Raw genomic sequence first — 68162 nt, forward strand, 5'->3', positions numbered from 1 at the left:
AGAGAATGCTATTCTGTGGCAAATTCATTTCTCTATACTATCACGTGAAATGACTGTTTCAAGTTTCAGTTATACATCAAAACCTGAAATCGTCTTTCTGGAGACCTTAATTATCATGTTTACCTGAATCAGTCGACATTGCAAAAGCAATGCGGTGTCTGCCTTTTTGATTTTTCTCTATTTTCGGTATAACTTTACCATTTGCATCTCAATTTGTAAAAATAGAGGAAGAATACCTGGAGTGTTTTTTATAATATGGTTTTATTTTTCCAATGGTGTATATGATCAGTATTTTCAAATTTGCTCATTGATAAAGGTAACTTTTGCATGAATGGTGACTTGGCTTAGAACGGCATAGGCATGAATAAAAAACGGTCATAATACAAGACACAAATTCACTGTGGTCACCTCAAGTTTTTCAACAGGGTATCAAGCTCTGAATGACCCCGACAAGATTTAAAAAAAATATATATCGAACAGTATAACACATTAGTTTGTCACAACATCAACAAACATACAAAATAGAACTACTAAATGTACCCATGGCCAATATTTTCCTGCCTTTGAACTGGTGCATATGCATGCGAGGGGTTAGACAGATGTGGCCTTTGGAAAAATAAATCCATACTATAAAAATTCGTTAAGGTTCCATGGAATCAGTGATAACATGTAACTCTTAATTTGTTGATCTTCAAAAACTGTCCTGAAGAAAAATGTTCCCCACCTCATAATACTTAATAAGAGTCTCTGATGACGGAAAGATTTACAACAGACTGTACCAGAATGTAAATTGACAAAAAATAAGTCTTATTATCAATCAATTTTGGAAAAATCTATATTGTTGTTAAATTTTGATAAAAACACTGTACTTTTATCACTAAAAGCTTTGGTACTAGTTTCAGTTAGTTTCATGAAGGTTTGATATAAATATTGATAATTAAAAACTTTAACAATACACTACCCTTTAATGTGAAATGCAAAAAAAAAAATTAAAAAAAAACAAACCTAAGTCCATTTATCAGTACATTGTGGAAAAATAGATAAATATTTTTAGGTACAATTTCTTGATCATAAAGGTGCCTCGATCCAATTTAGAAGGAATTCCAAAGAGACATGCCGATAAAGTAAACGATGTTTAAAGAACTTTAACTACAGACTGAACCTAAATGTAAAGTGCAAAAAACTTATTCCAATTACCAGTGAAATTCAGAAAGAAAATCTTTTTTTTTTCTCAAAATTTAGTTTTGAAACATGCTATATCTCTTGATCATGAAGAAGCTGCTATCCAAGTTTCAAATGATTTGATTAAGATTTGATGAAGTCATTGATGTTTGAAATTTTTTTTAACCATAGCGTGTACAAAAGAATGTAGGACAGAAAGTCACAGGACAAAAAGTCACAGACAAAAAGTCACGGACAAAAAGTCACAGGACAAAAAGTCACAATTTAGTTTTTAGAATATTTTTCTTTATAAAGCAAGAAAAAATAATTTAAAAAATAAAAGTTTTGTTTTTTTCTTGAAGTGTTAAACTTAAAGCAACTTTGTAATTAAAAATTATTCAATAAATATCAATAATGATCAAATAATTGTTATGAAAACAAGATGTCATCATGACATGGTACTTAAATGGCTTCATGGTGCCAAGAAATATAATTTTTGAATGATTAAAATTTACTATTTTTTTATTTAACAAAGCTTATGAACAATGTCCTACACTTCAAAATGAATAGATGTAATAAAAAGATAATATTTCAAGATCTTTCTTTTATATATTCAAACAATTGTCGAAGGATTAATTGTGACTTTTTGTCCTGTGACTTTTTGTCCTACCTAATTTGTGACTTTATGTCCTGTGACTTTTTGTCCTGTGACTTTCTGTCCGTTTACCGTACAAAATATGATGTGCAACATACTGTCCATTTGCCAATAAAATTCAGAAAAAATAATAAAACTTTTTTTTCTCTCAAAATATTGTTATAGATAGTGCCTCCTCAACATAAAGTCACTGTCTAAATTTCAAATGATTTCATAATGATTTGATTAAGTTATTAATGTTTAAAGGAATTTAAACACAGGGTGTACCAGATGTTGATCATCACAACGCCGACGACGACGACGAAATTAAGGAGCGCTACGTCTCGCCTTCATGACTTTTGTTGCAGGCGGGACGGACAAAAATTGCTCTTGGCAATCTTCCTCTATTTTGATAAATTACATGAAAATGGTAACTTTATTATCAGAAAATAGAGAAAATCAAAAAAGGCAGACATCGCATTGCTTTCGCAATGTCGACTGAACCAGGTAAACATGATAATTAAGGTCCCCAGAAAGACAATTTCAGGTTTTGATGAATAACTGAAACTTGAAACAGTCATTTCACATGATAATTGTCGAACACTTTGATATAAGCATAAAGAAATTTGTTGTCCTCTCATGCACCACCACTTTTCTCCTGCATCACCACTAGTTCTCATGCATCACCACTAACTTCAAAGAATGATTGAGAGAAAACGGATAGAGTCTGACACTTGATATGACATGGTAGTGATACCTTGCTGGTAAACTTTCTACAACAGTGAAATTGGTAAGATAAGATTAGATTAACATTGATTTCTGGACAATTGTTTGACTTTTTTTCTTGTATTTCCATTGACATGTTTGTAGGAGAAAACGTCTTACGTTGTCAGTTTTGTGTTTACATGCAAGCAATGAATACCAACGTATAGAGAAATGAATTTGCCACAGAATAGCATTCTCTGATTTTTAAAACAAATTGAATAAGGGGTCTTAATTTACGTACTTACCTCTAATTGATCTAAAATTTATCTCTCTCATTCAGCACCGGGTGTCTCTCTCATTAATTTCTTTGCATTTGGTGGTGAATGAGAGAGATTGGTTGGCGTGAATTTGGGAACACTCTCTATTTTTCCCAAAAATATTTCATACTTTAAAATTATATGACTGAAAAGAGGAAACTTCGAGGCATCCGTTGATATATTTTTCTTTAAATTTAGTTGAATATTTAGTTCAAAAATATATAATGAAAAGTTCAGTTTTTGAACCCCAAAAATTTGATGTAAATTTCCGTTAGTGGGGTCACGTCAGTAAAACTAAAATCACACTGTAAATATTCTCACCTGCATAAATTGTATATGGTTACAAAGCCAATATTAAGAGCTTTATCCAGGTTAAATTTCATAATAGTAGTGTGGAATTTAACAGGTAAACTAACCAGTTAAAGTTACGCAATTTTCTTGATTTCTAGTATTCCGCCGCTCGTTAATCATCGATAACTTCAATTGTTTATTGGAAGGTTTCTTGACATTTTTACGACCTCTTTTCACAAGAAAACTACCCCTCATGCCTTTATTATTTTTCTAAAATTAGGATTTTATTGTTATGCGAAAGAAAATTTAATCTTGCAAATCAGTTATAAATCAGCTTCCCTGCATAATTTTTAGAATAATTTTATGATGAGTAAATCAAAAGTTATAGGTGAAAGTTTGAGACACGACGTAGAAAATTTACTGTTGTATCATAGAAATACTGAGAGATTCAAATCCCAATCGTTTTATATTGATCCCAGTTAAAATCAAATACTTAAAATATGCAGAATCCACATAGAGCCACAGATTAAAATGTCTTTAACAATTTTAAATAAAATGTAAAACAGTCAATAAATTTTAAACATGACTTAAAATGAAAACAAATTCATGCAATGAGAGAAATAGAAGGAAACATAATGAATATAGAATCAATATAAACATGCTCATATCAAATAAGAAATATAAATTACTTAAAATAATTATCAGCCATCATTGAACTTACGTACTATGGGGTTCATGGAAGTAGGAAATTTAATTTCAATGTTACAATAGACATATAATTTACATTTAAATATATTAAGTTCAAATCTGTATTTTGCCTTAAACGCATGAAACTACTTACAAGATTTACAGATCCAATACGTTTGTTTGGGCACACATTTCAGATGGACACATTTGCAGATGGTGCCACTCTAGACAGCAATCACATGCCAGAGTTTCCTTAACACCAAGTTTTTGTTTACAAGCAAAACAATCCCATTCATGATGCTCCTTATTCTGAATCATCAATTCTTTTAACAATAACCAGCCATCGTCAGTTAAGATGTTTGCGTATTCTTAGTGTGTTTGGCATTTTCATCTAAAATTTTGTAGGATGCATGTCCATATAGTCACTAAACATCAGGCTAGTCTATCAATTGAATGATTTTATATTTCGACATAATGATTTTTTTGGGTCAAAGTCAATGCACCATTCACGGGATTTATTCCAAGACCGAAATTTGGAAATTCGTATCCGTTTCATCTATATGGCAGTTCCGATACTAGGAGCCCTGGGACTCGCCGTACGAATTGTTCGTACGGGGAGCCACTTGCATGAAAAAATTGACATGAATTCGAGTAATCAGTAAATCTGAACATAGATAATAAATCTATGATCTGAAGTTTTTTTTATGATTTTACTGTTTCTTGTAACATCAACGAGAACTTACAATCTCCACGTAGGACATACCAAGTACGCTTTTGCTGTGGTTTTTTTTACAATAATTGTGCAGTATATAGTCAAATTTAATAAAAAAAAAAAAATGAAAACCAAAATAAGACAACAAAAACTTTTAAAATGTCTGACCTGTAACGTATCCTTTCTGGGGGTGTTGTTGTTCTGTAAATTCCTCCACTGGCTGGAGAAACACTGCATAAAATTTGGCAACTATCTATTAAAATCTAAAACTGAGAATGTAGGGCAAGCAGGATGATCCCTACTAGAGTCTCATTTAATACCAAAATGTCTATAGTTCACAGAATATGATCATCTTAGTTCACTTAAAATGGATGTTCAGTATTTTGCTACGGGTAACGTGAAGTGCATAGCAAAGTCCTCTACTGATTTCTTCAGGGGTGTTAATTACGGTGTCCTTTAGGAGTCATTATATGTAACACGCTTGTTGTTTAAATGCGTATGAATTTTTGACATTTCAATTTTCATTTTTGCGTCCGATGACCCTAAAAATCCATAAATGTAATGTACACTTCATTAGATTTAAACAAATATATTGCGAGCCTTCTTTTGAACTGCATGATTTTGAATTTTGTTTCTCTTACCCCTTTTGGGTCAATTCCAAGGATTCTGAAACGGGGATTACATATGAAGAAAGCCTTCTCATTTTCCTAGTAACTTTTAGCAATACCATTTTTTTAGAACACGACAAAAGTCTTAACTGGTTTATTTTTCAGATCTCAAAAATATATTTTCTTTTAAATTTTACATGTTACTATCCATTGAAAATGGACAGTCATATAGGATACTTAAAAATACTTTGTCGTCGCCGTTGTCTGGACAAATTAGTTTTTTTTTCAAGAATCTGAATGACACCCCCCCCCCCCCCCCCCACCCCCCCCCCCCCCTTCCTCCTTCTTTCCGGCACTTTTAATCTTAAAAAAAGATAAATGAAAATATAATAACAGCAAATAAGCAAATAAATAAAATAAATAAAAACAAAACGAAAAAACAGGTCTATGTTCTTTATGTTGTGAACTTGTTTGTTTTGCGTTGACCCTCTTTTGGGTGTATGATGCAATAAAATTATTCTTATTCTTATTCTTATTCTTATATGATATGTAGATCATACCCCAAATCAATATACAGTTATCCAACGTAAATGCATTATTTATCCCGTAACAATAATAATACTGTGACCTATAGACATGGTGTCAGAGTCAATCTATCACAGTCAGATGATTTATCCTGTAACAATAATGATACTGTGACCAATAGAAATGGCGTCAGAGTCAATCTATCACAGTCAGATGATTTATCCTGTACCACTAGTGATACTGTGGCCAAAAGACATAGTGTCAGAATCAATCTATCACAGTCAGATGATTTATCCTATAACAATAATGATACTGTGACCTGTAGACATAGTGTCAGAATCAATCTATCACAGTCCGATGATTTATCCTGTAACAATAGTGATACCTTGACCAAAAGAAATGGTGTCAGAGTCAATCTATCACAGTCAGATGATTTATCCCGTAATAATAATGACACTGTGACCTATAGACATGGTGTCAGAGTCGATCTATCAGTCAGATTATTTATCCCGTAACAATAATGATACTGTGACCTATAGACATGGTGTCAGAGTCAATCTATCACAGTCAGATGATTTATCCTATAACAATAATGATACCTTGACCAAAAGAAATGGCGTCAGAGTAAATATGTCACAGTCAGATGATTTATCCTGTACCACTAGTGGTACTTTGGCCAATAGACATAGTGTCAGAGTCAATCTATCACAGTCAGATGATTTATCCCGTAACAATAATGACACTGTGACCTATAAACATGGTGTCAGAGTCAATCTATCACTGTCAGATGATTTATCCCGTAATAATAATCATACTGTGACCTAAAGACATTGTGTCAGAGTCAATCTATCACAGTCAGATTATTTATCCCGTAACAATAATGATACTCTGACCTATGGACATGGTGTCAGAGTCAATCTATCACAGTCAGATGATTTATCCTGTAACAATAATGACACCTTGACCAATAGAAATGGCGTCAGAGTAAATCTATCACAGTCAGATGATTCATCCTGTACCACTAGTTGTACTGTGGCCAATAGACACAGTGTCAGAGTCAATCTATCACAGTCATATGATTTATCTTGTAACAATAATGATACTGTCACCTATAGACACGATGTCAGAAACAATCTATCACAGCCAGATGATTTATCCTATAACAATAATGATACTGTGACCAATAGAAATGGTGTCAGAGTCAAGCTATCACAGTCAGATGATTTATTACGGAATAAATCATCTGACTGTGATAGCTTGACCAATAGAAATGGCGTCAGAGTAAATCTATCACAGTCAGATGATTCATCCTGTACCACTAGTTGTACTGTGGCAAATAGACACAGTGTCAGAGTCAATCTATCACAGTCATATGATTTATCTTGTAACAATAATGATACTGTGACCTATAGACATGGTGTCAGAGTCAATCTATCACAGTCAGATTATTTATCCCGTAACAATAATGATACTGTGACCAATAGAAATGGTGTCAGAGTCAATCTATCACAGTCAGATGATTTATCCTGTAACAATAATGATAATGTGACCTATAGACATAGTGTCAGAATCAATCTATCACAGTCAGATGATTTATCCTATAACAATAATGATACTGTGACCTGTAGACATAGTGTCAGAATCAATCTATCACAGTCCGATGATTTATCCTGTAACAATAGTGATACCTTGACCAAAAGAAATAGTGTCAGAGTCAATCTATCACAGTCAGATGATTTATCCCGTAATAATAATGACACTGTGACCTATAGACATGGTGTCAGAGTCGATCTATCAGTCAGATTATTTATCCCGTAACAATAATGATACTGTGACCTATAGACATGGTGTCAGAGTCAATCTATCACAGTCAGATGATTTATCTATAACAATAATGATACCTTGACCAATAGAAATGGCGTCAGAGTAAATATGTCACAGTCAGATGATTTATCCTGTACCACTTGTGGTACTTTGGCCAATATACATAGTGTCAGAGTCAATATATCACAGTCAGATGATTTATCCCGTAACAATAATGATACTGTGACATATAAACATGGTGTCAGAGTCAATCTATCACTGTCATATGATTTATCCCGTAATAATAATCATACTGTGACCTATAGACATTGTGTCAGAGTCAATCTATCACAGTCAGATTATTTATCCCGTAACAATAATGATACTCTGACCTATGGACATGGTGTCAGAGTCAGCCTATCACAGTCAGATGATTTATCCTGTTACAATAATGATACCTTGACCAATAGAAATGGCGTCAGAGTAAATCTATCACAGTAAGATGATTTATCCTGTACCACTAGTTGTACTGTGGCCAATAGACACAGTGTCAGAGTCAATCTATCACAGTCATATGATTTATCTTGTAACAATAATGATACTGTCACCTATAGACATGATGTCAGAAACAATCTATCACAGTCAGATGATTTATCCTATAACAATAATGATACTGTGACCAATAGAAATGGTGTCAGAGTCAATCTATCACAGTCAGATGATTTATCCCGTAATAATAACGATACTGTGACCTATAGACATGGTGTCAGAGTCAATATATCACAGTCAGATTATTTATCCCGTAACAATAATGATACTGTGACCTATAGACATGGTGTCAGAGTCAATCTATCACAGTCAGATGATTTATCCTGTAACAATAATGATACTGTGACCTATAGACATAGTGTCAGAATCAATCTATCACAGTCAGATGATTTATCCTGTAACAATAATGATACTTTGACCTATAGACATAGTGTCAGAGTCAATCTATCACAGTCAGAGGATTTATCCTGTAACAAAAATGGTACTGTGGCCTATAGACATGGTGTCATAGTCAATCTATCACCATCAGAAAATTTATCCTGTAACAAAAATGGCACTGTGGCCTATACATGTGGTGTCAGAGTCAATATATCACAGTCAGGTGATTTATTCTGTAGCAATAATGGTACTGTGGCCTATAGATATAGTGTCAGAGTCAATTTATCACAGACAGATGATTAATACCGTAATAATAATGATACTGTGACCTATAGACATGGTGTAAGAGTCATTCTATCACAGTCAGATGATTTATCCCGTAACAATAATGATACTGTGACCTATAGACATGGTGTCAGAGTCAATCTATCACAGTCCGATGAATTATCCTGTAACAATAATGATACCTTGACCAAAAGAAATGGCGTCAGAGTAAACATATCACAATACTGTGAGCTAAAGACATAGTGTCAGAATCAATCTATCACAGCCAGATGATTTATCCTGTAACAATAATGATAATGTGACCTATAGACACAGTGTCAGAGTCAATCTATAACAGTCAGATGATTTATCCTGTAACAATAAGATACTTTGACGTATAGACATAGTGTCAGAGTACATCTATCACAGTCAGATGATTTATCCTGTAACAAAAATGGTACTGTGGCCTATAGACATCGTGCCATAGTCAATCTATCACAGTCAGATGATTTATCCTGTAACAAAAATGGCACTGTGGCCTATAGACGTGGTGTCAGAGTCAATCTATCACTGTCAGGTGATTTATCCCGTAATAATAATGATACTGTGACCTATAGACATTGTGTCAGAGTGAATCTATCACAGTCAGATTATTTATCGCGTAACAATAATGATACTGTGACCTATAGACATGGTGTCAGAGTCAATCTATCACAGTCAGATGATTTATCCTGTAACAATAATGATACCTTGACCAATAGAAAATGGCGTCAGAGTAAATCTATCACAGTCAGATGATTTATCCTGTACCACTGTGGCCAATAGACATAGTGTCAGAGTCATCCCATGACAGTCAGATGATTTATCCTGTAACAATAATGATACCGGCACCTATAAACATGATGTCAGAGTCAATCTATCACAGTCAGATGATTTATCCCGTAACAATAATGATACTGTGAACTATAGACATGGTGTCAGAGTCAATCTAGCACAGTCAGATGATTTTTCCTGTAACAATAATGATACCTTGACCAAAAGAAATGGCGTCAGAGTCAATCTATCACAGTCATATGATTTATCCTGTAACAATAATGATACTGTCACCTATAGACATAATGTCAGAGACAATCTATCACAGTCAGATGATTTATCCTGTAACAATAATGATACTGTGGCCTATAGACATAGTGTCAGAGTCAATCTATCACAGTCAAATGATATATCCTGTAACAATAATGATACTGTGACCTATAAACATGGTGTCAGAGTCAATCTATCACAGTCAGATGATTTATCTTGTAACAATAATGATACTGTCACCTATGGACATGATGTCAGAGTTAATCTATCACAGTCAGATGATTTATCCTATAACAATAATGATACTGTGACCAATAGAAATGGTGTCAGAGTCAATCTATCAGAGTCAGATGATTTATCCCGTAATAATAACGATACTGTGACCTATAGACATGGTGTCACAGTCAATCTATCACAGTCAGATTATTTATCCCGTAACAATAATGATACTATGACCTATAGACATGGTGTCAGAGTCAATCTATCACAAGTCAGATGATTTATCCTGTAACAATAATGATACTGTGACCTATAGACATAGTGTCAGAATCAATCTATCACAGTCAGATGATTTATCCTGTAACAATAATGATACTTTGACCTATAGACATAGTGTTAGAGTCAATCTATCACAGTCAGATGATTTATCCTGTAACAAAAACGGTACTGTGGCCTATAGACATGGTGTCATAGTCAATCTATCACAGTCAGATGATTTATCCTGTTACAAAAATGGCACTGTGGCATATAGACGTGGTGTCAGAGTCAATCTATCACAGTCAGGTGATTTATTCTCTAGCAATACTGGTACTGTGGCCTATAGACATAGTGTCAGAATCAATTTATCACAGTCAGATGATTTATCCCGTAATAATAATGATACTGTGACCTATAGACATCGTGTAAGAGTCAATCTATCACAGTCAGATAATTTATCCCGTAACAATAATGATACTGTGACCTATAGACATGGTGTCAGAGACAATCTATCACAGTCCGATGAATTATCCTGTAACAATAATGATATCTTGACCAAAAGAAATGGCGTCAGAGTAAACATATCACAATACTGTGAGCTATAGACATAGTGTCAGAATCAATCTATCACAGCCAGATGATTTATCCTGTAACAATAAGATACTTCGACGTAAAGACATAGTATCAGAGTCCATCTATCACAGTCAGATGATTTATCCTGTAACAAAAATGGTACTGTGGCATATAGACGTGGTGTCTGAGTCAATCTATCACTGTCAGTTGATTTATCCCGTAATAATAATGATACTGTGACCTATAGACATGGTTTCAGAGTGAATCTATCACAGTCAGATTATTTATCGCGTAACAATAATGATACTGTGACCAATAGACATGGTGTTAGAGTCAATCTATCACAGTTAGATGATTTATCCTGTAACAATAATGATACCTTGACCAATAGAAATGGCGTCAGAGTAAATCTATCACAGTCAGATGATTTATCCTGTACCACTAGTTGTACTGTGGCCAATAGACATAGTGTCAGAGTCAATCTATCACAGTCAGATGATTTATCCTGTAACAATAATGATACTGTCACCTATAGACATGATGTCAGAGTCAATCTATCACAGTCAGATGATTTATCCCGTAACAATAATGATACTGTGACCTATAGACATGGTGTCAGAGTCAATCTATCACAGTCAGATGATTTTTCCTGTAACCATTATGATACCTTGACCAAAAGAAATGGCGTCAGAGTAAATCTATCACAGTCAGATGATTTATCCTGTACCACTAGTGGTACTGTGGCCAATAGACATAGTGTCAGAGTCAATCTATCACAGTCAGATGATATATCCTGTAATAATAATGATACTGTGACTTATAAACATGGTGTCAGAGTTAATCTATCACAGTCAGATGATTTATCTTGTAGCAATAATGATACTGTCACCTATAGACATGATGTCAGAGACAATCTATCACAGTCAGATGGTTTATCCTATAACAATAATGATACTGTGAGCTATAGACATAGTGTCAGAATCAATCTATCACAGCAAGATGATTTATCCTGTAACAATAAGATACTTTGACGTATAGACATAGTATCAGAGTCCATCTATCACAGTCAGATGATTTATCCTGTAACAAAAATGGTACTGTGGCCTATAGACGTGGTGTCAGAGTCAATCTATCACTGTCAGGTGATTTATCCCGTAACAATAATGATACTGTGACCTATAGACATGGTGTCAGAGTGAATCTATCACAGTCAGATTATTTATCGCGTAACAATAATGATACTGTGACCTATAGACATGGTGTCAGAGTCAATCTATCACAGTCAGATGATTTATCATGTAACAATAATGATACCTTGACCAATAGAAATGGCGTCAGAGTAAATCTATCACAGTCAAATGATTTATCCTGTACCACTAGTTGTACTGTGGCCAATAGACATAGTATCAGAGTCAATCCATCACAGTCAGATGATTTATCCTGTAACAATAATGATACTGTCACCTATAGACATGATGTCAGAGTCAATATATCACAGTCATATGATTTATCCTGTAACAATAATGATACTGTGAATTATAGACATGATGTCAGAGTCAATCTATCACAGTCAGATGATTTATCTCGTACCAATAATGATACTGTGAACTATAGACATGGTGTCAGAGTCAATCTATCACAATCAGATGATTTTTCCTGTAACCATTATGATACCTTGACCAAAAGAAATGGATTCAGAGTAAATCTATCACAGTCAGATGATATATCCTGTAATAATAATGATACTGTGACTTATAAACATGGTGTCAGAATTAATCTATCACAGTCAGATGATTTATCTTGTAACAATAATGATACTGTCACCTATAGACATGATGTCAGAGACAATCTATCACAGTCAGATGGTTAATCCTATAGCATTAATGATACTGTGACCTGTAGACATAGTGTCACTGTGGCCTAAAGACGTGGTGTCAAAGTCAATCTATATCTGTCAGTTGATTTATCCCGTAATAATAATGATACTGTGACCTATAGACATGGTGTCAGAGTCAATCTATCACAGTCAGATTATTTATCCGTAACAATAATGATACTGTGACCTATAGACATGGTGTCAGAGTCAATCTATCACAGTCAGATGATTTATCCTGTAACAATAATGATACCATGACAAATAGAAATGGCGTCAGAGTAAATCTATCACAGTCAGATGATTTATCCTGTACCACTAGTGGTACTGTGGTCAATAGACATAGTGTCAGAGTCAATCCATCACAGTCAGATGATTTATCCTGTAACAATAATGATACTGTCACCTATAGACATGATGTCAGAGTCAATCTATCACAGTCAGTTGATTTATCCCGTAACAATAATGATACTGTGACCTATTGACATGGTGTCAGAGTCAATCTATCACAGTCAGATGATTTTTCCTGTAACAATAATGATACCTTGACCAAAAGAAATGGCGTTAGAGTAAATCTATCACAGTCAGATGATTTATCCTGTACCACTAGTGGTACTGTGGCCAATAGACATAGTGTCAGAGTCAATCCATCACAGTCAGATGATTTATCCTGTAACAATAATGATACTGTCACCTATAGACATGATGTCAGAGTCAATCTATCACAGTCAGATTATTTATCCCGTAACAATAATGATACTGTGACCTATAGACATGGTGTCAGAGTCAATATATCACAGTCAGATGATTTATCCTGTAACAAAAATGATACCTTGACCGATAGAAATGGTGTCACAGTCAATCTATCACAGTCAGATGATTTATCCCGTAATAATAATGATACCTTGACCAAAAGAAATGGCGTTAGAGTAAATCTATCACAGTCAGATGATTTATCCTGTACCACTAGTGGTACTGTGGCCAATAGACATAGTGTCAGAGTCAATCCATCACAGTCAGATGATTTATTCTGTAACAATAATGATACTGTCACCTAAAGACATGGTGTCAGAGTCAATCTATCACAGTCAGATTATTTATCCCGTAACAATAATGATACACTGACCTATAGACATGGTGTCAGAGTCAATTTATCACAGTCAGATGATTTCTCCTGTAACAATGATGATACTGTGACCTATAGACAAATTGTCAGAATCAATCTATCACAGTCAGATGATTTATCCTGTAACAATGATGATACTGTGACATATAGACATAGTGTAAGAATCAATCTATCACAGTCAGATGATTTATCCTGTAACAATAATGATACTTTGACCTATAGACATATTGTCAGAGTCAATCTATCACAGTCAGATGATTTATCCTTTATAAAAAATGGTACTGTGGCCTATAGACATGGTGTCATAGTCAATCTATCACAGTCAGATGATTTATCCTGTTACAAAAATGGCACTGTGGCCTATAGACGTGGTGTCAGAGTCAATCTATCACAGTCAGGTGATTTATTCTGTAGCAATAATGGTACTGTGGCCTATAGACATGGTGTCAGAGTCAATTTATCACAGTCAGATGATTTATCCCGTAATAATAATGATACTGTGACCTATAGACATGGTGTAAGAGTCAATCTATCACAGTCAGATGATTTATCCAGTAACAATAATGATACTGTGACCTATGGACATGGTGTCAGAGTAAATCTATCACAGTCAGATGATTTTTCCTGTAACAATAATGATACCTTGACCAAAAGAAATGGCGTCAGAGTAAATATATCACAGTCAGATGATTTATCCTGTACCACTAGTGGTACTGTTGTCAATAGACATAGTGTCAGAGTCAATCTATTACAGTCAGATGATATCTCCTGTAACAATAATGATACTGTGACCTATAGACATGATGTCAGAGTTAATCTATCACAGTCAGATGATTTATCCTGTAACAAAAATGTCAATGTGGCCTATAGACGTGGTGTCCGAGTCGATCTATCACAGTCAAGTGATTTATTCTGTAGGAATAATGGTACTGTGGCCTATAGACATAGTGTCAGAGTAAATTTATCACAGTGAAATGATTTATCCCGTAATAATAATGATACTGTCACCTATAGACATGGTGTAAGAGTCAATCTATCACAGTCAGATGATTTATCCCGTAATAATAATGATACTTTGACCTATAGACATGGTGTCAGAGTCAATCTATCACAGTCAGAATATTTATCCCGTAACAATAATGATACTATGACCTAAAGACATGGTGTCAGAGTCAATCTATCACAGTCAGAATATTTATCCCGTAACAATAATGATACTATGACCTATAGACATGGTGTCAGAGTCAATCTATCACAGTCAGATGATTTATCCTGTAACAATAATGATACTTTGACCTATAGACATATTGTCAGAGTCAATCTATCACAGTCAGATGATTTATCCTTTATAAAAAATGGTACTGTGGCCTATAGACATGGTGTCATAGTCAATCTATCACAGTCAAATGATTTATCCTGTTACAAAAATGGCACTGTGGCCTATAGACGTGGTGTCAGAGTCAATCTATCACAGTCAGGTGATTTATTCTGTAGCAATAATGGTACTGTGGCCTATAGACATGGTGTCAGAGTCAATTTATCACAGTCAGATGATTTATCCCGTAATAATAATGATACTGTGACCTATAGACATGGTGTAAGAGTCAATCTATCACAGTCAGATGATTTATCCAGTAACAATAATGATACTGTGACCTATGGACATGGTGTCAGAGTAAATCTATCACAGTCAGATGATTTTTCCTGTAACAATAATGATACCTTGACCAAAAGAAATGGCGTCAGAGTAAATATATCACAGTCAGATGATTTATCCTGTACCACTAGTGGTACTGTTGTCAATAGACATAGTGTCAGAGTCAATCTATTACAGTCAGATGATATCTCCTGTAACAATAATGATACTGTGACCTATAGACATGATGTCAGAGTTAATCTATCACAGTCAGATGATTTATCCTGTAACAAAAATGTCAATGTGGCCTATAGACGTGGTGTCCGAGTCGATCTATCACAGTCAAGTGATTTATTCTGTAGGAATAATGGTACTGTGGCCTATAGACATAGTGTCAGAGTAAATTTATCACAGTGAAATGATTTATCCCGTAATAATAATGATACTGTCACCTATAGACATGGTGTAAGAGTCAATCTATCACAGTCAGATGATTTATCCCGTAATAATAATGATACTTTGACCTATAGACATGGTGTCAGAGTCAATCTATCACAGTCAGAATATTTATCCCGTAACAATAATGATACTATGACCTATAGACATGGTGTCAGAGTCAATCTATCACAGTCAGAATATTTATCCCGTAACAATAATGATACTATGACCTATAGACATGGTGTCAGAGTCAATCTATCACAGTCAGATGATTTATCCTGTAACAATAATGATACCTTCACCAAAAGAAATGGATTCAGAGTCAATCTATCACAGTCAGATTATTTATCCCGTAACAATAATGATACTGTGACCTATAGACATGGTGTCAGAGTCAATTTATCAGAGTCAGATGATTTATCCTGTAACAATGATGATACTGTGACCTATAGACATAGTGTCAGAATCAATCTATCACAGTCAGATGATTTATCCTGTAACAATAATGATACTTTGACCTATAGACATATTGTCAGAGTCTATCTATCACAGTCAGATGATTTATCCCGGAAAAATAATGATACTGTGAATTATAGACATGATGTCAGAGTCAATTTATCACAGTCAGATGATTTATCCCGTAATAATAATGATACTGTGACCTATAGACATGTTGTCTGAGTCAATCTATCACAGTCCGATGATTTATCCTGTAACAATAATGATACTGTGACCTATAGACATGATGTCAGAGTCAATCTATCACAGTCATATGATTTATCCTGTAACAATAATGATACTGTGAATTATAGACATGATGTCAGAGTCAATTTATCACAGTCAGATGATTTATCCCGTAATAATAATGATACTGTGACCTATAGACATGGTGTAAGAGTCAATCTATCACAGTCAGATGATTTATCCCGTAACAATAATGATACTATGACCTAAAGACATGGTGTCAGAGTCAATCTATCACAGTCAGATGGTTTTTCCTGTAACAATAATGATACCTTGACCAAAAGAAATGGCGTCAGAGTAAATATATCACAGTCAGATGATTTATCCTGTACCACTAGTGGTACTGTTGTCAATAGACATAGTGTCAGAGTCAATCTATTACAGTCAGATGATATCTCCTGTAACAATAATGATACTGTGACTATAGACATGATGTCAGAGTTAATCTATCACAGTCAGATGATTTATCCTGTAACAAAAATGGCACTATGGCCTATAGACGTGGTGTCGGAGTCGATATATCACAGTCAAGTGATTTATTCTGTAGCAATAATGGTACTGTGGCCTATAGACATAGTGTCAGAGTAAATTTATCACAGTGAAATGATTTATCCCGTAATAATAATGATACTGTCACCTATAGACATGGTGTAAGAGTCAATCTATCACAGTCAGATGATTTATCCCGTAACAATAATGATACTGTCACCTATACACATGATGTCAGAGACAATCTATCACAGTCAGATGGTTTATCCTATAAGAATAATGATACTGTGACCTGTAGACATAGTGTCAGAATCAATCTATCACAGTCCGATGATTTATCCTGTAACAATAATGTTACTGTTGCCTAAAGACGTGGTGTCAAAGTGAATCTATATCTGTCAGTTGATTTATCCCGTATAATAATGATACTTTGACCTATAGACATGGTGTCAGAGTCAATCTATCACAGTCAGAATATTTATCCCGTAACAATAATGATACTATGACCTATAGACATGGTGTCAGAGTCAATCTATCACAGTCAGATGATTTATCCTGTAACAATAATGATACCTTCACCAATAGAAATGGATTCAGAGTCAATCTATCAAAGTCAGATTATTTATCCCGTAACAATAATGATACTTTGACCTATAGACATGGTGTCAGAGTCAATTTATCATAGTCAGATGATTTATCCTGTAACAATGATGATACTGTGACCTATAGACATAGTGTCAGAATCAATCTATCACAGTCAGATGATTTATCCTGTTACAATGATGATACTGTGAGTTATAGACATAGTGTAAGAATCAGTCTATCACAGTCAGATGATTTATCCTGTAACAATAATGATACTTTGACCTATAGACATATTGTCAGAGTCTATCTATCACAGTCAGATGATTTATCCTTTATAAAAAATGGTACTGTGGCCTATAGATAGGTGTCAAAGTCAATCTATCACAGTCGGGTGATTTATTCTGTAGCAATAATGGTACTGTGGCCTATAGACATAGTGTCAGAGTCAATTTATCACAGTCAGATGATTTATCCCGTAATAATAATGATACTGTGACCTATAGACATGGTGTAAGAGTCAATCTATCACAGTCAGATGATTTATCCCGGAAAAATAATGATACTGTGACCTATAGACATGTTGTCTGAGTCAATCTATCACAGTACGATGATTTATCCTGTAACAATAATGATAATGTGACCTATAGAAATGGTGTCAGAGTCAATCTATCACAGTCAGATTATTTATCCTATAACAGTAATGGTACCTTGACCAATAGAAATGGCGTCAGAGTAAATCTGTCACAGTCAGATGAATTATCCTGTACCACTAGTGGTACTGTGGCCAATAGACTTAGTGTCAGAGTCAATCAATCACAGTCAGATGATTTATCCTGTAACGGTATTGATACTGTCACCTATAGACATGATGTCAGTGTCAATCTATCACAGTCATACGATTTATCCTGTAACAATAATGATACTTTGACCTATAGACATAGTGTCAGAGTCAATCTATCGCAGTCAGATGATTCATCCTGTAACAAAAATGGTACTGTGGCCTATAGATATGGTGTCATAGTCAATCCATCACAATCAAATACTTTATCCTGTAACAAAAATGGCACTGTGGCCTATAGACATGGTGTAAGAGTCAATCTATCACAGTCAGATGATTTATCCCTTATCAATAATGACACTGTGACCTATAGACATGGTGTCAGAGTCAATCTATCACAGTCAGATGATTTATCCTGTAACAATAATGATACCTTGAACAAAAGAAAAGGCGTCAGAGTAAATATATCACAGTCAGATGATTTATTCTGTACCACTAGTGGTACTGTGGCCAATAGACATAGTGTCAGAGTCAATCTATCACAGTCAGATGATATATCATGTAACAATAATGATACTGTGACCTATAGACATGGCGTCAGAGTCAATCTATCACAGTCATATGATTTATCATGTAACAATAATGATACTGTCACCTATAGACATGATGTCAGAGACAATCTATCACAGTCATACGATTTATCCTGTAACAATAATGATACTGTGACCTATAGACATAGTGTCAAAATCAATCTATCACAGTCCGATGATTTATCCTGTAACAATAATGATACCTTGACCAATAGAAATGGTGTCAGAGTAAATGTATCACAGTCAGATGATTTATCTTGTACCAATAATGGTACTGTGACCTATAGACATACTGTCAGAGTCAATATATCACAGTCAGATGATTTATCCTGTAACAATAAGGATACTGTGACCTATAGACTTGGTGTCAGAGTCAATCTATCACAGTCAGATGATTTATCCCGTAATAATAATGATACTGTGACCTATAGACATGGTCAGTCAGATGATTTATCCTGTAACAATAAGGATACCGTGACTTATAGACATAGTGTCAGAGTCAATCTATCACAGTCAGATGATTTATCCTGTAATAATAATGATACTGTGACCTATAGACATGGTGTCAGAGTCAATCTTTCACAGTCAGATGATTTATCCCGTATCAATAATGATACTGTGACCTATAGACATGGTTGTCAGAGTCAATCTATCACAGGCAGATGATTTATCCTGTAACAATAATGATACCTTGAACAAAAGAAAAGGCGTCAGAATAAATATATAACAGTCAGATGATTTATCCTGTACCACTAGTGGTACTGTGGCCAATAGACATAGTGTCAGAGTCAATCTATCACAGTCAGATGATATATCATGTAACAATAATGATACTGTGACCTATAGACATGGCGTCAGAGTCAATTTATCACAGTCATATGATTTATCATGTAACAATAATGATACTGTCACCTATAGACATGATGTCAGAGACAATCTATCACAGTCATATGATTTATCCTGTAACAATAATGATACTGTGACCTATAGACATAGTGTCAGAATCAATCTATCACAGTCCGATGATTTATCCTGTAACAATAATGATACCTTGACCAATAGAAATGGTGTCAGAGTAAATCTATCACAGTCAGATGATTTATCCTGTAACAAAAATGGTACTGTGGCCTATAGACTTGGTGTCAGAGTCAATCTATCACAGTCAGATGATTTATCCTGTAACAATAATGATACTGTGACCTATAGACATAGTGTCAGAATCAATCTATCACAGTCCGATGATTTATCCTGTAACAATAATGATACCTTGACCAATAGAAATGGTGTCAGAGTCAATCTATCACAGTCAGATGATTGATCCTGTAACAAAAATGGTACTGTGGCCTATAGACTTGGTGTCAGAGTCAATCTATCACAGTCAGATGATTTATCCCGTAATAATAATGATACTGTGACCTATAGACATGGTGTGAGAGTCAATCTATCACAGTCAGATGATTTTCCTGTAACAATAATGATACTGTGACCTATAGACATAGTGTCAGAGTCAATATATCACAGTCAGATGATTGATCCTGTAACACAAATGGTACTGTGGCCTATAGACTTGGTGTCAGAGTCAATCTATCACAGTCAGATGATTTATCCCGTAATAATAATGATACTGTGACCTATAGACATGGTGTGAGAGTCAATCTATCACAGTCAGATGATTTTCCTGTAACAATAATGATACTGTGACCTATAGACATAGTGTCAGAGTCAATATATCACAGTCAGATGATTTATCCTGTAACAAAAATGGTACTGTGGCCTATAGACGTGGTGTCAGAGTCAATCTATCACAGTCAGATGATTTATCCCGTAATAATAATGATACTGTGACCTATAGACATGGTGTCAGAGTCAATCTATCACAGTCAGATGATTTATCCCGTAACAATAATGATACTGTCACCTATAGACATGATGTCAGAGACAATCTATCACAGTCATATGATTTATCCTGTAACAATAATGATACTGTGACCTATAGACATAGTGTCAGAATCAATCTATCACAGTCCGATGATTTATCCTGTAACAATAATGATACCTTGACCAATAGAAATGGTGTCAGAGTAAATCTATCACAGTCAGATGATTTATCTTGTACCAATAATGGTACTTTGGCCAATATACATAGTGTGAGAGTCAATCTATCACAGTCAGATGATTTATCCTGTAACAATAATGATACTGTGACCTATAGACATACTGTCAGAGTCAATATATCACAGTCAGATGATTTATCCTGTAACAATAAGGATACTGTGACCTATAGACATAGTGTCAGAGTCAATCTATCACAGTCAGATGATTTATCCCGTAATAATAATGATACTGTGACCTATAGACATGGTGTCAGAGTCAATCTATCACAGTCAGATGATTTATCCCGTAACAATAATGATACTGTGACCTAAAGAGATGGTGTCAGAGTCAATCTATCACAGTCCGATGATTTATCCTGTAACAATAATGATGCCTTGATCAAAAGAAATGGCGTCAGAGTAAACCTATTACAGTCAGATGATTTATCCTGTACCACCAGTGGTACTGTGGCCAATAGACATAGTGTCAGAGTCAATCTATTACAGTCAGATGATATCTTCTGTAACAATAATGATACTGTGACCTATAGACATGATGTCAGAGTTAATCTATCACAGTCAGATGATTTATCCTGTAACAATAATGATACTGTCACCTATAGACATGATGTCAGAGACAATCTATCACAGTCAGATGATTTATCCTGTAACAATAATGATACTATGACCTATAGACATGGTGTCAGAGTCAATTTATCAGAGTCAGATGATTTATCCTGTAACAATGATGATACTGTGACCTATAGACATAGTGTCAGAATCAATCTATCACAGTCAGATGATTTATCCTGTAACAATGATGATACTGTGAATTATAGACATAGTGTAAGAATCAGTCTATCACAGTCAGATGATTTATCCTGTAACAATAATGATACTTTGACCTATAGACATATTGTCAGAGTCTATCTATCACAGTCAGATGATTTATCCTTTATAAAAAATGGTACTGTGGCCTATAGACATGGTGTCATAGTCAATCTATCACAGTCGGGTGATTTATTCTGTAGCAATAATGGTACTGTGGCCTATAGACATAGTGTCAGAATCAATCTATCACAGTCCGATGATTTATCCTGTAACAATAATGATACCTTGACCAATAGAAATGGTGTCAGAGTCAATCTATCACAGTCAGATGATTGATCCTGTAACAAAAATGGTACTGTGGCCTATAGACTTGGTGTCAGAGTCAATCTATCACAGTCAGATGATTTATCCCGTAATAATAATGATACTGTGACCTATAGACATGGTGTGAGAGTCAATCTATCACAGTCAGATGATTTTCCTGTAACAATAATGATACTGTGACCTATAGACATAGTGTCAGAGTCAATATATCACAGTCAGATGATTTATCCTGTAACAAAAATGGTACTGTGGCCTATAGACGTGGTGTCAGAGTCAATCTATCACAGTCAGATGATTTATCCCGTAATAATAATGATACTGTGACCTATAGACATGGTGTCAGAGTCAATCTATCACAGTCAGATGATTTATCCCGTAACAATAATGATACTGTCACCTATAGACATGATGTCAGAGACAATCTATCACAGTCATATGATTTATCCTGTAACAATAATGATACTGTGACCTATAGACATAGTGTCAGAATCAATCTATCACAGTCCGATGATTTATCCTGTAACAATAATGATACCTTGACCAATAGAAATGGTGTCAGAGTAAATCTATCACAGTCAGATGATTTATCTTGTACCAATAATGGTACTTTGGCCAATATACATAGTGTGAGAGTCAATCTATCACAGTCAGATGATTTATCCTGTAACAATAATGATACTGTGACCTATAGACATACTGTCAGAGTCAATATATCACAGTCAGATGATTTATCCTGTAACAATAAGGATACTGTGACCTATAGACATGGTGTCAGAGTCAATCTATCACAGTCAGATGATTGATCCTGTAACAAAAATGGTACTGTGGCCTATAGACTTGGTGTCAGAGTCAATCTATCACAGTCAGATGATTTATCCCGTAATAATAATGATACTGTGACCTATAGACATAGTGTCAGAGTCAATCTATCACAGTCAGATGATTTATCTTGTACCAATAATGGTACTTTGGCCAATATACATAGTGTGAGAGTCAATCTATCACATTCAGATGATTTATCTTGTACCAATAATGGTACTTTGGCCAATATACATAGTGTGAGAGTCAATCTATCACAGTCAGATGATTTATCCTGTAACAATAAGGATACTGTGACCTATAGACATAGTGTCAGAGTAAATTTATCACAGTCAGATGATTTATCCTGTAACAAAAATGGTACTGTGGCCTATAGACTTGGTGTCAGAGTCAATCTATCACAGTCAGATGATTTATCCTGTAACAATAATGATACTGTGACCTATAGACATAGTGTCAGAATCAATCTATCACAGTCCGATGATTTATCCTGTAACAATAATGATACCTTGACCAATAGAAATGGTGTCAGAGTCAATCTATCACAGTCAGATGATTGATCCTGTAACAAAAATGGTACTGTGGCCTATAGACTTGGTGTCAGAGTCAATCTATCACAGTCAGATGATTTATCCCGTAATAATAATGATACTGTGACCTATAGACATGGTGTGAGAGTCAATCTATCACAGTCAGATGATTTTCCTGTAACAATAATGATACTGTGACCTATAGACATAGTGTCAGAGTCAATATATCACAGTCAGATGATTTATCCTGTAACAAAAATGGTACTGTGGCCTATAGACGTGGTGTCAGAGTCAATCTATCACAGTCAGATGATTTATCCCGTAATAATAATGATACTGTGACCTATAGACATGGTGTCAGAGTCAATCTATCACAGTCAGATGATTTATCCCGTAACAATAATGATACTGTGACCCAAAGAGATGGTGTCAGAGTCAATCTATCACAGTCCGATGATTTATCCTGTAACAATAATGATGCCTTGATCAAAAGAAATGGCGTCAGAGTAAACCTATTACAGTCAGATGATTTATCCTGTACCACCAGTGGTACTGTGGCCAATAGACATAGTGTCAGAGTCAATCTATTACAGTCAGATGATATCTTCTGTAACAATAATGATACTGTGACCTATAGACATGGTGTCATAGTCAATTTATCACAGTCAGATGATTTATCCCGTTATAATAATGATACTGTGACCTATAGACATGGCGTCAGAGTGAATTTATCACAGTCATATGATTTATCATGTAACAATAATGATACTGTCACCTATAGACATGATGTCAGAGACAATCTATCACAGTCATATGATTTATCCTGTAACAATAATGATACTGTGACATATAGACATAGTGTCAGAATCAATCTATCACAGTCCGATGATTTATCCTGTAACAATAATGATACTGTGAGTTATAGACATAGTGTAAGAATCAGTCTATCACAGTCAGATGATTTATCCTGTAACAATAATGATACTTTGACCTATAGACATATTGTCAGAGTCTATCTATCACAGTCAGATGATTTATCCTTTATAAAAAATGGTACTGTGGCCTATAGACATGGTGTCATAGTCAATCTATCACAGTCGGGTGATTTATTCTGTAGCAATAATGGTACTGTGGCCTAAAGACATAGTGTCAGAGTCAATTTATCACAGTCAGATGATTTATCCCGTAATAATAATGATACTGTGACCTATAGACATGGCGTCAGAGTCAATTTATCACAGTCATATGATTTATCCTGTAACAATAATGATACTGTGACCTATAGACATACTGTCAGAGTCAATATATCACAGTCAGCTGATTTATCCTGTAACAATAAGGATACCGTGACTTATAGACATAGTGTCAGAGTCAATCTATCACTGTCAGATGATTTATCCTGTAATAATAATGATACTGTGACCTATAGACATGGTGTCAGAGTCAATCTATCACAGTCAGATGATTTATCCCGTATCAATAATGATACTGTGACCTATAGACATGGTGTCAGAGTCAATCTATCACAGGCAGATGATTTATCCTGTAACAATAATGATACCTTGAACAAAAGAAAAGGCGTCAGAATAAATATATAACAGTCAGATGATTTATCCTGTACCACTAGTGGTACTGTGGCCAATAGACATAGTGTCAAAGTCAATCTATCACAGTCAGATGATATATCATGTAACAATAATGATACTGTGACCTATAGACATGGCGTCAGAGTCAATTTTTTTTTAAAGTCATATGATTTATCATATGATAGATACAATAGAACAATTATTACAAAGATATGATGTCTGTATGTATTATATAGTTGATTGTGTATGACTAGGATGTCACAACTGCCAGACTAGGGTGTTACAAGAGCAAGACTGGGGTGTTAGATGAAGACATTATAAATGAAGGTGTGATAGATACAATAGAACAATTATTACAAAGATATGATGTCTGTATGTATTGTTTAGTTGATTGTGTATGACTAGGATGTCACAAATGCCTGACTAGGGTGTTACAAGGGCATGACTGGGGTGATAGATGAAGACATTATAAATGAAGGTGTGATAGATACAATAAAACAATTATTACAAAGATATGATGTCTGTATGTATTTTAAGTTGAATGTGTATGACTAGGATGTCACAAATGCCAGACTGGGGTGTTAGAAGGGCATGACTGGGATGTTAGATGAAGACATTATAAATGAAGGTGTGATAGATACAATAGAACAATTATTGAAATGATATGATGTTTGTATGTATTGTATAGTTGATTGTGTATGACTAGGATGTCCCAAATGCCTGACTAGGGTGTTATGGAGCATGACTGGGGTGTTAGATGTAAACCTTGTATATGTAGGTGTGATAGATACAATAGAAAAATTATTACAAGATATGATGTCTGTATGTATTATATAGTTGAGTGTGTAGGACTAGGATGTCACAAATGCCTGATTAGGGTGTTACAAGGGCATGACTGGGGTGTTAGAACAGTGAGATGAAGACATAATAAATGAAGGTGTGATAGATACAATAGAACAATTATTACAAAGATATGATGTCTGTATGTATTATATAGTTGATTGTGTATGACTAGGATGTCACAACTGCCAGACTAGGATGGTACAAGGGCATGACTCGGGTGTAAGAGGAAGACATTATCAATGAAGGTGTGATCGATACAATAGAACATTATTACAAAGATATGATGTTTCTGTATGTATTATATAGTTGATGGTGTATGACTAGAATGTCACAAATGCCTGACTAGGATGTTATGAGGGCATGACTGGGGTGTTAGAACAGTGAGATGAAGACATAATAAATGAAGGTGTGATAGATACAATAGAACAATTATTACAAAGATATGATGTCTGTATGTATTATAAAGTTGAATGTGTATGACTAGGATGTCACAAATGCCAGACTGGGGTGTTAGAAGGGCATGACTGGGGTGTTAGATGAAGACATTATAAATGAAGCTGTGATAGATACAATAGAACATTATTACAAAGATATGATGTTTCTGTATGTATTATATAGTTGATGGTGTATGACTAGAATGTCACAAATGCCTGACTAGGATGTTATGAGGGCATGACTGGGGTGTTAGATGTAGACCTTATATATGTAGGTGTGATAGATACAATAGAACAATTATTGCAAAGCTATGATGTCTGTATGTATTATAAAGTTGAATGTGTATGACTAGGATGTCACAAATGCCGGACTGGGGTGTTAGAAGGGCATGACTGGGGTGTTAGATGAAGACATTATAAATGAAGCTGTGATAGATACAATAAAACATTATTACAAAGATATGATGTTTCTGTATGTATTATATAGTTGATTGTGTATGACTAGGATGTCACAAATGCCTGACTAGGGTGTTACAAGGGCAAGACTGGGGTGTTAGATGAAGACATTATAAATGAAGGTGTGATAGATACAATAGAACAATTATTACAAAGATATGAGGTCTGTATGTATTATAAAGTTGATTGTGTAAATGGACAAAAATGGACAATAATATGTTCTTCATTTGTCACTTGTTATTTAAGGTAACTTTGTGTCTTTATTTTTCGAACACCACTTTCATATGACCTTTCTTCTTAAAAGGGTAAGGCATAAGGCAAATTTCTTGATTTATTGTTCCGCTTTCAAGATGGTGAGTTTTCCTTTATTAGCAAACTCTGCATGTCTTTCATTACTGATTGGATATGCCTTGTTATTCAAATAAACATTTTTGTGTAAATAACTAAAGAACAATCTATGCTTCAATATGAAAATCTATTCTAGTGTGTATAAGCAATTAATTATCTATATACTACACTATTATATTAGTAAAATCCTTATCATTAATGGCAGCATTATACTTTATATGAAAGAAGGTTAAAATTCATGCAACTAAAATTGATAAACATAAGTTGGTCTATCTTTGCCTTAAGGTTGATAATTTTTTGATAAATAAAAGGGACCTTTGGGTGAATAAAATAAGTAAATATGGGACCTTTGGGCGAATTCAAAAATAAAAAATAGTTTCTTCATCGGAACTATTTCTTTCCAATATTCTATTTAATTATTAGTATTGTTTCAAAAATGGACAATAATATGTTCTTCATTTGTCACTTGTTATTTAAGGTAACAATGTGATTTTATTTTTCGAACACCACCTTCATATTTTCTTTCTTTTTTAAAAGGGTAAGGCGTAATGCAAATTTCTTGATTCATTGTTCCGCTTTCAAGATGGTGAGTTTTCCTTTATTAGCAAATTCTCCAGGTCTTCCATTTCTGATCGGATATGCCTTTGTATTTAAATAAAAACATTTTGGTGTAAATAACTTAAGAACAATCTGTGCTTCAATATGAAAATATATTCTAGTGCGTATAAGTAATTAATTATCTATATACTACACTATTATATTAGTAAAATGCTTATCATTAATGGCAGCATTATGCTTTATATGAAAGAAGGTTAAAATTCATGCAACTAAAATTGATAAACATAAGTTGGTCTTTGCCTTAAGGTTGATAATTTTTTGATAAATAAAAGGGACCTTTGGGTGAATAAAATAAGTAAATATGGGACCTGTGGGCGAATTCAAAAATAAAAAAATGTTTCTTCATCGGAGTTATTTCTTTCCAATATTCTATTCAATTATTAGTATTGTATCAAAAAATTCTTAAGGGTTCCGCGGAACCCAGTGTCTCGCCTACTTATGCTGTTAATCGCAGGCTCAACAAAAGAGGAATAAAATCAATAAAAATATTCCTCTTGATACTATCTTATGATTCTAAGAATCTTCTGTCCAAGTTTGGTAAAAATACAGTATGTTTTAAAAACTTTAACTGCATACTGTCTGTAATGTAAACTGGAAGAAAAACTAAGTCCATTTATAGGTAAAATACAGATACACAGGTACAAAATTTTAACAAAATTTTCTTATATATACTAGCTTTTAATCATAAACAAGCTTCTGTCCAAGTTTGGTACAGGTCCAAAATAGTATAAGAAAGTTATTAAAATTTTAAAAACTTTAACCACAGAGTGAATGCGTTGTTTCCTGGCAGAAAATCTAAGTCCATTTAAAAGTAAACTGCACAAAAAAATGGATTTATTTGTTACAAAATTTACTTCTGGATACTATGTTATGATCATAAACAAGCTTCTGTCTAAGTTTGGTACAAACTCAGGATAGTTTAAGAAAGTTATTAAAATTTCAAAAACTTTAACCACAGAGTGAATGTAATGTTTCCTGGCAGAAAAACTAAGTCCATCTTTGAGTAAAATATGGAAAAAATGGAATTTTATTTTTCCAAAATTTCCTTCTGGATACTATCTTATGATCATAAATAAGCTTCTGTCCAAGTTTGGTACAAATACAGTATAGTTTAAGAAAGTTATTAAAATTTCAAAAACTTTAACCACAGAGTGAATGTAATGTTTCCTGGCAGAAAAACTAAGTCCATTTATAAGTAAAATACGGAAAAAATGGAATTTTATTTTTACAAAATTAACTTCTGCTTACTATCTTATGATCATAAATAAGCTTCTGTCCAAGTTTGGTACAAATACAGTATAGTTTAAGAAAGTTATTAAAATTTCTAAAAACTTTAACCACAGAGTGAATGTAATGTTTCCTGGCAGAAAAACTAAGTCCATTTATAAGTAAAATACGGAAAAAATGGATTTTATTTTTACAAAATTAACTTCTGCATACTATCTTATGAACATATACAAGCTTCTGTCCAAGTTTGGTAGAAATCCAGTTTAGTTTAAGAAAGTTATTTAAATTTCAAAAACTTTAACCACAGAGTGAATATTTATGGACGCCGCCGACGACACCGACGACGACGGAATGTAGGATCGCTATGTCTCGCTTTTTCGACTTAAGTCGAAGGCTCGACAAAAAGGACAATAATATGTTCTTCATTTGTCACTTGTTATTTAAGGTAACTTTGTGTCTTTTTTTTTCGCACACCACCTTTATATGACCTTTCTTCTTAAAAGGGTAAGGCATAAGGCAAATTTCTTGATTCATTGTTCCGCTTTCAAGATGGTGAGTTTCCCTTTATTAGCAAACTCTCCATATCTTCCATTTCTGATCGGATATGCCTTTGTATTTCAATGAAACATTTTGGTGTAAATAACTTAAGAACAATCTGTGCTTCAATATGAAAATATATTCTAGTGCGTATAAGCAATTAATTATCTATATACTACACTATTATATTAGTAAAATGCTTATCATTAATGGCAGCATTATGCTTTATATGAAAGAAGGTTAAAATTCATGCAACTAAAATTGATAAACATAAGTTGGTCTTTGCCTTAAGGTTGATAATTTTTTGATAAATAAAAGGGACCTTTGGGTGAATAAAATAAGTAATTATGGGACCTTTGGGCGAATTCAAAAATAAAACATCGTTTCTTCATCGGAGTTATTTCTTTCCAATATTCTATTCAATTATTAGTATTGTATCAAAAAATTCTGAAGGGTTCCGCGGAACCCAGTGTCTCGCCTACTTATGCTGTTAATCGCAGGCTCAACAAAAGAGGAATAAAATCAATAAAAATATTCCTCTTGATACTATCTTATGATTCTAAGAATCTTCTGTCCAAGTTTGGTAAAAATACAGTATGTTTTAAAAACTTTAACTGCAGACTGTCTGTAATGTAAACTGGAAGAAAAACTAAGTCCATTTATAGGTAAAATACAGATACACAGGTACAAAATTTTAACAAAATTTTCTTATAGATACTAGCTTTTAATCATAAACAAGCTTCTGTCCAAGTTTGGTACAGGTCCAAAATAGTATAAGAAAGTTATTAAAATTTTAAAAACTTTAACACCAGAGTGAATGCGTTGTTTCCTGGCAGAAAATCTAAGTCCATTTAAAAGTAAAATGAACAAAAAAATGGATTTATTTGTTAACAAAATTTACTTCTGTATACTATGTTATGATCATAAACAAGCTTCTGTCTAAGTTTGGTACAAACTCAGGATAGTTTAAGAAAGTTATTAAAATTTCAAAAACGTTAACCACAGAGTGAATGTAATGTTTCCTGGCAGAAAAACTAAGTCCATTTTTGAGTAAAATATGGAAAAAATGGAATTTTATTTTTCCAAAATTTCCTTCTGGATACTATTTTATGATCATAAATAAGCTTCTGTCCAAGTTTGGTACAAATACAGTATAGTTTAAGAAAGTTATTAAAATTTCAAAAACTTTAACCACAGAGTGAATGTAATGTTTCCTGGCAGAAAAACTAAGTCCATTTATAAGTAAAATACGGAAAAAATGGAATTTTATTCTTATAAAATTAACTTCTGCATACTATCTTATGAACACATACAAGCTTCTGTCCGAGTTTGGTAGAAATCCAGTTTAGTTTAAGAAAGTTATTTAAATTTCAAAAACTTTGAAAGCATGTTTCAATAGATAGACCATCTAACATTATAGTACTATCTTACTACACAATAAAAACCAATTATACCAAGCAAGTTTCAATAGATAGACCATCTAACATTATAGTACTATCTTACAACACAATACAAACCAATTATACCAAGCATGTTTCAATAGATAGACCATCTAACATTATAGTACTATCTTACTACACAATAAAAACCAATTATACCAAGCATGTTTCAATAGATAGACCATCTAACATTATAGTACTATCTTACTACACAATAAAAACCAATTATACCAAGCATGTTTCAATAGATAGAACACCTAACATTAGAGTACTATCTTACTACACAATAAAAACCAATTATACCAAACATATTTCAATAGATAAACCATCTATCATTATAGTACTATCTTACTACACAATAAAAAACCAATTATACCAAGCATGTTTCAATAGATAGACCATCTAACATTATAGTACTATCTTACTACACAATAAAAACCAATTATAACAATCATGTTTCTATAGATAGACCATCTAACATTATAGTACTATCTTACTACACAATAAAAACCAATTATATAATACCAAGCATGTTTCAATAGATAGAACATCTAACATCATAGTACTATCTTACTACACAATAAAAACCAATTATACCAATCATGTTTCTATAGATAGACCATCTAACACTATAGTACTATCTTACTACACAATAAAAACCAATTATACCAAGCATGTTTCAATAGATAGACCATCTAACATTATAGTACTATCTTACTATGCAATAAAAACCAATTATACCAAGCAAGTTTCAATAGATAGAACCTCTAATAGCATAGTACTATCTTACTATGCAATAAAAACCAATTATACCAAACATGTTTCAATAGATAGACCATCTAACATTACAGTACTATCTTACTACACAATAAAAACCAATTATACCAAGCATGTTTCTATAGATAGACCATCTAACATTATAGTACTATCTTACTACACAATAAAAACCAATTATACCAAGCATGTTTCAATAGATAGACCATCTAACATTTTAATGCAGGCTTAACGTTTTTCTTAATTCTCATTGGTTAATCCCATAATTTGCATAGCATCAATTCCACGGTTGAAATGTCATCGGGTATTTGAAGCCGTATCACATATATTCCTACGCGTTTATTTACAAACAAAATGGAAGACCAATCTGAGTATTTGTACGATAGCGAGGAAAATGAACTTTTAGGGCAGTTGATTATGCCAGACTTTGAGCTGAAGTCAGATGTGCTGGAAGAAATGGAAACAGAAGTATCCCAAAGCGATGAGGAACTCACCGAGGCAATTCATGCCATTGAGGAGACGGAAAGTCATGAATCTCCCGAAACAACAGCACTGTCAGCAGACGACGTACATGTATCTGTACCAGCCATGGAAATACAACAAGAAGTAACAAGCAGATTCGCAAAACTTGACAATGATGCGTTGGAAAAAATCATTTGTGAAACAGAGAGTACTTCAACAAAAAGATATTCAAGCGTAGGTGTCAATTCTAAAAAAAGCAGAATCGTACAGTGTATGATCTGCACAGCTTTATCCCAAATTCCATATCCTATATCTTTTTCTTTTTATATAGCAAACACCTTTCTTTTCAGTCTCTCCAAAATAACACACATATAAAATATATACAAACCTAAAACATTTATTTCATAACAAGGCAAATAAAGAATAATAATTTTGTTGGACAAAGAAGTTTCTGAATTTTTTTTTAAAGACTGACATAAATACACATCTTGAGATCTAAGTACTAGTACATGTACCTTCAATAAATTTTTGTATCAAGAAGGAAAGTTTTTACTTGCAAAAATTCAAATTAAAACAAAAAATTTATGTATATATCCAAATCTCGACAGAAAAATGGTTGTGCAGGGCCACTAAGCAATCTGCCCATTTTGCACCAGCAAAACCATACAATATAACGCTTAGGCGGGGAATCGAACCCCGGTACACAACCTTTTTTCTGCATATCTTTTATATCTTTCAGTCTTCAAGGAACATAAAATCAGTTCTTTACAATACTGTAAATTCAGAAATTATTGCGACAAGTGCGACAGGGTTATAATCATAATAATTTAAAATTGGATTTTGAAATTCTTTATATGATCTCAACAAGTTTTTTTTCAATATCGCAAAAATAAGAAACACATTTTAGTCTTAAATGATAAAATCGCAATTTTAAATAAACGCAATAATTTCTGAATTTACTTTATTCCAATACTGCCTTAGAGTTATAAGAAATAACAGGATTGTACTTTGAAAATTACTGCTGTCAATTGCCACTTACACAGTCTTAAATCTAGAAGACAACTGCATTGTATTTTCAAGATCTGACGGCATCAATTGGGGATTTGATGGTCGCAAATTATGTTTACTGGCGACGCGTTGGCGCAGACAGTAAACAGGTATTTGCGACCACCAAATACCGAATTCATGCTGTCGGAGCTTTAAATTTAGGAGATAACTGTATTGTATTTTAAACTCTGACAGCATCCATTGGGGATTTGATGGTTGCAAATTAAGTTTACTGGCGACGCGTAAGCGGAGACAGTAAACAGGTATTTGCGACCATCAAATCCCCAATTGATGACGCCTGAGCTTAAAATACAATTAATTAATTATCGGTTGATAATTGTCTCATAATCATTAGCAATCATACTCGTCTCCTTATCTTCATATTAAAAGTGGCCATCAATTTGCAAAATACATTGTTAAAAATTAGACACAGATATTATATAAACAGTGCTTAGGAGATAAAAAAGAGGGACGAAAGATATCAAAGGGACAGTCAAACTCATGAATCTAAAACAAACTGACAACGCCATGGTTAAAAATTAAAAAGACAAACAATAGTACACATGGCACAATATAGAAAAACAAAGAATAAACACGAACCCCACCAAAAGCTAGGGGTAATCTCAGGTGCTCAATAAGGGTAAGCAGAACTGCTCCATACGTGGCACCCGTTGTGATGCCTGTGTGATATCAAATCTGATAAATAGTCTTATTCGGTAGGTCACATTCATGAAAGGGAAGGGAATTGTAGTTACGACGTAAGAAACATATCTGATATCATTTGTGAAACTGTATTTTAATCACCAATTCATGCTGTCAGATTTTCTAAAAAATTGTTATGTTTATTCTAATAAAATTTGCAGACAGAAAACAAAGTCAAATCAAGCACTTAAAATTTAAAAATACTGTTCTAAATATCAAGCTCTGACGGCATTAATTGGTAATTTGATGGTCGCAAATAAGGTGTACTGGCGTACCTTGACAGAGACAGTAAACCGGTGTCATATGGTATTTTGAACCCCCTAAAAATTGAACCCGGGGTCAAAATACCATGCGGTAAAATGACCCCGGGGTCATTATACCGCATGGTATTTTGAACCCCCTGCGGTATATTGAACCCCCCTGTTTTTAAGAAATAGTATTGCAGATAATCTAATTTACAATTTATTGGCTATATTATTTTTTTTTTTAGAGGTTATGAGTAGGGGGTTCAATATACTGCAGGGGGGTCAAAATACCATGGCTATATAAAATTTTGCAAAATATCTTTTCCAGTATGCCAAATACATATAAACTACTTATTGGAGTACTATAACTATGTGAAGGAGTTAGAATAACTTGGATTTTTGAAATTCAAGGTCTATAGTAGGGGGTTCAATATACCGCAGGGGGGTCAAATTACCATGGCTAATTAAAATTTTCAAAATATTGAGATTTTCACTGGTCGTATAAAGCTGCACCCTGCGGAGCATCTGGTTTAAAATGTTTATTAAAAGCTATGATTAAATGATTTTTAATTTCACTCTTAATCAGAGCTGCAGCAGCAAGATGTCGTATGAAGAGGAAGAACTGGATAATGAATTTAGAGAAAAGGGGTTCAGATTTACAACAAAACAACAACATAGTACAGGTTGGTGTAGATCATATTCTTTTAAAATATTATTATTTTTATTCCAAAAAATCTTGTAGCTCATTTTTTTTTAGACACATTGTTCTCGAAAATACGAAATCAAAATTTAATAAAATTAATATTTAATCATTAATTTAAAAAAACAACTTATGATCCTTATCAAAATAATTAATGCATTTTTATTTAAAAAAAAAAGAAATCTAAAAAAAACAGGTTCTTAAAAACAAGGCATTTAGAGTTTGTTTTACTTTCGATGACTTTTTACTTAAAAAGATCTTAAAAATATGTTAAATTATCAATTTGTGTTTCCTGTGGTTAACATACATGGCAATTTCCTCCAAGATTGTATTGTATTTACATTATATTAAAACTTAGATTTTTCTCCTAAATTGAATGTATAATGTCCTATTCCATTATGGATGCATAGGTCTGCTTTACTTCCTTGAAAATGGTCTAAATTGTGTATTCCGATCAGCTTTTGGACCCTTTGATGTTTCTAGTGGTCAGGTAAGAGTAACACAAATTCTAAATTCATGTACGAAGGGAGGGGGTTCATATGCTGCCCTCAACTTTAGAAGTTGTGTTATGCTTAAATTCTTAAAATACTTAGTTCACAAGTAAACTAAATGAGATACCACGTTTTTTTTCAACAAATTTTATAATTTTGAAAAAAAAAAAAAAATCGAAAAAAGGGGGGTGGACCATACCCAGAGTGATGATTTTTCATTTTGTACAAGTCTATCTTCATTTACTATATATTTTTGTTTAAAATTAACAAATGCGTGTCAGAATTGCACATATAAATGGAATATTTTAGCTTTTTAAGTTACTAAATGTTTGATTATTCATCTGATTGTTAATCTGAATTTTGGTGAAAATTGACAATTTTTGACTAAAATTTTTTTTTTAAAGAAAAAAAAACGCACGACTTTCTTTTTATTTTATGAATATATACAATGTGGTCTTTCAAAATTTGTCAATGACATTTCATGGTATTGTTGGTCTTGGGAGATAAACAGATTTAAAATTTAGGAGTTTTTGAAATTTTTCATTTTCGAAATTTTTAAATGGTTGCTATGAATACAAACTATTTAGTAAATTCACAATTTTAATGTTTTTGTATAGTTTGGGTTTTTTTTTGTCAATACTGTAAATATACATATTGTTTGTATTGATTAACAATATTTCTATGGGACTTTAAATTCCCTTATTTTATATTTTCAAAAAGGGTCTTTTTTCACATATTCAAGCAAAATGTTGATTTGATGGTTACCATGGCAACGGGCATAATACAGGGGAAATAAAGACAGACTTTTACTCATCTACCAAAGTTCTTATGTTATAGGGCAAAAAAAATTACTTCTGTGACATGTCAGGAATCACCTTCTGCATGATTTTTACAAAGACAGGTACTTAACAGGACTCTACTGGGGCAATATTCTGTTAACTTCAAATGGGTAATTCATTCATAACAATCATAACAAATATAACTCATTGTTGGTTTTTGAAACAGATTGATGCTTTAAAAACTTTAAACCTAGACTAAGATCTGCTAAGCAAGAAGGTTCACACTGAAATGTCTGGTTGGTTTTATTAAGTCACCAAAACGGAGTTTTGGGGACTTTATGTTTTTGTTCGGTTTCTTATTATTATGGCACCCTCAACGGAGTTGGGGTGACATATTGTTATTCTACGTTTCTTTTTTTTCTTATTATGGCACCCTAAACGGAGTTTGGGTGACATATTGTTATTCTTCGTTTCTTTTTTTCTTATTTTTAATATTATTTTTCTTCCACTTTTTTGTCCAGGCAATTTCTCGGAACTGTATGGACCAATGTCAATGGAACTTTACAATAATGTTAACCACCATGTGCAGATTTGCAAATAAGGGTTGGCACCACCAAGATGGCTGCCGTTACCATGGAAACTGGTAAAATGCGAAAAAAATCAGTTTTTTGTTTTTGTGAACTGTTTGGATATGCTATATCTCAGAATCATTATATTTTAATACAATGTAGGTGCCCACTATATCCACATGTTGGATGATTTTGGTGATCATTGGAACTACTATGTTGCCATGGAAACAACACCAAAAATTTCAAAATTCTCAAAATGCTCCAAACTTCAGGAAACTTCACAGTAACCATGAGCAACATTGGAAGATGTGGCATTTGGAGTTGGAATTTCCAAAATATGTCTAGTTACCATGGAAACAATACTTAAAGGTCAAAAATTTCAAAAAAAAAAAAAATGCTTCAAACTACATAAAACTTTGTAGAAATGGTCAATGGCATATGCAGAGTTGAATTTTGGAGTTGGAATTTTCAAAATGGCTGCCGTAACCATGGAAACAGCAAAAATATTAAAAAATTCAAACTGCTTCAAACTTTATGAAACTTTGCAAAAATGTTACTAGACATCTGTAGATGCACTATTTGAATTTGAAATTTTCAAAATGGCTGCCGCTCACCTGGCAATGGGGGAAGGGTGCCATCCGTTATTGCTAGCAATTACAAATCTAGTTAAGTCAACCAAAACAAAGTTTTGGGGACTTTATGTTTTTGTTCGGTTTCTTATTATTATTATTCTTATTTTTCTTTTTCTAACCCCTTAAACGGTCCTACCATTTTCTTGGAAGCAGTGGAGGATGGAAACTTTATATTTTTTCTGGGTATGGGTCTGCATCATGGGGGTTGCAGAACCCAATGTCCATGATACCAGGGTGTCATCTTGGCATAATTAGGGGGGCTCGAAAATGGGTGGGGTCAAATTTTTTTTACATTTCCTAAAATTTCTACTGTATATAGAGTAGATGGAATTATATATTCTCTTATGAATATTTAGAGACACATGTCTGCCTCAACTTGGCACTAATTTTATTTCAGTAGGGGGTGTCCATGGCATAATTTTAGGGGGGTGAATTTTCGTAGAACATTCGAGAACATCAATGTTAAATTTATTCTAGAGACATTAAATGGTATATGATTGTACATAATTATGGAGGGAACAAATTACAGTGGGGTTTGGACTTTGGAATATTCAAAATGGCCGCCGTTACCATGGAAACAGCAAAAATAAGAAAAACTTCAAAATGCTTCAAATTTAATGAAACTTATAACAAATGGTGCATAGCTTATGTTAACTTGAATTTTGAGTTTAAAATTTTCAAAATGGCCGCCGTTGCCATGGAAACAGCAAAAATAAGAAAAACTTCAAAATGCTTCAAATTTAATGAAACTTATAACAAATGGTGCATAGCTTATGTTAACTTGAATTTTGAGTTTAAAATTTTCAAAATGGCCGCCGTTGCCATGGAAACAGCAAAAATGTCAAAAATTTTCAAAATGCTGAAAAATTGATAAAACTTAAAACAAATGTTGCCTACCATATGTAGACATTACTTTTGACTTTAAAATTTTCAAAATGGCCGCCGTAACCATGGAAACGGCAAAAATGAATAAAATATAAAAATTCTTTAAATTTAATGAAACTTTACACACAGGTTATGCGGCATCATGGATACCGTAGAACAATGATTTGGGGCCGTTTTGGTGACTTTTGTGTTAGCATCCTAACACAGGATTACTTGTTATGTCACCCCTTTGAAAAAGGGGGGATATATTGTTATTCTACGAATTTTTTCTTCCACACTTTTTGTCCAGCCGAGTTCTCGGAGATGCCTTGACATACATTTATAAAACTGCACCATAATGACAATCCCCATGTGCAGATGTGCACCTTGGGTTTGGAATTTCCAAGATGGCCGCTGTTACCATGGAAACGACAAAAATGTGAAAAACCGAAAAATGGTCCAAATTACATAAAACTTTCAGAACTAATAACTCATCGACAGAAGGCGTGACATCCATCTTGAGAACTTTCAAAATGGCTACCGTTGTCATGGAAACTGTCCAAACGTGAAAAAAACGAAAATAAATCCTTAATTAATTCATAGAAAATAAACCGCTACAGATACGACCAAAAAAACCGTAAGTAGAAAACAGTAGTATAAACTGTAGAATTCATTGCCGTTGGAATTTTTAAGATAGCTGCTGTTACCATGGAGATAACGCTTAAAGTGCACATTGGACCCATATGGTAAAAAACGTCAAAGTAACATTTTTGTACAGATTTTAACCTCATTCCCGTTAAAATTATATTGTATTGTCATCTGTCTTTAAAATTTTCAAAATGGCCGCCGTTGCCATGGAAACAGCTAAAAAAAAAAAAAAAAAAAAAAAAAAACTCGAAAATTTGAGACAAAATTCTGTGATTAAGACTATGTGCAAAACGTCTTCTAGAATATGCTAGAAGAAAACTAATACATAATTCAAAGTGCTTCTATTCTATACGAAAATCGTGCTTAAGAGAGAAAATCGCCACTGAGAGAGAGAGAAACACGAAGAGTACACATAATTGACATTTCTGCACTTGCATTAAAGTACACATCTGTTAATTGAACACCTGCAAAAATATACACATTAGCTGAAATCAATCGATAAGCGTGTAATTAAATTGTACAAGATAAAATACATGTATCGTGTGATACGCGAGATATTGAAGAATAAAATGAACAGTTAGTATGCCGCTCCGTCAATATATACACATGTTGTCTGTCCAAGGTCCCCTCTAAAAAGAATAGTAATGTACTAACTCCACGATAATATACTTCAGTATCACGTGACACCACCGTTCTTCTTCGCGCGTGTGTCTAATTTAAGATTTTAAAGAGTTCCCCAACTATATATAGACATCACTCTTAGTCTACGAGAAGAGAAGGGGGGGGGGGGGTCAAAGGCATGTATACTATACGTGCCATGTGACTTTGGTACACTCAAACTGGTTGCTGCTACTGTGACAAAGTCTAGAACGGGGTGACATCCTCCGCTATTGCTTGCAATGGCAAATCTAGTTATTATTATTTTTCTTGCAACCAATTTTGTCCAGGCGATTTTTCGAAATCCAATGGACCAATGTTGATGGAACTCTACTATATTAAGGACCCCCACATGCAGAGTTGCAGTAAGCATGGAATGGTTCAAGATGGCTACCGTTTCCATGGAAACAGAACAAATGCAAAAAAAAAACAGTTTTTGGTTTTGGTGAACTGTTTGGTAATGCTTTAACTCAGAATCAGTATATTTTAATACAATGTAGGTGCCCACTATACACAGGTGTTGGATGATTTTGGCACTCATTGGAACTACTATGTTGCCATGGGAACAACACCAAAAATTTCAAAATTCTCAAAATGCTCCAAACTTCAGGAAACTTCACAGTAATGATGAGCAACATTGGAAGATGTGGAATTTGGCGTTGGAATTTCCAAAATATCTCTTGTTACCATGGAAACAATGCAAAAAGGTTAAAACTTTGAATTTTCACAGAACATTCCAGAACATCAATGTTAAATTTATTCTAGAGACATAAAATGGTATATGATTGTGGAGGGAAACAATTGCAGCAGGGGGTTGACTTTGGAATATTCAAAATGGCCGCCGTTACCATGGAAACAGCAAAAATATGAAAAACTTCAAAATGCTTTAAATTTAATGAAACTTATAACAAATGTTGCCTTGCTTGTGTAGAATTGACTTTTGAGTTTGGAATTTTCAAAATGGCCGCCGTTACCATGGAAACAGCAAAAATATCCAAAATTTCAAAATGCTTCAAACTTAATGAAACTTTGCAAAAATGTCACTAGACATCTGTAGATGCAGTATTTGACTTTGGAATTTTCAAACTGGCTGCCGCTCACCTGGCAATGGGGGAAGGGTGCCATCCGTTATTGCTAGCAATTACAAATCTAGTTATGGCACCCTCAACGGAGTTGGGGTGACATATTGTTATTCTACGTTTCTTTTTTTTCTTATTTTTCTTCCACACATTTTTGTCCAGGCGATTTCTCGAAATCCAATGGACCAATATTGATGGAACTCTACTATAGTGAGGACCCCCAGATCAAGTTGTGCACGAAGCATGGAATGGTTTAAGATGGCTGCCGTTACCATGGAAACAGAACAAATGTGAAAAAATCCAGTTTTTTGTTTTGGTGAACTATTTGGATATGCTTTATCTTAGAATCATTATATTTTAATACAATGTAGGTGCCCGCTATATACAGGTGTTGGATGATTTTGGCACTCATTGGAACTACTATGTTGCCATGGAAACTACTCCAAAAATTTCAAAAATCTCAAAATGTTCCAAACTTAATGAAACTTCACAGTAACGATGAGCAACATTGGAAGATGTCGAATTTGGCGTTGGAATTTCCAAAATCGCTGTTGTTACCATGGAAACAATGCAAAAAGGTCAAAACTTTGAATTTTCACAGAACATTCTAGAACATCAATGTTAAATTTATTCTACAGACATTAAATGGTATATGATTGTGGAAGGAAATAATTGCAGCGGGGGTTTGACTTTGGAATATTCAAAATGGCCGCCGTTACCATGGAAACAACAAAAATACGAAAAACTTCAAAATGCTTCAAATTTATTGAAACTTATAACAAATGTTGCTTAGCTAAAGTAGACTTGACTTTTGAGTTTGGAATTTCCAAAATGGCCGCCGTTACCATGGCTACCGCTCACCTGGCAATAGGGGAAGGGTGCCATCCGCTATTGCTTGCAATGGCAAATCTAGTTATTATGGCACCCTCAACGGAGTTGGGGTGACATATTGTTATTCTACGTTTCTTTTTTTTCTTTTTTTTTTAATTATTATTTTTCTTCCACTATTTTTGTCCGGAGCAGTTCTTGGAATAGAATGGACCAAAATTGATGGAACTATGGTATAATGTTGACCACCATGTGGAGTTGTCCCTCTGACTTTGGAATGGTCAAGATGGCTGCCGTTGCCATGGAAACGGGTAAAATGTGAAAATTTTCAAAATTTTCAAAATGCTTCAATCTTTCTTAAACTTTACAAAAATGGTAAATGGCATGTGCTGATGTGCTCTTTGACTTTGGAATTTCAAAAATGGCTGCCGTTGTCCTGGCAATTGGGGAAGGGTGCCATCCGTTATTGCTGGCAATTACAAATCTAGTTATTATTATTCTTATTTTTCTTTTTCTAACCCCTTAAACGGTCCTACCATTTTCTTGGAAGGAGTAGAGGATGGAAATTTTATATTTTTTCTGGGTAAGGGTCTGCATCATGGGGGATGCAGAACCCAATGTCCATGATACCAGGGTGTCATCTTGGCATAATTAGGGGGGCTCAAAGATGGGTGGGGTCAATTTTTTTTTACATTTCCTAAATTTTCCACTGTATGTAGAGTAGATGGAATTATATATTCTCTTATGAATATTTAGAGACACATGTCTGCTTCAACTTGGCACTAATTTTATTTCAGTAGGGGGTCTCCATGGCATAATTTGAGGGGGGTGAATTTTCATGGAATATTCTAGAACATCAATGTTAAATTTGTTCTAGAGACATTTCATGGTATATGATGGTATATAATTATGGAGTGAACAATTTGCAGCAGAAGAGACACTTTGGAATTTTCAAAATGGCCGCCGTAACCATGGAAACAGCAAAAATAAGAAAAACATCAAAATGCTTCAAATTAAATGAAACTTATAACATATGTTGTGAAGCTAATGTAGACTTCACTTTTTAGTTCGGAATTTCCAAAATGGCCGCCGTTGCTATGGAAACTCCAAAAATGTGAAAATTTTCAAAATGCTTCAAAATTGATGAAACTTTAAACAAATGTTGCCAACCATATGTAGACATTACTTTTGACTTTAAAATTTCCAAAATGGCCGCCGTAACCATGGAAACGGCAAAAATGTGAAAAAAATCAAAATCCTTTAAATTTAATGAAACTTTACACACAGGTTATGTGGCATCATGGATACCGTAAAACAATGATTTGGGGTCCGTTTTGGTGACTTTTGTGTTAGCATCCTAACACAGGATTACTTGTTATTTATCATTGAATTACTTTTGAAACTCTGTAAGTGTTATGTAAAGATTTTAATACAAGTATCACATTAACTTAACATTATCCAATAACATTCTAACTGTTCTGAATTTTATGGAAATAAGCATTGTGTATAAGTTTCAAAACAGTTGGTTGTGGCAAACTTCATGAACTTAAGTTAGAGAACGGAAACAAAAAAGTCAGCACTTTTTATGTATAACTCTGGAACGGACGTACTTACGGACAAGGGTACAACTTAATGCCCCCTTTGCTACGGTGGGGGCATACAAATTCTACATGTTCTATCTGAGGAAAAATATACCAACGATCTACATTAAATTGTGCAAGAATTTGTCAATGTTTCTATTGTATATGGTGGAAAAGGACAGCTTGTCTATTATTATTATTTTTAAAAACCTAACTGATTATTATTTGTATACGGCAGAATAATCGATTTTTTTTATGGTTCTCAAAACATATTTTCCTTGTGGCCTTGAGGACAATTTGCTGGTCCTAACTATTATATACTGTTTTGATTCTCAAACCTTTATGACAACCATGTGCAATGACCATTCATTGAATTTTGCCTAATTTAATCAATTGCTATATTTACACATTGTTATGCCCCCGCAGTGGCGGAGGCGGCATTAAGGTTTACCCTTGTCCGTCCTTCAGTACGTCCCAAAGTTGGTTTCTGTTCTCTATCTTTAGTTTGCCTCAACCAAATGTTATGAAACTTAATCACATTGCTTATTACCATAAAACACAGACTTAGTTTGAATTTTGGTGGTGTCACTTAAACCGTCCAAGAGTTATGCCCCTTTACAGATAGAAAAATTGCTGAATTTTCCGTTTATGTTCTCTAACTTTAGTTTGTCTTTACCAGATGTTATTAAAATTATACACAATGCTTAAAACCACCAAATACAGATCAACTTTGAATTTTGGTGGTGTCACTTTCACTGTTCTATGCAATGCCTCTTTATAGAGGAAAAAAGTTGCTGAATTTTTTGTTTTGTATTTCTTTCTTTAGTTTGCCTCAACAAAATGTTATGAAACTTTTACACAATACTTATCACCATAAAAGTTAGTACACAATTGGTATCGTCCTGAATATGCATGAAATATTTGCCACTGGACGTTAAGCAACTACAGAATGTTAATTGAACTTAAATTTAATACATACAATTTGCAAGGTTTGTCTGCAACTATGCACACTACCCAAACGTTTACATCATATACAGAGAATATACTACATTAAAACATGTATTATTTTATCTTTCACTTTTACAACTGATGGGATGTTTTTTGTAACCTTTTTGATGGCTGCATTAGATCTATAAATGTGTGGGGTTTTTTTACACAATAATTTCAAAATGTATTGTATGGTCCTGAACATGCCTGAAATATTTGCCACCGGACATTTTGCAACCTCAAATCAATCAATTCAAATTGTACTTGAAAATCACTGTTCACCCAATGAAATTTTGAAAGCTGAATCTCAGATCCACCCTGTTAGTTGGAAATAAAACTAAATCAGTTAGAATTGATAGGAAATTTACGAAACCAGACAGGGGAAATAAAAAAAACGTTACTCTATATTAAGTAATGTCATCCTTTTTCTGCCAAATTCTATGCATATCGGTCAACTTTGAAGCAATTTATCTAAAAAATATATAAGGATGGTGACATGTGTCGCCATACATGCACAGGCTCACAATAAAATCCTGGAATTGTTAGGTTTTTTTTTATTCTTTCTCCATATATAAGAGATCATAATGAATTAGTGAAAAGATTCTGAATATTTTATGATTTTTATAGTTTGTTCTTATGCTGTGCTGTAACAAAACTGTCCCAGCTGTTTACAAGCATGTTAAACGCCACAATATATTGCATGTGCCTGCTCCAACTCAGGAGCATGTAGTTCAGTGGTTGTCGTTTGTTGATGTCTTTTATATGTGTTTTTCGTAATTCATGTTGTTTTAAAATAGGCCGTTATTTTTCTCAATTGAACTGTTTCATATTTTTCAATTCATGAACTATTGTAGCCGACAATACCGTATGTTTTTTTCATTGTTAAAGATTATATGGTTGCCTTTATATAATTGCTCACATCCTCTACATTTGAACTTTGTGGGATAGTTCACAGGGGCTTGTTTAGTGGGTCAGACGAGGTTTTACTGTCAATGGCGATTGCTATCCTATACTAAACAAGCCCCTGTGGATAGTTGACTCATTTGCATTAATACCAAATCTCCTTATTAAAAGTTGAGGGGTGTGTGTATTTCTTTGGAAAATTTCAATGTTTTTCTCACAGGTCACCCAGTTTGAATAGAATATTTTGACATTTTGCTGTGCTCTTGGATTTGAGTTAAGAGCCAACCAAAGTTCACGGCCTGTTGGTGGGTAGTTGATGACTATATGGTAAGCTCTGGATGCCTTTTTGAGTATTGCATACGGTGATTTGGTGATGTCTTCATGCCATGCATTGTCCCATTACTTTATATAGACAGCTTATCAGTCAACCTGATCTATCAAAGTAACTCTCCTCGCCTTTTGTATAGTCAGACGAAAAACAATATATAAACTGACTTAGCTTGGTATAAACATGTTTATTTAATATACTCATATAAATATAAAAAAGAAGATGTGTTATGATTGTCAATGAGACAACTCTGCACAAGAGACCAAAATAACACAAAAATTATCAACTATAGGTCATCGTACGGCCTTCAACAATGAGCAAAGCCCATACCGCATAGTCAGTTATAAAAGGCCCCGAAATGACAATGTAAAACAATTCAAACAAGAAAACTAACGGCCTTCTTTATGCACAAAAATTGAACGAAAAACAAAAATGTAACACATAAAAAAATGTAAAAAAAAAATATTTTAATAAATGTTGAAAATATTATTGTGTTTGTGAGTTGAAAACTACTTAAAATTGTAGAAATATTCAAAAGTAGCTCTCGAGTTTTTGTTTTGCGGCTACGTTAACGGAACACCAATCAAGTAATCGATCTTCATGACTATATGGCTTCAATATTCAATGGTATAAAATATCATGTTCTGCTTGTCGTAGACTCAAATAGACTTCAAGTTGGAATAGATGGAATTGTTGTTGTTTTTTGTTTGTATACAAATAAGGCCGTTTTCTCGTTTGAATTTTTTTACATTGTCATTTAGGGGCCTTTCATAGCTGACAACGCGATATGAGCTTGATCATTTTTGAAGGCCATTCGGTGACCTGAAGTAATTTTTGTGTCATTTTGGTCTTGTGGAGAATTGTCTCATTGGCAATCATACCGCGTCCTTTTTTATGTACATGTATTTGCTTACTACATTTACATGTATTTGTATAGTTCTATTATATAACTTTGTGGTGGATCATCAGTATCAATAATAAACATTTTGCTAAAATGTCGAATTGTTTCTCAGATCAGAAGAAATTTATTGTTTTTTTTTAGTAACGACTATGCCTGGCATGATGATAGGGGCTAGATGAATAGTGTTCTCTTTACCTGTATAGTAATTCTACTAGTATGAGTGCTCTGAATAATGTTCTCTTTACCGGTATAGTGTATTTTACTAGTATGAGTGCTCTGAATAATGTTCTCTTATCCATTGTTTACCTATATAGTGCATCAACTAGTAGGAATGCTCTAATTAATGTTCTCTTTAACGGTAGAGTACACCTACTAGTATTAGTGCTCTGAATAATTTTCACTTTACCATTGTTTACCGGTAGTGAATCTACTAGTATGAGTGCTCTGAATAATATTCTTGTATCCATTGTTTACCGGTGAAGTGCATCTAGTAGTATGCATGCTTTGAATATTGTTCTCTTTACCTGTATAGTAATTCTACTAGTATGAGTGCTCTGAATATTGTTCACTTTACCATTGTTTACCAATATAGTGGATATACTAGTACGTGTGCTCTGAATAATGTTCTCCTTACCGTTATAGTGTATTTTACTGGTATGAGTGCTCTGAATAATGTTCTCTTTACCGGTATACTGTATTTTACTAGTATTGGTGCTCTGAATATTGTTCACTTTACCATTGTTTACCAATATAGTGGATATACTAGTATGAGTGCTCTGAATAATATTTTCATATCCATTGTTTACCGGTGAAGTGCATCTAGTAGTATGAGTGCTCTGAATATTGTTTTCTTTGTAATTATAGTACACCTACTAGTATGAGTGTTCTGAATGATGTTCTCTTTATCGGTATAGTACATCTGCTAGTATGAGTTCTCTGAAAAATGATTTCTTTGCAGGTTAAGTACACATACTAGTATGAGAGCTTTGATAAATGTACTCTGCAGATATAGTACATCTACTAATATGAATGCTCCGAATAACGTTCCCTTTACCGGTATAGTGTATCTTCTAGTATGAGTGCTCTGAATAATATTCTCTTTACCGGTATAGTACATCTACAAGTATGAGTGAAATTATGTTCTCTTTACTGGTATTGTACGTCTACTAGTATGAGTGCTCTGAATAATGTTCTCTTTACCTGTATAGAATATCTACTAGTAAGAGTAAGATTGATTTTGTTTTGGTTTTTTTTCCCAGAATGAAACTTGTATGGAAAGAGATCTAGAGACAAATATGACAAATATTGAAATATTCTTCTAAAAGGGGTGCAATATAGATATATTTCGAACTATTGTGAGGTAAAATGAGCGAGAAATTAAAGTTTCAAGCAGAAACCGCATAAATCCACCCTGACAACAATCTACAATATCAGGTAATAAATATCTCAACCAATCCTTGCAAGACATGGTGCTGGTAGTTGTGACAAAAATACAGAAACATCACAAAAATATATAACCCTTGTTTGCAGATATTCAATGTGTCTAAGCCAGTTGTACATGGTTTCGATAATGTGAAATGAAACCGGTTCACTTAAGAATTACTTTAACACTCCATAACACCAGCCCCGACAAACTTGGTTAAGACGATGGAAAAGTGAAGAGTTGACAGATAGACGGGCGGACCGATGGAAGCAAAGTGAGAAGAGACAGATCACAACAGCTCACCTGACCAATACTAGTATTAGATTTTGCAAACGAAAATTTCTACTTTTCGCCGTGATTTTTAATTGTTCTTTCATAATATCTGTTTTTACTGGTCGTGCCAGACTTTACTGTGTTCGCCACAAACCACCAAAATTAGAATGAGATGCATTTACGAAGTTGTGTTTGTCTTCTGGGATCCCATGTATGTAATGTGGTACATAATTCTGCAAAATTTTCAGGTTGCAAGTAAGAAATATATAAAGACACAGAGATACGAATTATAAACTAACCTTTCGCTTGAAACAGTATTTCTATCTTTCATTAAGGACATTAAGAAAATATCAGTCACCTGGTCTGAGCCTGGACTGTTTTTTTGGCCGTGCCATGATGAAATTGTGAAAGTGAGTAAGGGTTAGTGATGTATTGGAACTTCGATTATCAAAGAAATTGATTATAAAAACCGCAAATACAATGCAACAATTGTTTGTACTTTAACTGCTTAAAACCTATTTTATTTTTCACCAAACGCAGCTCCGCGTTTGACACCTTCCTTTGAAGTATATAATATATATAGAATTAAATAAATCGTAGCCAGTCAGTTGATTAGTAATCATAATGATTCTGTTGAACTGACTGTTTTATATACTTTGAATGTTAAAAAAGATGGAATGGTCTCTTCTAATACTAAAATTAGTTAAGACAACCCATGCTTTGCAAATTTTAGGGGGGCGCACGCCCGCCACGCCCCCGCCTAAATCCGCCCCTGAGTCAAGTGCCCTGCATTATGTTCGGATTGTTGGTAAAGTACATCTATGGGAATGACAAGTGCCCTGTATTATGTTGTGACGGCTGGTAAAGTACATATATGAGTATGACAGTGTGCTGTATAATGTCGTGTTTAACTGTTTTAGTGTTTTCCCTGGGGCCTTAAAGCACTGTGGTACCCTATTACTATATTTGATACCATGGTGCTATCTTGGCTGATTTTATGATGAAATGTACAGAGGCCATGGTGCTATAATTTTTGGCAGACCAGTGCTATGTTAATTTCCATTGTGCTATTTGAAATTCTAGGGAAAACTCTGGGTAATATACATCTATAAGAATGACAGTGCTATGTATAATATTCTGATTACCCGTATAGTACATGTACAAGTAAGGCTGTGTAGATCTACAAGTTTGACTATACAATTTAGATCTTCGACTAGCAATTTCACAAATCAGTTTACAATTTGTAAGCACATTCATTTCTAGTGTGTTAAACAGAGAAATACAAGACAAGCAAAGAGACCTCAATATCCCACACAATTTTAATTATAATGATAAACAAAAAATCATACACATACATTTACATTTACATAATCTAATAAAGTGATTGAATAGTCAATAACAAATGATTAAAATAGAATAGAAATATTGTTAGGTGATGAGATGTACATACATGTAAATAAATAAACATTAAAAGAAGTAACCTTTGAAAATTCATAATTTATAATTAATATAAAAAATTGAATAAAATTTAAATATAAATTCATTAAGATTCATTAGTAAAATGAGGAAGTATAAACATGTATAAATGTAACAACAGTCAACAAACTATAATGTCTGCATTACTGGTCAAATGATCCACCTCCCTAATCGTTTAGAAATTTGAGAGAGATCCATACACTTGCACACAAGTTAATGTCTGGAAACTACAAAAATGCTTTTTTTGGCCCCCAATTAATAAACTGTTGGTACCATAGCCCCCAAATTCAATCCCAACCTTCCCTATATGGTATTTAACCTTCTTTTAAAATTTTATAAAGACTCATTCACTTTAACTTAAGTTGTTGTCTGGAAACCAAATGTGTCTTCGGACGCTGACGAAAACATCATAGCATTATACAAAATCCTAAAAAATTCTGTGCGGTCTTATAAAAATTTGGAAGTACCTTTTGGGGTAAACATGTTTAATTTTGTTAGTTTGTAGATCATATAGATGTTATGAATCAATTATATCAAAGAACTCAGGCTTCAATCACAGTAAAGTATACATTTCAAAGTATCTTATTTTCAATTTCATATATATATATTCAAAGTGAAGCAAGCTTAAAATAGAACTTAGGAGGGTACTGTTCTCAAACAATATCAGGTTTCTATCCTTGTTTCCCTATGCATTGTAAATAAGTACATGAATTAAACAACAACAACAAATAAATGTACAAATTGTTAAATAAGAAAAATTATAAAAAAATAATTAAATTATATGTATATAAATAATGGTAGTCATATAGAGTGCCCTAAATGTTTGATTCAAGATTAAGTAAATAGTAATGATAACATTTAAAAAGTGGCTTCTACAGGTTCTAAGGAGCCTATATAGTTCACCTGGTATTTTTGTTTTTCAATATGTATTAATCAGTGCTTTGCTTTTGCGTCAATTGGCATTTCATTTGCGCCAAAAAAATCTTTCATTTGCGCCACAAACCATATTTCATTTGCGCCATTTTACTGGTAAACACAGGTATATAGTTAATTAATGTTGTTTTCTTCCATTCGCCCCAAAAAATGATGATTACAGGGTATTTACAAAGAGGATAAATGAAGAATTGTACCTGTTTGCTCTAAAAAAAAAAAAAAAACTAAATTTATTAAAATTGATTTAAAAATATGTAATATGATTGCCAAAAAAAATGAAACAACTCTCTACAAGAAACAAAATGACATAGAAATTAACAACTATAGATCATCGTATGGCCTTTGACAATGAAAGCCCTTACCGTATAGTCGATATTAAAGGCCCCAAACTGACAAATGTAAAACAATAAGAATGAGAAAACTAACATACTATGGTAATATAAATATTTAAAGTCATAAGAAACCTCAAAATTAAAAAAAATATGCATATGTCTTTTATGACTATATGGAAAGTTTCATTATCACATATTTGTTATGAATACCTTAGGTTTTTACCATGGCATTTAATGAGAAGCCATATTTGTTAAATCATAACAGGCAGAGAGAAAAAATTGACGATTATACAATATATTTGCATAAAAAATGATAAAATCGTGCACAAAGGACTAAGTTTATGATATATACATACATTGGATCAAGAATAGGATAAACATTATTTTTCACCACTCACTCATTTCATATGACTAATTTATTCTCTGTTTGATTTGAAAATAATATTTCGACAAGCATGTTCATTCTAAGTTTTAATAATTGTTTTTTTTTTTTGTCTTCTGGCTTTCCAAATTTTTCAGAACATATGATAACATATATGTGTGTCCATCCTAAAATACAGACCATTTTGTTTGTTTGTCTCTAAATTGACAATATTAATGTCCATCTTGACACCTCAAACTATATAATTCCAAACCTTAGTGACTCTCAGTTTTGTATTAGAAATGTGTATGAACTCCTTCAGTTCTCCAGGGGGAATATTGTAAACACAAATGTTATTCACGGATATTGAACTTTTCCTCTATACAATACATGTAAAATGGCGTAAATGAAGTTTTTATTTTTGGCGCAAATGAAATATAACCTTGTGGCGCAAATGAAAGATTGGATTTTTGAAAAAATTGGTGCAAATGCAATGCGCCCATATTAATGAGTGGCTTAAAAATGCCATTTAAATGTTCATTGTATCGGTCATATTTTCTTCAAAAGCATATAAATGCATTTTACCCATATGTTCCATTTTAGCCAGTGTCTATGTTTCTTGACATACAACATGTACAAAGAAATAAAATACAAAATTTATACTAGATTCATATGAGAAGATTTTAAAAGTTAGAAACTTAAAAATTGTCCTTAAAGGCCATTAACTCCTTAAGGGGTCAATTGATAGTTTTTGTCGTTAAACTTTTTTGTAGATCTTACTTTGCTGAACATTTTTGCTGTTTACATTTACCTGGGACCTGTGTTATATAAGGTGCACTACACCCTCCTATTACATTCAACAGGGACCTGTGTTACATGTATATAAGGTGCACTACACCCTCCTGTTACATTCAACAGGGACCTGTGTTATACAAGGTGCACTACAGCCTCCTATGTTATGTACACCAGGGACCTGTGTTATATAAGGTCAATCACTATGACCTTATTTTCTACAATGTTCTACAGATCTTGTTTTGCTGATTATTAATTCCTATGGCAGTTTCTTACGATATAATATAAGTTTTAAGTATTCAGGTAAAAACATGGAAACTAGCAAACAATCTTCATTTTAATGGGGTTACACTTTAATAAGTCATCTGATATTTTTGGTACAAACACTAAATGTACATATACCTCAACATAGCATTTCTGTGCACCCCAAGTGAGTTAAAAATGAGAAAGTTCAACATCCTTTCATTTGTGGAAAATATAAGGAACATGCAAATCCTGATAATGTGCACACCTTTAGAATATGTACTAACACCCTACATAATATAAATGTTCTAGCTAGAACACTGTAGGAGTTAGCTAGACAAACCAACTACCCTATGTGGACAGTGGGATATGTTAGACAGTGGTCAAACAAAATTCCACACGAAGTAACATAATTATGTAAGTATTCAGGAATTGAAATAAAACCCATAGATCTTTAGCCAAAAAACCTTCAACATTTAACTTAATTTGCAAAGTAGAAGAAAAAACTAATTTTCATTGTGCTTTGTCACATCTCTTTTTGAGTCCAAAATTTAAAGAACTAAAATGAAGACTGGTGTACCTGTATCTAGATTTCAACATCAAAACGAGTATTTTTTGTAGTAAATCAAAAACACTCCTCATATAACCACCACTTACAAATTTATTTTCTCATATAACCACCACTTACAAATTTATTTTAAGATAATGATTAACTACAAATTATACACATATATTCATTTAATATATACAAATAGTGAATGAACATTTAACAATAAATGATTCAAATATGATAGTGATGTTGCAAGGTGAGACATACATATATGTAGATGAATAAATGCAAAATGTAGCAACATCAGATAGTTCACATAATTATGATCGTTAAATAATGTATACAAAAATGAAATGAAATTTTATATTGATTAAAATTAATTTTGCAATAATGTTATGAATGTTATAAGTGTATATACATATATATATCTATAAATGTAAATGATTCAAAGTAAAGAGTAATAACTTTAAAATTTCACACCAATTTACAAATTCAGATAAGTTATATATAAATAAAGTATTTGTACTTGATTTCAACTAATCATTCAAATTGATTACATGTTTAGCAAGTACAATTTTTGCAATTGAAAACTCTCTTTAAAAATTTAGTTAATATATAGAATATTTCACCCGTAATATACTGATTAAAATAAAAAAACACTATTTATTAAATAAATTATTTGAATGTGTAGTTACTCAAAAATATAGCATTTTATAGGCGAGTCTGAAGTTTTGTTGTGGCTCAGGTAAAAATAAAATCTGGTCAAGAAAGTTCAATGCATTATATTGTTACTATTTATATATATGTTCCTGCACAATTCATCATCTTAAACAGAAACAAAGTAAGAATTGATTTTATTGTCCATAATAATAGAAAGCAAACTTATATTCAAAGTAAAACACAATCAAGTAGATTATTTTTTGTTTAAATATCACATATTTCTTTTACAAGTTATCTATTAATGTGTATAAATAACTGCCATCATTTTTGCATATGCACAAATAAGAATAACAATATAGATATAAGAACAAAGTCGAATACATTCAGTTAAAATTTAACACCTGTCTTTTAATGCTTTTGTCAATAAACAGAACTCTTAAAGAGCCTGTGTTGCTCACCTGCATCTTTCAGAATGGCCACTTTTAAGTAAAAATCATCATAAAAGGAGAATAACTTTATTAGTTAACTTGCAATTTAAGTCATTTTAACACATTTGTAGATTCTATTCAGCTGAATATTTTTTTGTTTTTAAAGTTTCTATATATCTATTATAGTTTTCAAGATAAAAGGCAAAAAAGAAAAAAAATAGTAATAATTATCATTAAATGGTAAATAACTCAAAAAATTTAATCAAATCAACTAAAGATTTCAGCCATTATGGCTTATCTGTAGATGTTGTCCTGGTGATCATTTTTCTATTACAATTTTTTATCTATCTATATAGTTTTCAAGGAAATAGACAAAACTGCAAAATATTGACTTATTTGTTGATCTTGTCTTGCCAATAATTTTTGCATTTTAAAGTTTTATTTATCATAGTTTTCAAGAAATTGGTAATCCTGGAAAAAAAGGGAAACATCGTCATTAAAGGGCAACAACTTCAATAAGGGGTTGACTGGGGATTTCAATAATGTTGACTTATTTATTAATTTTCTTGTCTTGTTGATCATTTTTGCTATTTAAAGTTTCTGTCTATCTATCATAATTCGAAATAATAGGCAAACATAACTTTTTACTAAACTCAATTAAGGGCAATAACTCGTATAAGAAGTGATCTGACAGTTTTGATGTCAAATGATATTATGTAGATCTCATCATTCTGAAATATTTGTTCCTGCCCAATTTTCTTTATCTATAGCGCTTTCAAGTTAATAGACAAAAATTGCTCTTATATTTTTAGCCATGTGAACCATGTTTGTCGGCAGGCAGGTTGAGATGACACACTTTTTAAAATAGATATCCCGTTGATAATTTTTGCCATGTTTGGTTAAATTTGGTTTAGTAGTTGCAGAGGAGATGATCTATGTATAATTTAACAGAAGACGACAGTTGACAATAAGTGATGTCAAAAGCTCACAGTGGACCTCGTGCCAGGTGAACTAAAAAGGCAAATAGTAATAAAATCTGTATGTATGGTTAAGAGAAAACAGGTTTACAAATAAATAAGATGTTTACTGTAAATATACTTTTATATGTCAGGGCTGGGCTGATAGATGTTACATGATGGTAATTTTTATACAAGAACGGTAAAAGTGACGCCCCAAAAATTGAAACATGATCTGTGTTTTGTGGTAATTGGCATTGTGCATATAAGAGGGGCGAAAGATACCAGAGGGACATTCAAACTCCTAGATCAAAAATAAACTGACAACGCCATGGCTACAAAAGATAAAGACAAACAGACAAACAATAGTACACAAAACACAACATAAGATTCATAACATTTGGTTGAGGCAAACTAAAGTAAGAGAAGGGATACCAAAAAGTCAACAATTTTTCCATTTGTAGAAGGGCATAACTTTAGAACAGTAAAAGTGACGCCACCAAAATTCAAACTTGATCTGTGTTTTTGTGGTAATAAGCATTGTGTATAAATTTCATAACATTTGGTGGAGGCAAACTAAAGTTAGAGAAGGGAAACCAATTTTGGGACGGACGTACAGACGGACAAGGGTTAATCGCAATACCCCCTCCGCTATGGCGGGGGCATAAAAATTGATCTGCACTGATTTTTCAAACTTGTTCTAGACATTGCTGACCTTCAATATAAATTCTATAAATATCTTGCAAGAATAGTACACAGGAGAGCACTTACAAGACTGGATGGATGCAGGGTATTTCTATGTCCCTTGCAATGTGTCAAACAGGGGATGATAAGTAATGGATAATAGATGAATTTCACCATTCTTGCATTTTCTAGTACATTTCCTATGTCACAATAATGTTAATATATATACATATCTTTATATCTAGCTCTGAAAATAACTCTGATGCTGTATAAATAAACTTTTTGTTGCTTTGTTCTTGAATTACAAAATGTTGTGGCAACAATTTCACTAAGATTTTGTACTAAAAAATAAATGTATTTTAAGAGATTCCACCTCTAGGTGTAATACCATCATTGATTTTCCCCTATTAGTCTTTGTTAAATTTGCACTTTTCAAAAAATTGTGCAGAATTTATCTTTGTTTCAAATAAAGAAATACTTGGCATGAGTAAAGTTTTATCCTGTCCAGTTCTATAGAAAAAGTTTCACATAACATTTCATTGCATATAAGAAAATAAAAATCATTGGAAGTTAACCAATCAAATTTCTCCTCTTATTCTATCTGTGTACAAGGTTTAGTAACCATGTAACCTCAAGATTACAAAATTTTCTATAGAAATCACAAATAAAAATAATGGTGTTTTGAAATACCCAAGACATATGTTTATGACACAGAAATAGTTTTACTGCAATAAAATGTAGGATTAATTACCTACAACGGTCAAATTCAAGGGAATATTTTTTAAGACCTACTTTCGTATGCAACCAGATGTGACGTACCATGATTTGGTGGTATTACACCTCTATATTCATTACTATGAATCAACTTTGGTATTCACTTTAGCTTTGATAGGGTGAGCAGATTCTAGTAACACAAAAGGCAGATTATACTTTTGGTATTCCTAATCTTTGTCGGTTTCCTAAACGTAGAAAAGCTTTTATCAGCTGGCTCCTCTCCCTTGCCTTTAATATATCATAAGGTCCAATAAAATGCAGAGTAGCTTTGTCTTCTGGACCTAATTTATCTTTGATATATGTACAATACCTGGGTGATGTAGACAGGCATGTTATCAGTATCTGAAAAGAAAAATCAGTTATACTTAATTAGTATACCACTAGAAAGTTACTTGTTACCTGCCCAAGAGATGGTATAAAAGACACTTTAAACTGATATTTGTGAATATAGCACACTGGAAAAAAAGTAGAAGTACCCAGTGATCTTGCTCCACAAAATGATAAACCCTTCCCCTTGCAAAGTCCATGATTTGCTAAGGGGAAACCCTAAAAATAATTTTAATAAAAAAATTAAAGAACCTCACATACCCCACACCCCCACATTGTCACTTGACAAACAAAATCTCACCAGATTCCTAAGTTCAAAGACTCATAACTCTACAAAAGTCAACTGATAAAAATTTTCTTGTGGATATGCACAATTAACATATTATGTCCTCATAAACTACAAAGTTTCAACTGTTGCAGTAGTATAATTGGGCCAAAATTCTAAGTTCTAAGGGGCATAACTCCTAGAAAAAAAATTGAATCGTAATTTCCTGCAATAAGTTCATCTACATAGTATGTCCTTATTATCTACAAAGTGTCATGAAATTTTGTTGTGTGGTTTCAGAGAAGTTGCAATGACAAACTGTTGCAGTAGTATATTTTGGCCAAAATTCTAGGTAAAAGGGGCATAACTTCTAGAAAAAAATTGAATCGTAATTTCTTGTCGATATGCACATCTACATAGTATGTCCTTATTATCTACAAAGTTTCATGAAATTCTGTTGTGTGGTTTCAGAGGAGTTGCGATGACAAACTGTTGCAGTAGTATATTTTGGCCAAAATTCTAAGTTAAAGGGGCATTACTCCTACAATAAAAATTGAATCGTAATTTCCTGCCGATATGCACATCTACATAGTAAGTCCTTATTATCTACAAAGTTTCATGAAATTCTGTTGTGTGGTTTCAGAGAAGTTTGGATGACAAACTGTTGCAGTAGTATATTTTGGCCAAAGTTCTAAGTTACAGGGGCATAACTCCTACAAAAAAAAAATCGTAATTTCCTGTCGATATGCACATCTACATAGTAAGTCCTTATTATCTACAAAGTTTCATGAAATTCTGATTATCAACAGTTACCGGTAACGGAAATGAACAAAATCCGGAAATCGTAATTTTTTCAAAAATAAAACAAGAATGTGTCCTCAGTACACGAATGCCCCACTCACACTATCATTTTCTATGTTCAGTGGACCGTGAAATTGGGGTAAAATCTCTAATTTGGCATTAAAATTAGAAAGATCATATCATAGGGAACAAGTGTACCAAGTTTGAAGTCGATTGGACTTCAACTTCATCAAAAACTACCTCGACCAAAAACTTTAACCTGAAGCGGGACAGAGGGACGAACGAACGAACGAACGGACGAACGAACGAACGGACGGACGGACGAACGAACAGACGCACAGACCAGAAAACATAATGCCCCTCTACTATCGTAGGTGGGGCATAAAAAATCGGGGCGGGAAGATTTCAGAGGGGCAGGCGGGGATGAAAATCTATCAATTAATTTTAATTGGCCTTATTTGGAATATCTACTAATTTTCACTTCTTTTTTTCTTCAAAAAAGTGATTATTTTCGAAGGGTTAAATATTTCGTGGTGGTGTCTTGCCATGGCTTTGTTTGGACTTGTTTGCTTGCTTTTTGGCCTTGAATGTTTGTCCCTAATATTTTATTAACTGTACATTTGCATTCAGGTATCGCAGTTCATATTTATTCGTTCATAGTGTGCTAATTTATGTTTTTTGATTGAGTTATAAGCCTTCCAATTGATATTTTATCGTGTGGTTTTCTATGTTGTGATGTTATGCTATTGTTTCAGAAAAAGGGAGAAGGTTTGGTACCATTAAAACGTTTATTCCCACTGCACCTGTCCTAAGTCAGGAATCTGATGTTGTCGTTTGTTTATGTGATTTATACATGTATCTCGTTTCTTGTTTTTTTATATATATTAGACCGTTGGTTTTCCTGATTGAATGGTTTTACATTAGTAATTTTGGAGCCCTTTATAGCTTTTTGTTCTGTGTGAGCCAAGGCTCCGGGTTGAAAGCTGTACATTGACCTATAATGCATATGGTTTACTTTTATAAATTGTTAATTTGATGGAGAGTTGTCGCATTGGCACTCACACCACATCTTCCTATATCTATTTTGTGCAAATTAGAAATAGTATAAGAAAGTTATTAAAATTTCAAAAACTTAAACCACAGAGTGAATGTGTTGTTTCCTAGCGGAAGATCTAATATAAAAAAGAAGATGTGGTATGATTGCCAATGAGACAACTATCCACAAAAGACCAAAATGACACAAACATTAACAACTATAGGTCATCGTACGGCCTTCAACAATGAGCAAAGCCCATACAGCATAGTCAGCTATATAAGGCCCCAATACAACAATGTAAAACAATTCAAACGAGGAAAACTATCAGCCTTATTTATGTAAAAAAATGAACGAAAAACAAATATGTAACACATTAACAAACAACAACCACTGCATTACAGGCTCCTGACTTTGGACAGGCACATACATAAATAATGTGGCGGGGTTAAACATGTTAGCGGGATCCCAACCCTCCCCCTAATCTGGGACAGTGGTATAACAGTACAACATAAGAACGAACTATAAAAATCAGTTGAAAAAGGCTTAACTCATCAGATGGACAAAAAATACAAGTGGACGTGGCCGGGTAATAAGTCCATTTAAAAGTAAAATACAGAAAAACATGGATTTATTTTTTTACAAAATTTACTTCTGGCTACTGTTTTATGATCATAAACAAGCTAATGTCAAAGTTTGGTACAAACCCAGGATATTTTAAGAAAGTTATTGCAATTCTAAAAACTTTAACTACAGAGTGAATATAATGTTTCACTGCAGAAAATTTAAGTCCATTTATACGTAAAATATGGAAAAAATGGAACTTAATTTTTACAAAATTTACTTCTGGATACTATTTTCTGACCATAAACGAGCTTCTGTTCAAGTTTGGTACAAACCCAGTATAGTTTAAGAAAGTTGTAAAAATTTTAAAAAGTTAAACCACAGAGTGATTGTAATATTTCACCGCAGAAAATTTAAGTCCATTTGTATGTAAAATACGGAAAAAATGAACTTTTTTTTTGTACAAAATTTACTTCTTGATTTATGATCATAAACAGTGTGGAAGTTCAGTATAGTTTAAGAAAGTTATTAAAATTTTAAAAACATTAAACCACAGAGTGAATATTTGAGGACACAGCTGCCGCTGACGTGGACGGAATGTAGGATTGCTATGTCTCACTTTTTCAACTAAAGTCGAAGGCTAGACAAAAAGCACAATATCATGAAGCTATGAAGATTCTCTTTATGTTCTAATAACATAATAATAACTCTCATCTTTTTAATCAAAGAATAAATTAGCATTAAATGTCTATAAACTAAAATTATTCACAAAAAAGTTTAAATCTAAATCTAACCTTTCTATATGCCAGGTATTCCATTCCTCTGGCTATCTGGTAGGCATATGATATCAAGTCTTTTTCTGTTAATGGTTTGAATGAGCCTTTTTCTAAATCTTGCTTTTTGTATCCTGCAGAATTATGTGGTCTTCTTGATCTCAAGTAGTCTCGCATGTTACCATGTGGAGCAAGTTCAACCAATACATATAATGGCCCTGAAATTATACAATTTTCTGACAATTTCTTATACTGTTTCTTCATAGTTTTCAAGAGAACATGGTTAACCTAAGATTGACAATTGTGAATACAAATGTACACATATATGTCTACTTTTTATCATGTCTTTATTATCATCAGATTACATATTTGATATCCTTGTATAAATAACTTTAAAGTCATGAAACCTCAAATTAAAAAAAACATGCAAATGTTTTTTTATAACAAAATGGATAGTTTTCATTATTAAACCTATGTACATATATTTTTTTCTGAAGAAAATTCTTTAATTTGTCCACATTTAGAAAAAGTTTACATTTTTTAATTGATTGCTTCCAGAAAGCAATTTGCCAACGTATTTTCCACATGCAAAGTGACCTTAGCGTGAACCATTGTGTAAAAATCCTGTGATGGCAATATGCATGATTCTGTCACTGAAATAAACTATTATTTGATTGTACATGTAAAACATGTGCTCAATATCCATGCTTTTTTGTTGATTGTTTACTATAAGGTGACAAGGTAAAATTCAGAATCAAAACATGACATTTAATGAGCTGCCATATTTGTTAAATCATAACAGACAGAAAGAAAAAAAATTGACAATTATATGATATATTTCCATAAAAAATGTGCACAGAGGACTAAGTTTATGATATATACATGCATTGGTTCAAGAATTGGATAAACTTTATTTTTCACCAGTCACTCGTTTCATGTGACTTTAAAAAAACCATATTAATCAATCTACTAATTTCTGTTCTTCTGATGTTGCAAAAATACAAAGTTTCTATTACTGTTAGCTGCTATATGAAGGACCAACTTTTCCATTGTAATATATATGTAGTACTTGAAGGTGTGATGGGGATGCTGAAGTGGGATGGTCAAACTGAAGTTTGATGGCCACACTGAAGTGGGATGGTATGCGCTGAAGTATGAAGGTCCTTTCGCTGAAGTGCAATGGTTTGGCTTGACGTTTGAGTATTGTGACGTTTTCTAATACTACGTTACATCAAATACAATAGAATAATAAATAAAACAGGGATTCTAAGCAGGAGAATAAGATTGTGTTGATAAAAGTTTCATGCAAGTAGATAAAAAATGCATGCGATCAAGTAAAGGATAATTAAAGTAACTAACGATTCTAGTCTCGAACAGTGTTCTGCAATGCAGGTGGATATTTAACCCCGCCACATTATTTATGTTTGTGCCTGTCCCAAGTCAGGAGCCTGTAATTCAGTGGTTGTCGTTTGTTTAAGTGTTACATATTTGTTTTTCGTTCATTTTTTTAAATAAATAAGGCCGTTAGTTTTCTCCTTTGAATTGTTTTACATTGTCTTATCGGGGCCTTTTATAGCTGACTATATGCGATATGAGCTTTGCTCATTGCATGTTGAAGGCCGTACGGTGACCTATAATTGTTAATGTTTGTGTCATTTTGGTCTTTTGTGGATAGTGGATAGTTCTCACATTGGCAATCATACCACATCTTTTTTTTTAAACTACCTTGACCAAAAACTTAAACCTGAACGTACGAAAGGAAGGAACGAACGAACGGACAGACAGACGGAAGGACAGACGGACACATAGACCAGAAAACATCATGCCCCTCTACTATCGTAGGTGGGGCATAAAAATATGGTAGCCTAGGTGTACTGAATATAGTAAAGTGCTTTTTTTACAGATTTAGTGAAATATTTGTGATAGACTACAGATTTGATGTACAAAGCTCTTCACATTTTACATACATCAATTAGGCCGTTTAACCAGAGCCATGAATACAAGATATGCTGCACTTTTTTATGTGATAATCTACATTTCTCTATATTCAGAGTTCACAAATGGTTTATTAAATTTGATTAAAAACAGAAACACAAATATCAGTAATAATAAAGCTGTCAGATAGAAAGTCAGCATGCCACTTAGAAATAAAATGTAAACTGCTTTAAAATGCTTATTATAGCCGTAGAATGCCAAAATGACATTTTAAAAGAATTTCTGTAAACTAAAGATGTAAATCCTTTACTTTGATTGAGTTTGACAAATTGAAGCCAGCAAATCATTCAGGAAAGTTGCTAAAGTACAGAATCTAGATTTCAGGAATCCATTTCTTAGGCCCAAGAACACAGTTATTTCGTAGTGCATTTCTTTTAGACAATGAATTCAAATTGAAAAAAATTGCACCAGCTCATTCTCAAAAAGATTTTTACAGTGAAGTGTACAACCAGTGAGACAAATAATATCAAAATTAATTAGAAATTTCTACCAGCTCTAAATCAAAATATTGACAATTCTGTGTTAAGGGGGTGGAATAAGTGGAGAAATTTGATTGGTTAAGTTCCAGTGATGGTTATTTTCTTGTATGCAATCAAATGTTATGTTAAATTTTTTCTATAGTACTGGACAGGATAAAACTTTACTCATGCCAAGTATATCTTTATTTGTAACAAAGATAAATTCTGCACATTTTTTCTAAAAGTGCAAATTTAACAAATACTATGGTCGAGTTGTTGTCGCTTTGACACATTCCCCATTTCCTTTTTCAATTTTAATAGGGAAAAATCAATGGTGGTATTACACCTAGAGCAAATCTGACATGTGTGGGTAATCTTCTTTCTATGAAACTACTGAGACACATTTAACCATACTTGACCATAATAATTAATATGTTTTTTCTTTAAAAAATGTATCAGATGACCCCACCTTCCAACCCTCATGGCCCACATGAATAAAAATGGAACATAGGGGTAAAATGCAGATTTTTGTATATATCTCTGAAACTAACCCATTTGGAGCAAATCCGACAGGGGGCAGTTGATGGTTTTCTCAGAGCATGGGTCCTGTGTAATTTCGAGGAGAAGATTTTTTAAAAAGTTAACGGACATTGAATATGGACGACAGACAACAAGTGCTGCCCATTGGACCAAGATCTTGTTTAACCCTTAAAGTACACCACTTACCATTTTGTGTACAACATCCCAGGAAATTAATGATATTTTCATGGCATCCTATTAATTTCATCACTTCCATTTCTTGCATTAAATCTGTCAATTCTCTATCGGTTGCATCCTCTAAAATATTTAAATAATATTGACAATTATTAATGGATAAAACCATTGGTCACATTCAAAGAATACTGTGGATTCATTCATTTTCATGGATTGCTTAAAACTTGCATAATCGTGGATATTTGATTTTGTAATTTTTCCAATCTCTGTATTCAAAGCCTATTCAAAATATGTTATTCAATGAACATTTGAATTCAATGTTCACCTGTACCCACGAAAATTGGTATCAAACTAATGTTAATGAATCAAAAGTAATTTGTCCCAACCCAGGACAAAGAGGGGTTCCATTTACTATATGTCCCCATTCAAAAACATTGATCAGGAACCCTCCCCTTGCAGTGGCGTAGCTTGCATGTATGCTCAGATGCTCAAGCATCCACATCATTTTGACAAAACAAAATTAAAAAAAACAGCAGTTTAACTCGGAAGTATCAAAATGTAACAAGGCTGAGGATATGAGGATAACGTCCAGTCATTTTCGAAGCAGTATGCCTGGTCTTTCATTTAGGATAATTTAGTTTGATAGTTGAATCGCAGAATAGTGTTTCAAGTTAACTTTTGTTCGTATAAATAGTCTATGTCATCAGCTAAGGCAAGCGGAGAGGACTGATATGCAGACCCGTGGACATGTTTCATCTGAAATTGAACCTAGTGGAGGGATGGCTTCTCATTTGACTAGTAGTAACTAACAACTAAAACACCATATCCTGATATCGTTTCTTGCGACATTGTAAACGACGTGATAAAACAAATCAATTTGTAATAGATCGTGATAAGTCCTAGGCTTATGAATTCCCGTTTCTATTTAGGTTATAATACTAATTTTATTTTAATTCAGTAAAGAACAAAGATCCAATATTCCTCGCCATGCACATTACATGTCATATTTTATCTATCAAAGGCCAAGGAACAAGGGAATAACTAAAAAAAACTTTTATTTCTTTTTCTTTTTTATTTCTAATATCTAAAAAGAAATAAAAGCTTCACAGCAAATGAAATGGGATTTCCATTACAATTTATATTTCAAAGGGACATTACTAGTTAAAAATATTTGATTACGAATTATTTTCAAAATTGTCAAAGACATTGCGCTTATGATATGAGTTTCACTTAATCTGACAAGAATTGTACACATGAGAGTGCTAACAAGACCGGACGATCGGACGCCCGGTATTTTTATGTCTCCTGCATGCGTTTAGCTCAGTAATAAAAAATCCAAGGTTGTAGACTCAAATTCCTGGAAAGAGAAGTCACTTCAGTTCCTATACTCAGAAGTTCCTAAATTATACAGAAGTGCCGCTGTAATGGAGTACGTTTAAAAGGTTTTTGATATGTCAAATAGAAGATTGGGGGGGAAACTTTACATCAAATATTTATGAATTGAATAATGGTAGTTTCAAGGAAACAATAAAATTTGGTTAAAAATATAAATATATGAATTGGTGGGTATTTTGAATTTAAACAAAAATCTAACTAGTGTCGGCTTCTGGGGGAGTACATGTGCTTAAATAAAAAATATTTTCTGCACAAAAAGGTCCAAAACATTTTTCAGCTCGCTCGACTCGGCAAAACATCCACATCATTTGAACCCTGGCTACGTCACTGCCTTGGATCCCCAATAGAACAAGCAGAGCTTGCATTGCTCACAAGTTTGTTTTTTTGCTTAAATCTTTCATCAATGACTGTTTTTGCTTTTCAATTTATATTTAATAATAAGAGGCTTACAAATGCCATTACAATGTTCATTGTATCTGTCATATTTTCATTAAAAGCAAATAAATGCATTTTACCCATAGTGTCTTTGTTTCTTGAAGTACAAGGAAATATAATACAAATTTATACTAAATTCATTTGCGAAGATTTATAAAGTTAAAAAAACTAGAGGCTCTAAAGAGCCTGTGTCGCTCACCTTGGTCTATGTGAATATTAAACAATGGACACAGATGGATTCATGACAAAATTGTGTTTTGGTGATGGTGATGTGTTTGTAGATCTTACTTTACTAAACATTATTGCTGCTTACAATTATCTCTATCTATAACAGTACTTTCTGTGGAAAATGTTATTGAAAATCTTCAAATTTTAAGAAAATTGTTAAAAATTGACTATGAAGGGCAATAACTCCTTAGGGGGTCAATTGACTATTTTGGTCATAAGTGACTTATTTTTAGTTCTTACTTTGCTGTACATTATTGCTGTTTACAGTTTATCTCTATCTATAATAATATTCAAGATAACAAAAAAAACAGGAAAATTTCCTCAAAATTACCAATTCAGGGGCAGCAACCTAACAACCTATTATCCGATTCATCTGAAAATTCCAGGGCAGATAGATCTTGACCTGATCAACAATTTTACTTCCTGTCAGATTTGCTCTTAATGCTTTGGTTTTTGAGTTATAAGCCAATAACTGCATTTTACCCCCATGTTCTATTTTTTACCATGGCGGCCATCTTGGTTTTTGGCCGAGTTACCTGACACATATTTTTAACTAGGTACCCCAATTATGGCTAAGTTTGGTTAAATTTGGCCCAGTAGTTTCAGAGGAGAAGATTTTTCTAAAAGATTACTAAGATTTACGAAAAAATGGTTAAAAATTGACTATAAAGGGCAATAACTCCTAAAGTGGTCAACTGACCATTTTGGTCATGTTGACTTATTTGTAGATCTTACTTTGCTGAACATTATTGCTGTTTACAGTTTATCCCTATCTATAATAATATTCAAAATAATAACCAAAAACAGCAAAATTTCCTTAAAATTATCAATTCAGGGGCAGCAACCCAACAACGGGTTGTTCGATTCATCTGACAATTTCAGGGCAGATAGATCTTGACCTGTAAACATTTTTACCCCATGTCAGATTTGCTCTAAATGCTTTGGTCTTTGAGTTATAAGCCAAAAACTGCATTTTACCCCTATGATCTATTTTTAGCCATGGCGGCCATCTTGGTTGGTTGGCCGGGTCACGCCACACATTTTTTAAACTAGATACCCCAATGATGATTGTGGTCAAGTTTGGATTAATTTGTCCCAGTAGTTTCAGAGGAGAAGATTTTTGTAAAATATAACTAAGATTTACGAAAAATGGTTAAAAATGGACTAAAAAGGGCAATAACTCCTAAAGGGGTCAACTGACCATTTCGGTCAAGTAGACTTATTTGTAAATCTTACTTTGCTGAACATTATTGCTGTTTATAGTTTATCTCTATCTATAATAATATTCAAGATAATAACCAAAAACAGCAAAATTTCCTTAAAATTATCAATTCAGGGGCAGCAACCCAACAACAGGTTGTCCGATTCATCTGAAAATTTCAGGGCAGATAGATCTTGACCTGTAAACATTTTTACCCCATGTCAGATTTGCTCTAAATGCTTTGGTTTTTGAGTTATAAGCCAAAAACTGCATTTTACCCCTATGTTCTATTTTTAGCCATGGCGGCCATCTTGGTTGGTTGGCCGGGTCACGCCACACATTTTTTAAACTAGATACCCCAATGATGATTGTGGCCAAGTTTGGTTTAATTTGGCCCAGTAGTTTCAGAGGAGAAGATTTTTGTAAAAGTTAACAACGACAGACGCCGGACGCAAAGTGATGGGAAAAGCTCACTTGGCCCTTCGGGCCAGGTGAGCTAAAAATAAAACAACTTGTGTAATTGTCCTTATTGACAATTTTGGTCATAAAAAACATTTTTGAAGATGTGACTTTGCTGAACATTTTTTGCTGTTTACAGTTTATCTTTATCTTTAATTAATTTCATACAAAAACTGAAAAAATTCCTTAAAATAACCAATTTAGTGGCAGGAACCCAACAATGGCAGCCATGTTTGTCGATGGATCAAAACTTCGGATACAATTTATAAGCAAGATACCAGATAATTAAGGAAATTTTTTTTTTGTTAAAGTTTGAAATCTTTGGCCCAGTAGTTTCAGAGAAGGTTTTTTGAAATAGTTAACAACAGATGATGATGGACGCCAAGTCATTAGTGATAACATAAGCTCAAATGGTTATAGCTAACAAGAATGTGTCCCCAGTACATGAATAGCCCATCCACACTATCATTTTCTATGTTCAGTGGACCTTGAAAATGGGGGAAAATTTCTAGTTTGGCATAAAAATTACAAAGATTATAAAATAGAAAACATGAGCCCTAAGTTTCAAGTTGATTGGACTTCAACTTTATCAAAAACTACCTCTACCAAAAACTTTAACCAATCCTTTAACCTGAAGCGGGACAGACAGACGGAAGGACAAACGGACGGAAGAACGAACCAATGGATGGACAGACAAAAGAACAAATGAATGGACGCCCAGAACAGAAAACATAATGCACCAAAATGGGGCATAATAAATGGGTTTTAATCGATCCTACAAACTATCCATGTTTATGTAATAAGGAGTACTGTCTTTTGGTATGTATAACGAACACATTTACATTTATACCCTGTGTGTTATACATGACTACAAATATTTTCTTAGTTTTTTTTCAGGTCCAAAATTGGACCAAGAAATTTCCAATTGAAGTGAAAAGTAAAGATTTTTTTTGCTCAAACCTTGATTGTTTTTTATGTGTTATAATATTAATATTCTTGATTTGTCATGTTTTATTCAAATAAAATACATTTTATATCTTTGTTGTTACGTTTTTCGTGTAAATTAGTCAATATGTTTTGCAATCCAGAAATTTGCCAATTGTCTTAATATTGAAGACACAATAAAGCTTTTGTTATTGGTTAAATCAGCCTAGAGTTGTGTTCCTTGTTGTCATAACTTATTGTTTTGTATGTGTTCATCATAAAGAGTTGAAGAAAAGTGTATGAAAATTTAATAAACAACACTCAATTTGAAAAGATAAACCATATAATATATCAGGTGATCACAAGCCATGTGGCTCAGTCATGTGACATAATATTGTAAAGTGATGATTTATTCTAT

At 33.3% G+C, this 68162-nt stretch overlaps 1 long non-coding RNA gene across 1 annotated transcript; it reads right to left on the reverse strand.

Moving 5' to 3' along the window:
* Positions 1–51149: 51149 nt before the first annotated feature.
* LOC134681066 (uncharacterized) lies at positions 51150–57556 on the reverse strand. Its single transcript, XR_010100565.1, has 2 exons — positions 56239–57556; positions 51150–55771 (listed from the first exon to the last, which is right to left on the reverse strand). It is a non-coding gene; the product is annotated as an uncharacterized LOC134681066 (long non-coding RNA).
* Between the last annotated feature and the right edge of the window lie 10606 nt (positions 57557–68162).

Source organism: Mytilus trossulus, chromosome 8, assembly GCF_036588685.1.
Source record: "Mytilus trossulus isolate FHL-02 chromosome 8, PNRI_Mtr1.1.1.hap1, whole genome shotgun sequence".
NCBI classification, from domain to species: domain Eukaryota; kingdom Metazoa; phylum Mollusca; class Bivalvia; order Mytilida; family Mytilidae; genus Mytilus; species Mytilus trossulus.